The sequence below is a fragment of the Protopterus annectens genome, chromosome 2.part1, assembly GCF_019279795.1.
Source record: "Protopterus annectens isolate FY-2018-M chromosome 2.part1, PAN1.0, whole genome shotgun sequence".
Taxonomy (NCBI): Eukaryota; Metazoa; Chordata; order Ceratodontiformes; family Protopteridae; genus Protopterus; species Protopterus annectens.
Window position 1 is genome coordinate 1,285,980,157 of NC_056729.1, and position 72,089 is coordinate 1,286,052,245.

The window sequence follows — 72,089 nt, forward strand, 5'->3', positions numbered from 1 at the left end:
ACAGACCCTTATGCTTGAGTTTTGTCCTCTGTGCAGACTACAAGAAACACACAAGACAGTGTTTCCAAGCAATGTGAACACACACCATACTGTGCTGTTTAGGCCTACAGCTTCAGGTTGTACTACAGTTCCTATGGGAGTTGGATTCACCAGCAGTACCACTCACTAAGCATACATGTATTGCTTTAGCCTACAATGAGACACCATGGTCGTCAACAAGGAACTACGTCACATCGTATGTCATACTACTATGTCTGCCTAACAGTACAATACACATCTTTTGCTGGCGTCACAGCTAGGATAGACACTACCATGTCAGATACAACTTCACACTAACCTATTACACCTTTACAGACCTTGCACACATTCAGCGTTACACTTATTCAACCTCACATAGCAGGTATTGCACTGAGTACATGTGTGAGTGCATAGTGTCATAGGTAGGTTATATGCTATTGGCCCTAGGACCTACAGCAGCCTAGCCATATGCTACCCTGTCCTTTGACACACATGTACTTTGATTTCACTTGCCCCTGCCAACCAGAACCACAGAGGGGGTTCCTGGGATGTATTACCAATCTCCCAAACAATCATCAGGGGTATTTATGACAACTGCTAATGAGGAGCCTTGTTTTCTATTGCTAGGTGCTCTATTCCAGTGTATGGCATATCTCTGAGATAGGAACCTATCCCTCCAGCATGTGCTGTTTAGTGAGCTGACGAGGTTTAGGGACCTAGAGCATGTATCCTGGAGGGATTTTTTTGGATCCTTTATATGGGACTGCACAACTCTGGGTTGCCAGCACTTTTTAAAACAGTACTTTTGTCTAATGCAAGGGTACAACAACATTTCAAACTAAGTGACACAGACACACTCCGGGTTTTAGACCTTTATTAATGACATTACACACTTTTCCACAGGCTCACTCCTTTATTTCTTATAACGGTGCATATGGAAGACATATTCAAGACATATTATACCTTTATTAATAGGTTAGAACACTCTTTTTCAGGCTCAGTCACTTATTTTATAAGACAGTACCTGCAGAGATATTATTTCAGACATATGTTACCTTTCTTAATGGGTTACTACACTCTTTTTCTGGCTCTCTGACTTTTTTATCTGACAGTACATGCAGAGGACTTATTCAGGCCATTTATGGCTGTATTATTGGACTATAACACTTTATTTAATGCTCTCTCCCCTATTTTATATAACAATATATGCAGAATAATTACTAACTTGCCTGGTGGCGCAGCCTTAGCAGCCTATCTGCATAGGCTTGCTGATTCGCAGCACGGTCACCTGCAGCTGTAAAGTAAATTAAGGGATATTGAGACATACCTTTCTGTTACACAGAATCAATTATCAATTCTGCATTCCATGGCTACCTACTCAGTTGTGGAGCATCCTGCATCCCACGGGCCTCCTGTATCCATTGGTTCAGGCGGTCTTGCTTCTGTCTCTTCAGGTCTGCATGGTGGTGATGGACCTGCTCACCAGTCCGAGGAACGCCTGTGACACTGGTGAGGTCATGAGCTAACCGGTTCCAAGCCTCTGCCTTGTACTCCATCCCTTGGAACTGGCCCTGCAGGAGTCTTGACTCATAACGGTGGACAAGGAGCCAAACCATGTATTTCGACTCCTCGATGCCCCAATGTTGCACTTGGAAGCATGTACCCTCTCCAGCACCAGCCATTCTAACTGCAGATGTGAGCTACAATCAGTTATGGTGAGTATTCCCGCCTATGGGGCTTAAATATGCCGCATTTCCCGCACGTTTTTGTGATTGGCCATTTTTGAAAATTCTCGGCTGACTGCAGACCTGCTTAGTAATGGTTAATCTACCATTACTAAGTATATGCATGTTAATAGTGGCTGTTTCTCCTAAGTTGTCATGGCTTAGTGGTTTTGTGCTTTGATTATGATGCACAGAGTCCTGGGTTTGAACCTTGTCATTCATTTTATTTTCATTCTGTCCAGACAGGCTAGGGGGTGTGGCTACGTTTAAGCAACTTTGCTCTACATTGCTCCATGTTGCCCTACGGTGCCCTGGTTGACACGGCGCAAACGTCCGCGCAAACACATTGCACTGGTTAAAGTGCTATTTCGCTATGGGCACCTCTATTGCGCTGGGTAAAGCGCTCTTAAACTTTGGGCAACTCTATTGCGCTGGGTAAAGCGCTATTAAACTATGGGCACCTCTATTGCACTAGGTAAAGCGCTATTAAACTATGAGCACCTCTATTGCGCTGGGTAAAGCGCTATTAAACTATGGGCAACTCTATTGCGCTGGGTAAAGCGCTGCTTAACTGCAAGCAATTATGTATCAGGATCCTTTAAAAATTTAATATTTTGTTCACTGATACATTGGCCATTTCACTGCTTTTTACTGATATTTTAATCATATGTGTCAGGTATTATTCCATGTACTGATTTAAAACATAAATAAGAAGGGGAGTAGTGGGACTCGAACCGTGAATGCCTCTTCTTTGTGTGAACGATCTACCATTACGCTATTGCTATTTGGTGCAATTTGAACCTTGTCATTCATTTTATTTTCATTCTGTCCAGACAGGCTAGGGGGTCTGGCTACGTTTAAGCAACTTTGCTCTACATTGCTCCACGTTGCCCTACGGTGCCCTGGTTGGCACGGCGCAAACGTCCGCGCAAACACATTGCACTGGTTAAAGTGCTATTTCGCTATGGGCACCTCTATTGCGATGGGTAAAGTGCTCTTAAACTTTGGGCAACTCTATTGCGCTGGGTAAAGCGCTATTAAACTATGGGCACCTCTATTACACTAGGTAAAGCGCTATTAAACTATGAGCACCTCTATTGCGCTGGGTAAAGCGCTATTAAACTATGGGCAACTCTATTGCGCTGGGTAAAGCGCTGCTTAACTGCAAGCAATTATGTATCAGGATCCTTTAAAAATTTAATATTTTGTTCACTGATACATTGGCCATTTCACTGCTTTTTACTGATATTTTAATCATATGTGTCAGGTATTATTCCATGTACTGATTTAAAACATAAATAAGAAGGGGAGTAGTGGGACTCGAACCGTGAATGCCTCTTCTTTGTGCGAACGATCTACCATTACGCTATTGCTATTTGGTGCAATTTGCCTAAACATTCTTTTTTATGCTCTTCCATGTCAGAATTGCTAACTACAGCTAAGCAATGGGCACACCCGCGCACACACGTGCAAATACAGGCAGCTATTTTGGGAATTTAAACAAAATAGAATAAATTATTTACTTTTCATAACTGTGATGGGGGTTTACAATGTCAGGGAGTGTGGTGTTGGGTGCAAGGACATTTGAGCGGACTCTCTCTTGTGTACTTTCATTTTCCTTTTACAAACCTTGCAGGGGCATGGCCATTTAGACTGCTCGGCAGTCGGACACACCCCCTGCTTTTCTACCCGGTCCGTGTAAGACTTACGGTTGAGTCAGCATGCTCTCATGAATATTCATGGCAAGCTGACGTCATACCGTTCAACTGCAGCCTCCGAATAAGACTTATTAAGTCTTACACAGAGGATCCGTGAATCCGGGGGTGAGTTTTCTTTGGATTGAGGATAAGTTGAGCTTTGGTAAGGTAGTTTTCAACTTCAGAGAATGCTAGTTGAGTTGTCTGCAGGAGGGTGGGAATGTTTTGTGCAGCACAGATTAAGGTAGTGTAATCTGCATACTGAATGATAGATGCATGCTGTGTAGAGGTATGGAGGTCATTTGTGAAGATTGTGAATAGTAGTGGTCCTAGGATAGAACCCTGTGGGACTCCTATAGTTATGGGCAGCTGAGGCGAGAAAGAATTTTCCCATTTCACAGCTTGGTAGTTGTCAATTAAGTAGCTTTGGAACCAGGTAAGAGTGGAATTTGATAGGTGATATTGGTTTAGTTTCTTTAGCAGGATTTGGTGCGATATTGTGTCAAATGCTTTGGATATATCCAAGAAAAAGAGTTGACCCCTGCAGGCCTTCATTTTTGAGATGGTTTACTGTGTCTGTTAAGCAGAGGAGGGCTGTAGTGGTACTATGGGCAGGTCTGAAACCATGCTGAGTAGGTGACAGGATGTTGCTGTCTAGGAGATATTTTAGCATCTGAGTATGGATGCATTTTTCTAGAATTTTGTCCAGAGGGGAGAGTAAAGCAATGGGTCTGTAGTTATTAAGTTCAGTGGAGGTTCCACCTCTATGTATGGGTGTAACTTAGGATATTTTCCAGAGTTTGGGCACATAGTTTTCAACAATTGATCTGTTTATGAGTGTGGAGATTGGGATAGCAATAGCATCTGCTGTTGAGTTTCAAGAAATAGCTGGGGAGTAGGTCGGCTGCTGTTGATGAGGTTTTTAGTTTGGAGAGCATGCTTTTGATTGAAGTGGTGGAAACTGTTTTGAGGGTAAAGCTTGTATTAGTGTTATTTGTGTTGGGGGGGATAGTGAGGAAGGAACTGTCCTGTGATACTAAGGATAGAACTGAGTTCACAAAGTGGGAGTTGAATTGTGTTTTGATGGGAACTTTAGTGTCAGGGGTGGTTGGTTTGGGGGTAGCCTTTTTTGTGGGTTTTAGTAGCTGGTTTACATTTTTCCAAAAGTTTTGAGGGTTGTGTTGGTATTTAGTTTGTAATGTCGTGTAGTAGGATTTTTTGTCCAGCCTAATGCATTTGTTTGCATGATTGTGTAGTTATTGATACTTAATTAGGCTTTGTGTTTCTTTGTTTTTTTTATAGTAAAGCCAGGCAGTGTCTCTGGACTTGAGGATTTGTTTGGTTTCTTTACTGAGCCAAGGGTCTGTAGAAGTTCTAACCTTGATTTTGCACAATGGAGCGACAGTGCCTAGGTGTTGTAGAAATGTTTTATTGAAATGTGCTACAGCCTGGTCAGCTGGGAGGGTTTTTAGGGGGGGGGTCCAGTCACAGTTAGAGAGTAAAGTATTGAGGACCTCAGGAGAGAATTTTTTTTGTGTTTCTAGTGGATATATAGTTAGTGGTTGCTTGTTCTACTACATATAAAGTATATTATGTTGTGGTCACTTAAGGTGTCTGGGAGACTGCCTGCGTGGGGGTACAATGTGGGATTGTTATTAGGACCCAGTCAAGGATGCATTCCCGTTTAGATTTTTTATCACATCTAGTTGGAATTTGGACTAGCTGCTGGTAGCCATGGAGATTTATTAGATTACTTGGTGGTTCTGATATCCAGGTGAAACAATCTAGGTTGAAATCCTCCAGAATAAGGGTATCTTGTGAGTATGTGCAAGAACACCAGGAGAAGAAGCCTTCAAGGCTAGCAGATGTATTACCAGGTGGACTATAGATCACAATGGTGGTGATGACCTTTTTAGGGTGAAGTTGAAGTTGTGAGATAAGTATGTCCCAATTATTGGGGGAGGAGTAGGAGTTTGGTAATTGATGTACAGATAAGATGGAATTATGCAGTAAGGCAGTTTCACCCCCTTTACGAAGTGGCCTGTCTTGTTTAATGATATTGTAGCCGGTAGGGAGAACTTCTGAGTTAGCTATGTTTTTATTTACCCAGGTTTCTGTTAAAGCAACTATGTCTGGGGAGTAGTGTGCTGTTGTGGCCTGGAGTTCAGGTATTTTATTTTTGATACTTCTAATATTAATATTTAGCATTAAAAGATGGTTGGTTTTGCTGCTTTTGTTGATTTGCCCAGGGATGAAGGAAGTGGGGGTGGTTTGTTCTGACATTTGTGTTGGAGCAGTTTGTGTTGGACAGACTGGATTTGGGCCTGGGTTGGGGTGGATATCCACACTTATGGTGAACCTGGTGTTAAAATGGTGATACTGATGTTGGAGTTCAATGAGGAGTGTGGGAAAGTATTGTGTTTTTTTTTGGAGTAGGAATGAGAGCATATGTGTTTAGTTCTGAACTGGTCCGTTATGTAGTTCTTGAACAATTGTGTGCAGATATTATTATAATGTGCGGTGTCTGTATATGAGAGTGCATAATGTAGTGTTGTGCTACTAAGTTTAGGGATATTGCTAGAGTGATAACTTGTGGTGTTATAAAGAATTATGAGAAGACAGACTAGACTTAGTTGTGGGATAGTCATGGTTATAAAGTGAAGTTGGTGCTAGGTGGGGGTCTGAATAGGAATTATAGGGATGCACTATATGTGGATGGGTAAGTAGTGTGGGTGATGTAAAAAATGCCTAGTGGGAATGAGAGTGATTGGGAGTATTTTGTGTGGAGCAAGTTGGTGTGGTATAATGTGATCTGACTTGAGGAGCTGTGAATGGTGGAGGTGATGTGAGGGTGATCTGTGGGTGTGGCTGTGATTACTATAAATGTAGAGGTAGTGGGGCAGGAGGGAATAGGGGGCAGGGCAGGAGAGCGGAGGGAGCCGAGCGTTGGTTTGGGGGAACGAAGTGGGGCAGAGTCCACCAAGTCAAGAGTAAAAAGTAAGTATTACTTTACAAATTTTAACTCTTTAAACAAATTCCTGAGGTCTAATGGCTTACCAGCAAGCAGAATGTAAATTGCTGAAGAGCACCAGTGTCCTGGTGGGAGACTAGAAATTTAAAGATGGCTCCATGCCCAGCAGGATTCTAATATAGGCTTAGTATTGGGGGAGGGAGATAGCACAAGGGGTGCAAACCAGGTGGAATGCAAAGAAACCAGAGAGGCAATCAGTGGAAATCTATCAGTGAAGGCCTCAGAGTGGGTAAGTAATAATTCAAACTACCTGTAAAGTGAAGGAGAGAAGAGACAGCAACGTTTATTAAGGTTGGGAGTGTGTCTTTACATTGACTTGCTGATTAGTAACCAGTTTGTGCACAGATTAGAGTAGGGAGATACATTAGCAATAAAGGGGAATGTATAGAGATGCAAATAAACAGGTGGGCCTCCAAGTGATACAAACTAAGGCAGAAAGCACTGAGGGGCTGCTTGATGGTTAATTTAGTTACATGGATCTGAATTAAATGTATACTGTCTATTGGAGAGTTGGATTACTGCACTAGCTGGGGGGGGGGGCACAAGGCTACAACAGTCAGTTTTATTAGCACGTTGAGAACTATTAAGAAATACTGCTAATGTAATAGCTTCACTCTCACAAAACATACACGTTTGTTATTGCTTATTGGAATTTTTCATGAAGACCTAATGTATTTGGCAACCTGCTGGTAGTTGGCACATAGGCTTAAGGCTGTGAGCTGCAGTTCCTATGGTACAAGGTTTGATGCCCTCATTTGCCTACTGCCTGTCCTTAAGCAAGTCACTTAACCAAACAGTGCTTAAGGGCAACTGGCAATTGGGCTAGACAACTCAATGGTCTGCTGGACTAAAAACCTAGTAATTATCTATGATTTTATTTAGAATATTAAAGCTATGGAAATATTATTTCATGTTTCAGTGTTAGACAAATATGACTTGCATTACCCCTCATTTGCAAGCTACAGAGAAAATAAATATTCAAAGTATCAACCTGAATAAGCTTTTGTACTCTCAGTTTATGATATGTATAAATTATGATAGTATACCTTTCAAGCAGTATCAGAGGCTCAAGGGGTAGTACATTAGCCTTTGGTGCAGTAGGCTTTCAATTCCCACACCAGGTAGATCGATTACTGACACTGCAGTACCGCATAAGAGGGTTATCAGAGGCTCAAGGGGTAGTACATTAGCCTTTGGTGCAGTAGGCTTTCAATTCCCACACCAGGTAGATCGATTACTGACACTGCAGTACCGCATAAGAGGGTTGCTGCAATTCTGAGTGTGCTGTTCTTTGGATGAGACATTAAACCAAGGCTCCATCTGCTTGAGTTGGTGGTGCTTGGATGGATGTAAAAGATCCCAGAGCACGTATAAAAAAGAGGACTGGTCTTTTAAATGTATACAAAAAGAACTCTAATTTACAACATATTTACAAATATTTAGAAATGTACAAATATATAAATATACAAATATATTTACACATTTTCATAATATCCATTACAATCCTACTAAATTTTAATTCCAATTAAACCCCCACTCCTTTTCCTTTAACCATCATCTGATTTTACTTAATATTGTTCCTAAAATATATTTACCATTAAACATAATTTCATGTATTCATTCATTCCATACAACTCATATGACATAAAATAACTTTGTCTATTCTTTTAACATATTATTTTCTTATTTTCTTATAATATCCATATTAATCCTATTCATGTTAATTTTATCCACTTCTTTAATATCTTTGAAAAAAATCTTCTTCACATAGTTTTCCCCATAACTTTTTACACTTACATTTCAAAAACACAGGCTCCTTAGTTATTACTTCTCCTTGACAACGTAAACACATTCTATCACTTTTATTTTTATATTGTACATTTCCTTTTACTGGTAAGTTATCTGTTATCAGTCTCCACAAACAAATCTTGACATTCTATTTTCTAATTGTACCACTTGCTTCTTATTTTAATAGCTTTATTTATTTTTCATCTGTTAGATTTTCCCATGGCTTTACACAGTAATGTTTTATCATTACTTTGTAATACAATGCTTTTCTTTTTCTTTATTCATCAATTTTTATTTTCCACAAAAATATTGTTTTCTTGGTAACATTTTATTTCTTCATTTATACACTATGGCCGGGATTCACTAATCCTCCATGTAAGACTAACTAAGTCGGAGACTGCAGTCTAAGAGTATGACGTCAGTGCGTCATGCATATGCATGAGGGTGCGCAGACTCAACTCTAAGGCTAACATGGAGCATGCACGAGTGCAGGGGGTGTGTCAGACTGCTGAGCAGCCAAATATCCATGCCCCTGCAAGTGCCTAAACTGCAAATGTCACCAGACATGAGCGAGTCTGCTCAAATGTGTATATCCCCAACACTACACTCCCCCACATTCCAAACCCCTGTACAAATATAATAAAATGAAAAACCTTTTTTTTTTATCATTCCCAATGTAGCTGCCCGTATTTATGCGTGTGTGCGCAGGTTTGCCCATTGCTTACCTACAGTTAGCAGTTCAGACACCGAAGAGGGTAATAAACTACTTATATGCAAACTAAGCCAAATAGCAATAGCATAGTGTTAGAGCCTTCGCACAAAGAAGAGACATTCCCGGTTCGAGTCCCACCACTCCACTTCCCATTTTCTCTAGTAAATCTGTGCATAAAAATAATTCCTGACATTTACCTTTTAAATATTAGTAAAATGCATTGAAATGGCCTATGGAGTAGTGGACAATATTTTATATATATATATAAGAAGGTGAAATGGTCATGCATACTGATAAATACATAAGTAATGTATCTTAAGCAATGTGAAGCACTGCTAAGCAAAGTTTACCAGTATTAAGCATATATAAGTATAATTGCTCATAGCTAAGCTGTGCTTTAACTAGCGCAATAGCTTTGCGCGGATCTGTGTATTGCGCCAACTAGCACAAAATAAATATGTTTGCACATAGCTGCGCACCACGCTAACTAGCGCAACGTCGGGCAACGTTGGGCAATGTCAGTAAACATAGAGCAATGCTGAGCAAAGTTGAGCAAAGTCGGCTAAACACAGCCACACCTCCTAGCCGGTCAAGCCAGTAGTAAATTAAAAAGCAATGACAGGCTTCGAACCCGGGATAGTGTGCACCATAATCACAGTACTGAACCACTAAGCCATGACAGCATTTGATGTTCATGGACTGTCAACACACATATACATATTAATCAAAGTTCACCCAGTGCTAAGCAGTGTGCACTCAGCTGAGAATTTTCAAATCCGGCCAATCACAAATAAGTGTGGGAAATGAGACATATTTAAGCTCCATAGGCAGGAATACTTGCCATAACTGGTTGTAGCTCCCATCTGCAGGCAGCAATGGCTGGTGTTGGAGAGGGCTATCACTTCCAAGTGCAACGGTGGGGCATTGAGGAGTCAAAAGTGATGGTTTGGCTCCTCATCCATCATCATGATGCCAGACTCCTGCAGGGCCAGTTCCAGGGCACAGAATACAAAGCGGAAGCCTGGAACCGTCTTGCACATAAACTCACCAGTGCCACAGGCGTCCCTCGGACTGGTGAGCAGGTCAGACACCACCATGCAGACATGAAGAGATGCAAGCTGGACCAACTGAACCAATAGATACAGGAGGCCCATGGGATGGAAAATGCCCCACTACTGTGTAGGTAGCCATGGAATGAAGTATGTAAGAATTGCTATTGTAGTCGATAGTATGGATAGGTATATGTCTCAGTATCACTTAATTTACTTCACAGCTGCAGGTGTCCGTGCTGCGAATCAGCAAGCCTATGCAGATAGGCTGCTAAGGCTGCGCCACCAGGCAGATTAGTAATTATTCTGCATGTATTGTTATATAAAATAAGTGAGAGAGCCTGACAAAAAGTATTGTAGCCCAATAATAAAGGTATAATAAGGCTTGAATAACCTCTCTGCATGTTATGTAAAATAAGTGAGAGAGCCTGAAAAAGAGTGTTGTAACCCATTAATAAAGGTGTAAGTCCTGAATTATTTCTCTGCATGTATTGTTATATAAAATAAGTGAGAGAGCCTGAAAAAGAGTGTCGTAAACCATAAATTAAGGTATAATACATCTTGAATAAGTCATCTGCATGCACTGTAATATCAAATAAATGAGAGAGCCACTAGAAAAGTGTGCAAAGTAATTAATAAAGGTATAACTCCTGGAGTGTGTCTGTGTCACTTTCTTCGAAATGTTGTTGTACTCTTGCAGTATAGAAATAGTAGTGTTGTATTAAGCACTGTCAACCCACACTTGGGTAGGTCCATAGAAAGTGGATGAAGGGAGTGCCAGTATCTGTTAAGCATATATACAGTCCTTAACTGTTGTTTCATGGCTGGCATGTATAGGTAAATCTGGCACATGAGTAGCTTGTTATTGTGTTCACCAGAAATGTCAGTGTGCTGCTAGAAATGTAGGGGGCTGTTAAAATATAACTGATAATGTCACCTGAACACATCCAGATATGTAGACATATAAATATAAATAAAATATATAAATATGTAGCAGTAACATCTGCATCCTAGACAGTTTGTATGTCAGATACAGGTCAGATATATAAGGAACTAGCAAAACCCATTTAACAACTTAATGGACATGGCCTAATGTAATAATACATGTAAGGGATATATACATGCAGTCAATAGGAATGTAGTCTAAACTATAAGAACATATAAGTTGTTAATGGAGGTATCTTTTTACACCCTACTGTATGTGCATAAACAATGCAATTCCACACCTCAATGGGTGTGTGTAATCTCAAAACATTTGTTGGGACATATGTCCTATTGGTTTATAAATATCTGCATTTACTTTGATGCATGTGCCCTGTTCAAACACCACAATCTTGGTGGCCTGTTGCCACCAATCAATCCTGCATGCTGTTGGAATGTCCACTGTTGTTCTATATGCATGTGTTATGCTTGCTGTTCAACTGTTGGAACTCTGGTATGTTGGGTTAATGGGAATACTACTGCATGCTGTTACAACTAATTTGGAATGCTGTTAGCTGTTACCAACCCATATTGTCATTAAATCCTCCTAAACATAGAAAGTATGGGAAGGCCGGTCCCAGCAGAACCACCTGTCCCACCTCAGCTGGCGATGGCACCTGGCACCAGCAGGTCCGGTGCCCAGCCTGGGACCTCCTCCTCCGTTGGGCCTGTGCCACCTTCAGGTGGAAGCGCTGCAGGATATTGGGCTCATCCCCCCCTGCAAGCATGGCTGGAGGAGGGCCATCTATCACCCTCTGAATGGTCCGGGCTGTGATGTGTAGGGAGATCGAGCGTTCAGTTGCTGATCCTCTACGCCAGCTCGAAGCAAGAGTGGCATGACTCACGGGTGAGCCTGCCCCTCCTACGCAGCCCCCAGCACAGCCACCCTCCGCGCTGTGAAGGTGCAGTGTTGACTGCCCATGGGTGGGGATCTCAGTTCCACTGTTGCCATCTGTGGGCTCATGGGCTTGCGAATTCCAAACATCCTTCCCCGTCAATGGTGTTCACCCACCCCATGTGTCATATTCCTCCCCTGTATGCGTCTTGTTTGTCTTTAATGTTTACCTCCCCAACCTACCTCCCAAAATATACCTACTTCCCTACCCCACATTCCACTCTCACCTGAAAAAATAAATGGTCAATCTGCTCCCACAAAAAAATTACGCCCCATACATAGCTGCCCATTTTGCACACATGTCCGCTGGACACAAACTGAAATTTAATTGGCAGTAGAACATACTTCGTTGTCCTCACCCCTCTCTCAGGGGTGGAAGGTTTCAAATTTCCCTCCAAATTACTAGTATATGCACAGCTGTTGCTGTTAAAGAAATGGGCAGCTATGGACCTTCCCTACATCCATCCTGCACATCCCGAGCTGTTTTCCCTACTGTCTTTCCCTCTTTGTGCCCCTTTTTCACCACTTTCCTATCTCCCCATTTTCTTTTCTTTCAAAGAAATGAGTGTGGGGGTTAGCAGGAGTAAGCACTTTTAAGCAGTAGTCAGCAGGTTTCTGTGAGTGTGCGCTTAGCTAAGTATTGCAAAGCATCGCTCAAACCCACTCAAACCCGCTTACAACTGCTTAAAAGTGCCTTAGTCACCCTGCATGTGAGGGCCCTTGTTCTGCTCAGCAGCAAAATAAAACAACTCTGTCAGTACCAAACCCCAGACCTTGGACACACTAGACTGCATGAAGTACCACTAAGCCACAGTAGATATACAGCAGGTTGTTGCTTAAATATATATATATAATGCATCAGAATGAGTGAATGTAAAGGAAAGATAGGAATGCCATAACACAAAACCTGCTCTGTGGAACTTTACCAGCAGTTGTTGTGGAATTGCATTACATGACTGTGATAACAGAACCAGACATTCTAGCAGTAAATAATGTTACAGCAGCACTTTACAACCCCCACACAGTATCATAGCAGGAAAATCCCCACCCAAATGTACAAAATACCTATGTGTTCAAGGTCCAGCAAAGATGTATGTAGGCATACTCAGTACTGGAATTGCCCAGTTTTCATGAGCATCCTGTGATAATGTCAAAAAAAGAACAAGCACAAACTCTGCAGAAGTGAGTACATTAATATCCACAGTATAGCAGTTCCCAAACAGTTCATGTGCCAAACGAAAACATCTCAATAACTACGTATGTATGACAGCTAATTGTATAAGTAGAAAAGAAACTACATACTCCCATGTATCTTGTTTTAGCATTTGTAGGGGTGAGTACAATTCTACACTGTCAACTGTGTACTGGAAGTGGCAACATTCATGTCTGAGTACAACATTCAAATCACTGACTACACCCCTAGCATCAGTTATAAGAAGTATACCAACCTTCTGACTTACACAATGGTGTCCACAGCAAACAAGCATGGTCCCCACTTTGGAAAGCTGAAAGGGCTACGCCTACCTGACTTAGCAATTTATAGCATTGGGTTGCTATGACAGTGAGTACTGCAATTACCAAACAGCAGGCTGCATGCAATTGCCAAATGGTGGCCACCAATCGGTGCAGAGGCCATCACATGCACATGTGCAGATACCTATAAAAGCAGGCTGTACTTGCTGTCCACACATGCAATCATTCCATTGCAAGTATGGATGGAGAGAGAGAGACGGACGCAGACAACAGCAGCAGAAAAAAAGAAAAAAGATAAAAAATATATATATTGAAAGAAAAAGTAATATATTGAAAAAAAAGAAAAAATAAAAGAATATATTGAAAAATAAATAATATATTGAAAAAATATAATGGAAAAAAAATATATTGAAAAAAATAAAAAAATTATATTGAAAAATAAATAATATATTGAAAAAAAAAAAAAATATATATATATATATATATATATATATATATTGAAAAAAAAAATTATATTGAAAAATAAATAATATATTTAAAAAAAATCATCTTGAAAAAAATATATCTCGAAAAAAAAAATAAGATACAAAAAAGAAAATTTATTACAAAACACATGGCCCCGACAAATACGAACACATACAAAGGAAAAGTATGTAACAGCTATGTATTTACTGGCATGTAGTAGATGTTCATGAGGAGTACTCTACATAGTTTGAATCATCCATATGTGGCAGCAGTACGTATCTATGCACAGATGCCCTGCATAACTACTGGCATGGAGAAATCAGTGCGTGGCAGTGTGCAGTGGGATATGACTGTGACATATGCAGTTCAGCATTAAATGTCAAACATCTGATCCATGTTATCTGTGTTCTGTAGAGTAGTGTGTACAATGTCTGTTTGGGCGAGTAGCGCATACGATTATATAAACATCGATATGACAGAATAACAAAAGCATAATAGTCATATTAATGTGTAGCTTAGCATTGGCAAAAGCTGTACCAGGCTAGTATGCTAATCTAATATTACTGTGTGCTCACATGTGACACCTGTTCATGTTGTAGCAAAGCCCAACAGGTCAGCCGTGAGGTACACAAACTTACAACAGTGTGGACCTTGTGTGTGTATGGGACACACATATGGAGAGATCTGTCTGTGTCAGATATATTAGCATATGTACATGTGCATAAAGCAAGGGACATACTGCAAATGTTTGTGAAGGGTGGACATATATATGTTGTTGAAGGTTGTTATGTGCATATTTCTATGTAGGTTGTAGTGTGTGGCAAACAAGTCAGCATACAGTGCTGGTATATGACATGTGGTGGTTAAACGCTGTGGGTATGATTCATCAGGTTTGCAGTGTTGCAGCCAGTGAGGCCTGCTAAAGCTACATGGGCTGAGAACACCTTCAATGCATTCCACACAACACTGTGCAATATTATGACATAACTGTATACCTCACAACCTTCGCGTAATTGATATCCCCACCATGAAAGTTGGACTGTATATGTGCCTATATGTATATCTATATGTACACCAATGGATGTTTGGATGTTTATATGTATGTGTGTGTGTGTGTGTGTGTGTGTGTGTGTGTGTGTGTGTGTGTGTGTATATATATATATATATATATATATATATATATATATATATACATGTATGTATAGAGAGAGAGAGAGAGGGAGAGACAGGGTCATATTTACTGCAACAGATGCCTGATGACAAAGCCATGGACTCAAGCTCAATGTTAACACTGCATTGGCATCCCTTCTTGCAAAAACTCTGTACCCATTAACTACCACATAGGTGATAGTCTACTTAACACCAAAGGTGTGATAAGAGACCATTGGACACAGGTGGACAGTAGTCTCCCCTTTGATAATCACAGTGCCACGCTTGTCATGTCATCTGTCTACATGGCACACGTCATCACAAAAGGTGTGTCATCCGGGGAAATATAGGTCAGTGTTCCCCTCTACTCATCACACATAAAGCTCATTATAGAGTACAATGCCCCATGTGGTATGTACCTTACAAGACATCTACAGCAACTGGAAATGACACAGACATACCTGACAAAGAGTAATACCGGCCTCAAACAGATGCCCTATGCAGACCATCTCACAAACCCACAGCTAGACTGTGTCGCATACCGCCTACCCAGAGGTGACCTCTGCCTAACATACTAAGCTATGTCAAACCCAGAACTGTTGGACATGCTCCATGTAAACAGATCACAATCTCTACGAGCTAAACGCTCTAGGGACCTAAACCTTGTGACCTCAATAAACAGCACAAGCTGGAGGGATAGATTCCTATCTCAGAGACATCCCATACTCTGGAACAAATCACCTATCAATAGCAAACAAGGCTCCTAATTAGCAGTCGTCATAAATAATCCTGATGATTGTATGGGAGATAGGAAATACACCCCGGGAATCACCTCTGTGGCTCTGCTTGACAGGGCCATGTGAAATGTAATTACCTGTGTGTCAAAGGCCAGGGTAGCATATGGCTAGACTTCTATAGGCCCTAGGGCCAATAGCCTATTACCTACCTATGAAGCGATACACACCCACATGTACTTGTTGCAATAATTGCTATGTGAGGTTGACTGAGTGTGATGGTGAATGTGTTGGTGAATGTGTCAGAGTTCTGTATATGTGTGATAGCTTAGTGGGTAACTGTTTCTGTCATGGTATTATGTGTCCTAGCTGTGATCCCAGCAAAAGATGTGTATGCAATTGCTAGGCAGAAAAAGCAGTATGCCATATGGTCTGACATTGTCCCTTGGTGTTGACTGGGGTGTCCCATTGTAGGCTAAATCAGTACATGTATGCTTATTGAGTGTTTCTGCTGGTGAATCCAACTCCTGTATGAACTGTAGTACTACCTGAAGCTGTATGCCTAAACAGCACAGTATGGTGTATGTCCACATTTCTTGGAACCACTGTTTTGTGTGTTCCCGGTAGTCCTCACAGATTATATACCTCAGGCATAAGGTTTTGTAACTACTGACACACAGTACTGTATGGTACACAGGTAAAGGTCATCTGGGTTGCCATACTTTTGTGTCTGGTATGTATGTCTGATGTGTGTGTGGGTATGCCTGTACCATGGCCTTGGTCATATGTGTGTTACAGGATATAAGTGCATATCTAGCAACATGTATAGTCTAGTACAGCAGTATGCCACCTATATTAACAAATGTGCACATATGTTAGGTAGGGGTTTGCCATCAATGACTAGTGTGGTATGCTGGTAATACTGTAACTGGACTTTACAATCATTGCAATGGCTTACATATTTCTTGATGCATTAGCTTGATATATACCTCCTGTGGCTAGGTGGTGCATTGTGTCGCATACAGTGTGCCATGTACTGTTGTATAGTCTTACATACTGGTTTATCTTTGTTGCTGTGCAAAACATGGTTTGATATATAGAGTGTGCCTGGCACTGTCAGGCAGTTGTGGCCAGAGCACTGATATGTGGTATTGAAAGTGTATATCCTCTGACAGCCAATAGGTTGCTATATATGGCAGTGAATTGATATCTGTACTTTAGAATGTTAAGTGTGTCACATGACTTGCTCACACATATTGTTTCATTGTCTTCCAGGGTAATGGCGCACCATCGTAATCCCACCTGTAGCCCGGCAGAAGAGGAACAGATAACGACAAGCCTGGTGCAGCACTATGCCCTGCTGTTCTCCAGAACCAGCCAGGACCAGCATGAGCAGACTGCACTGTGGCAAGATCTTGTCCGTAGGGTAAATGACATAGGCATGCATAACTGGACATATGAGCAGGTACGCCATCACTGCAGTGATTTAATAAGACATGTCCGGCAGTGTGCATCTGATATCCGTAGACAACAGCTTGCCACAGGTGGTGGAGTAGCCATCCACCCCCCCTCACCAGAGTGGAGGAGCTGCTCCTGAGCCAGGTGGCTCCTGGCCAACAACAACAAGTAACATGCATCATCATGGAGGCCAGAGCCACCCAGCAAGTTGACACGGAGCGTGCAGGTAACATGGCATAGCTGTAGACTACTGTTACCTCTATTGGTAGAGCATGCTTATGTGAGATGTGTACTGTGTAGTTAGAGGATGTGGTGCCTAGTGTTGTGCAATACTAATAATTAGGAATATAATCTGTAGGCCTGTGACTGTCAACCATTGCACTACTGTAAGATTGCAAACACACAGTAGCAATGCCACAGTTGTTGCCACTAACAAACTGTCTCATATCCTTGTAGGCCACTCTGGTGTGACAGCAAGGCAGCAGACCCATGCTGGTGAGTGTGTTCTACATTTAATATTGCTAATTAAATGTGCATGTCATAAGTGAGGTGTAAGCCATGTACACATAACACACCTACGCATAATGCATGCTGTGCATGTTTGCTGTGAGACTATGCACATCCCAGTAACGTGGGTAGCTGCCTAAAACACATACAATACACAGAGCATCCCACACAATTGTGGCAACACTGTAGTGGACATTGGATAGGCAGAGTCGATACACATGCATACAACATACACAACTTTGTCATACACGGTACACGTTAACATGCTACACATGGCGTATTCAGACACCCGCTGTAAGGTCACACTCCAGTATCCCAAATGTCATCCACACAGCACACATAATATGCCTGAGGGGTAGATGCCTCTCATGGGACTGTGCGACACTCTTCAACACATAACACATTCATGTTAGGCAATGCCCCCTATTGGGCACCATACAAACCCATGTCACAACTGGCTGTGAAATGGTGAATGTAGCCATGGTACTGCAGTTCCAGTACAGCATGGTATGTGCCAGTCTGGCACACATTAGTAGCCTTGAGTGACCACATGATGCTGCATGATGATGGCTCATGGTACTACATCCCATCCAGTTACAGTGACCACAGTACTACACATAGCATTAACTGCTATGCACCTCAATGTTGTGTGTGTGAAAACATATGCACTGATACACAATATGCATAGCAATCACCATTTGTACAAAATGACACATATATGTCTTGTAATGCTATTGAGTGTATAGGTCAAATGACACACACTGTGTATGTGTGATGTTTAATATTGCAGTTGTGTTGTAGCATGCCATGTCATGGCTGGCACTGGAATGTCCACAATATGTACTACACTCAACATAACCACTGTACAATGGCTATGTTGAGCAATGGTATTCCATCAGGTATATATGCACCACTCATCCTGTGTGTATACATAGCATGCATGTGCTAAACCTGTGTCACATTTATCTGCTAAAGACATAGACACTCTAATCAGAAATGGATATCTATGTGACACACAGATACACATCCAGCCATGGTATGTATACCTGTGAGTGATGGTGCACAGGACATTGCAGAGCTTTTAATACTTGCACAGCAATGTTGTGTCCATGCACACAATGCGTTCCAGGGTGAGGCCAATCACTGAACAACAACAAACATACATCAAAGCCATGTATACTGTTATTAGCAAGGGCTGTCTACACCTGCACTGCATGCTGTTGAGCAACACACGTCCTGCATGCTGACACGTGTGATATAACTGTTTGCCTTGTGATACTGTACCCCACCATCACCCACTATTGAGTATGTTCTGGATTGCTGGTGGTTGTGTGTGTGTGTGTGTGTGTGTGTGTGTGTGTGTGTGTGTGTGTGTGTGTGTGTGTGTGTGTTTGCATGTGTGCATGTGTTCATGTGTGCATGTGTTCATGTGTGCATGTGTGCATGTGTTCATGTGTGCATGTGTGCATGTGTGCATGTGTTCATGTGTTCATGTGTGCATGTGTGCATCTGTTCATGTGTGCATGTATTCATGTCTGCAAGTGTGCATGTGTGCATGTGTTCATGTGTTCATGTGTGCATGTGTGCATGTGTGCCGACATCATGTACAGATCGTAAAGTGTGTTTCCTGACTTCTTCTCACATGTGCTGAGTTTGGGCTGGTTCACTGCAGCAGGGAAACTGATGTCACTGAGCAAAATAGTGATAATGATGATAGGTGTGTTGAGGCACAGGCATGTTTGCAGCGTCTGTCGTTGGGCCACCAATCAACAGTACACAAGTATCCACCCTATCCATGCACACAGTCATACTGCCAATACATCCATCACCAATGCCCTTAGCTGAGGGACAGCGTACAGTCGGCATTGGCCAGGACAGTGTGGTATCCATGGCACATGCATCCCAATACAGCAGCCATACCCAGATGTCTGGAAGGGTACCACATAGGCAGATGTCCAGAGGTGCTCGTCGGAGCACTGCTGCTCATCATGCCACTGCCAGACGTGCCACAGGTCTTACAACCTCACGCATGTTCCTGGCTGTCATGGAGGCACAGGCACATATGGAATGGTACACCAGACAGGGACTAAGGGCACAGAGGGCACATAACACTGCCGTAATTGACAGTAACCATGACCTAGCAGGTGTCATCCGTAATTACTCTGAGGTCACTGATAGACATTGGGGAGAGACATTAGATGTCCTCCACAATGTCATGTCCATGTGTCAGGACAGTGCAGGATGGTTAAGTCATCGATGTGGATGTATGCCAGCAACATCAGCAGCTGGCAGTCACCGCAGATGTCCCTCAAGCCACAGCCACTCCCGTAGTGCCAGTACCAGCCCCAACAATGTTGGGGGTGGGCTGTCCATAGAACGTCCTAGAAGAGCATGTGCACGTGGCTCTGGACAGTCCCAGCTGGGACCTGGGTCCAGTGTACATCCATCTACCTCTGGGGATAGTACCCAGTCTGGCTTAGTACCTGATAGTGTCAGTAGCACCCCTGCCAGGCACAGGTACCGTATCCATGGCCAGAGATGGTGATCTGTAAAGCCTGGCAGGTACAGTCTATGGCTGTCCCACAAATACCCATATATGGCAGCCACATGGTGGAACTGTGTGCATGCAGACACACACACACATAAACCAGACACCTAGGGCTAGCACATACCCACACACATTACATCAACATTGGCCCATAGCAGTACTCTTGCCTCTCACACACACACACACACACACACACACACACACACACACACACACACACACACACAGATACATGTCAATTGGATGGCTCACTGTAGGCCTCTGGCAAACCAACAACCCACCCTGTGCATATGATGAAACCTGTGCCGCCTCCTGTCATCTGTAACATTGATGCAGGAACAGGCTACCATGGTGCTGATGCACAGGGTGACTTTATAGCAGTATAGCAATGTTAGCATGTTGTCAGCAGTAGAGTGTAATGATATGCTTGAAGATGTAGTTGAGCAGGCATGATGCATTAAAGCTATGATTGTCATTGTATTATTGTTACACCAGTGTTAGTTCCAATAGTGTATTGTCCGCCCATGTGCCACTTGGCTGATGTGTGTAGTATTGGCAGCATGTGTTAGAAAGTGGACAGTATGTGTGGGATGTGTGTAGCACAGATTTGCAGGTGTACATTTGTGAACATGGTGGAGGTGCACTGTCTGCATGTACGTGTATAGTGGACACATGGGCAGGGTGACATGCCCTGTATTACACAGTAATAGTTTCTATTGGTGGCCAGTATGCATTGTACTACACACATTTCGGAACCTGACTACACATGTGTGTATGACATGGTGTGACACTGTGATGTGGGTGATACTGTCACTATCTGTCATTGTTTTGCATTCTGGTAGTATACATAACTTCAACAGCCTGACCATAACCAATCGTTAGATGATGTCTTGACAACTGACACACAGATGTAGGACACACAGCAACATTTGGATCCTTCAGGTACTATACTATGCTAGTAACTAGTGGTATTCACCTGCACCCATTACTGTGACCCCTCCTGTTTGGCATATAGCTCTCTTAGGTACAAGCATTCACAGTAGGGATATGTCCACCCATGTCTGGTAATGCATACTGTGGCCTATAATGCATTCTCCAGATGACACACACATCCTCCACAAGGGTATCAAACAGACATACCTGTTGTCAAAACCATGCTGTAAAGCTATAAGCCAAACTAAGCATAGTCATCCACCTTTATGGAACATGGTATCCCCACAGTACCACATAGGTAGTAGCCACCAACATGATGAACAGGTACCAATGTGTACATGCAACCTAGTGTTACATCATCTCTCCTTTGGTAATCACATTTCCTAAGGTATTTTGAAATCCCTCGGTGGATCACATAAGCAATAAGGGATCTGCATGCATATCCACAAAGATTGTTGTACACCTCTAATGAATAGTCATCATTGACAGACTTTGCTGCGTTTGAACAGGTCTGACATATACCTCGGCCATAAACCCTCAGTCACACAATTCAATAGAGACCGTAATGAGTGTGTGTGACACGGATGACCTAGGCCAGGGATCACTGCAGTGGCTGGCCTTGTCACAAGCATACAGATGTGACCTAAGGTCTGGGAAGCAGCAGCACAGTCTGGCAAAGATGACAGCTGTGTTCTTGGAGAAAGCAGGGTTCCCACACATGCAATAATTGAGGTAACATGTACGTATATGCATTTGCCACACAGCTACCTCACATGTGCAATGCATACTGATATGTCATACAGTAGTAAAAGCAAAGCCCACAAAACATTGATCAACAGTGTTACACACATAGAGGACACACTCACAAAGTGCAGGATTCAAACCCCTACCTAACTACTTCATGACATTAAAGGAATACACATTAACACGATGCACTATACATATTAGTGGGAGTTTTTTTTCCACAGGTCTATTTGTAGGATGGTGACATCATCAGACTTGACAAAGATAAGTATACCACTTTTAAGGTGTTCTACTACTCTACAAAAAGTTTGCTCCTCTCCAAGGTAATTACACACAAATGGACACTTGTCAAGTGCAGGATTCAAACCCCTACCAGATCATTTCATGATACGACAGAAGTACGCTTTTATACAAAGTGCTATATAGATTACTAGAAGCACTTTTTTCCACAGGTATATTTGTAGGATGGTGACATCATCAGACCTGACATAGATATGTATGCCACTTTTAAGGTGTTCTACTACTCTCCAAACAGGCTGCTTCGCTCCAAGGTGATTGCACACAAACACACACAGTTGTCAAGTACAGGATTCAAACCCCTACCAAACTACTTCATGATAACAGAGGAGTACGCATTAACACGATGTACTATACACATTACTGAGAGGTCTCTTTTCCACAGGTATATTTGTAGGCTGGTGACATCATCAGACTTGACAAAGATAAGTATACCACTTGTAAGGTGTTCTACTACTCTGCAAAAATTTTGATCTTCTCCAAGTTAATCACACACTCACAGTTGTCAAGTGCAGGATTCAAACTCCTATCTAGCTACTTCATGATATTAGAGGAGCATACATTAACACAACACACTATACACATTACTGGAAGTTCTTTTTTCCACAGGTATATTTGTAGGATGGTGACATCATCAGAATTGACAAAGATTAGTATACCACTTTTAAGGTGTTTTACTACTCTCCAGTAAGGTTGCTCTTTCCCAAGGAGACCACACACACACACACACACACACACACACACACACACACACACACACACTTGTCAAGTGCAGATTTCAAACCCCTACCTAACTACTTTATGATACGACAGGAGTACACGTTTACACGACACGCTATGCACATTACTGTGAGTTCTCCTTTCCACAGGTATATTTGTAGGATGGTGACATCATCAGACTATACAAAGTGGATTACATTAGGTGGCATTAGGTGGGTTACATATAAGGAATGTCTAAACACTTTGGCCATGTGATCACCAAAGGGGAGTTTACTATCTACCTGTGTCCCCACGGCCATAATGACTTTCTCCGTACATACTGGATTACCACCTATGTGGTAATTTGTGTGCACGTTGTTTTACCCAAAGGGGATGAGTATGCATTCTTTGGCATTCAGCTTGAGGGCATTGTTTTGACACCAGGTATCAGTCTCTGTAAGTCACTTCTGGAGGATGTCTGTGTCAGCTGTAGAGTCGATTATGGACCACAGTTAGCAGTCATCTGCAAACCTGTTCAGCCATACACCTCCCATGATTGCCTCTACCTCTGAGCAGTATCTACTGAACAGGTGGGGTCCCAGGACCAAGATCTGTGGGATGCAATTTGTGACTGGCTTAAAATCGGACATGGCACCTTCAACTCTGAACATGTGTGTTTGATCTGTGAGCCACTTGGCCACCCATCCTGTGACATAGCTGTTAATGTTCAAGCTGGTACACTTGTCCATGATGACAGAGTGGGGAATGGTGTAGAAAGTCCTTAGTGAGGTCCAGGTGGGCTGTGTGGACTACTTTCACCTCCATCTATGTCCTTGGTAACTGTTTGAAATAAGTCAACTAGGTTTAGGAGCCAGAATCTGCCTTTAACAAGGCAAAGCTGTGTAGATTCCAGTGTCTGGAGGTCTCCAATGTCTCTGTTTATGGGTACCATGACAATTTGCTCAATAGCTTTGTAGACCAGGCTGAGTAGACATATAGGGCAATGGTTTCCAGGTTCTGTTGTGGCACCCCCTTTGTGGAGCTGGATGACTGTTAGTGTATGCCATTCTTTGGGTACATAGCCTATGGTACGCTTGAGTCTGGACAGTGAATGTAGGTGAGGGTGTAGTTCCTTTTGGACCTAGTGTAAGATATAGCCTGGGACACCATCCAGTCCCATTGATGCTGTGTTTTTAGCTTTGGAGAGGGCTGTCTTTACCTGCATGTCCATGATGTCTGGGGCTCTGCATCCTTCTGTGATGGGCACAGGCCCATTTGGGGGTGATGGGGGGGAGTTTACACTGAACCTGTCCCCCTGGATGTGGGCAATGAAAGTTGGTTCAGTGTATTTCTTTCCATTTTTCAGTAGTTGACAGCATATTTGGAAGTTGACACCTACATGTCTGGTATAGCTACAGAAGGCTTTATGGTTGTTATTCTTACATTCCTTGGCTATTTGTCTTTAGAAACTGTCCTTGGATTATTTTATGAGCTATCATTGTTTCTTCCTAATAATGATCAGTGATGCCTTTCCTTTAGAGAAGTTGGCTCTATCATGTGTTCGTTTCCTCCTTCTGTTGTCTAGCTTATTTGTGGGCAACAACCACCTGATTGTTGTCTTATTTTTGGAGGAGTGCATCTTGGTTTTATTTGTGATGTCTCATTCCATGCATTCCTATAGATGCTCATAGGATGCACTTGTAAATGATTCAGCAGATTCTATACCATTATCCTATAGCAAGAGGTCTTTGGAACGTTCCACTTTGGTCTTGGGAAGTGTGCAGTTTGCTTTTGAAAATGTCTTCACAGTAGTTTCATTGACTGGGTGGGGGGTGGGATGTGGATGTCCAGTGTGATTACTTTATGATCTGATATTACCAGCAAGGGGTTTATCTATGTTGTGGAACACTGGTACCCCATGTTGGTGATGATCATGTCCAGTATGTTGTCACCTCTAGTGGGCGTGGTGACCAGCTGTTCCAGGGTGTTAGAGTTTTTAAACTCTAGGAAACATTGGGCAAAGGACATTGTACATGAGTAATTCTCCCACTCAATATTTGGGTAGTTGTAATCTCCTCATATAATGGTGTTTGATAGGACCTTTATATTTTCCACTGTTCTCAGTAATACTGAGTGAGGTTCCTGAGACAAGGTACATGATCTGTAGCAGGCTACAATCTGATGAGCAGCTTTGCCCAATGTTAGTTACACTTGCATGGTCTCCAAGGCCTCATGCTGTGCCACTAACCTGAAGGTGTGGGTATCCATAAGGTAAATGGGTACACCCCTTCCTTTTGTATTTCACTTGTGGTTTTGGGTCCTAAGGTCAGAGGGATTGTGAGCATTTTACGTGAAGCATGTCCAACAGCTCTGTGTATGACATAGCTTTGTATGTTAGGCAGTGATCACCTCTGAGTAGGCGATATGCAAGGGAGTACGTATGGAGCATTTTGAGATGGTCTGTGTATGGCATGTATTTCAGGCCGCTAATGCTCTTTGTGAGGTATTGCTGCAGGCTTTCCAGTTGTTGTAGTTGCCTTGTGAGGTACATAGCAAAAGTGGCGTTGTACTCTATTATAGTTTTAGTGAGTGATGAGTAGAGGGGAACAATGTCCTCTTCTATTCTGCATGAGACACATTTTGTGATGAGGTGTGCCACATAGGAGGGTTTCCTGACTACTGTGGGAATATGATTATCACAGTTGTGTCCACTGTCCACCTGTGACCCAAGGTCTCTTGTCACACTTTCAGTGTGACATATACTACCACCTATGTTGTAGTTCTTGGCTACAGAGTTTTTAACAAAGGGGATGACAATGCACCTTTTGGCATTGAGCTAGAGCCCATGGCTTTGACAACAGCCATCTGTCTCAGTGAGGCCCTTTTGTAGGATGTCCACATCTTCAGTGTTTACAATTATGGCTCCAAGTTTGCAGTCCTCTGGAAACTTCAGTAGCCACAGACCTTCCATGTTAAAGTTTACTTCAGGGAAGTAGATACTGCACAGCCTGGGAAGTTATCTGGGTCCATGGCTGCTGTGATACTGGCTTTGGAGAGTGTTATTTACCTGTGCAGCTGTGATGACAGCAACTTTGCAGTCTTCCATTATATAGATGTGCTCTTTCATGGGTGAGAGGGGGTAAAGTTAACACTGATCCTATCTGCCAGGATGTTGGCAATATCAGTTGGGTCTGTATATGTAGTGCCATTGAGCTATAACTCAGAACAGATCTGAGTGTAGCCATGACATGGACCTGTCTGTTGGGCAGAGGTCTCCTGAGTAGACAGTATGCAACAGAGTACAGATTGGGTTACATTCCGTCTTGTTGCATAGGGCAACTATGTGAGGCCAGTAATCCTCTTGTTAAGGTACTTCAGTGGTCTTTCTGCCTGCTGAGCCTGCCTAGTCAGATTCATCGCAAGTGTGTTGTGGTACTCTCTGATGGGTCTGATGACTGCTGAGTAGTGGGAACCTCCTTTGACCTACATGCACAGAACTTGGCAGTTTGTGTGAACACATAGCATGATTTTCTGACCACTTTGTGAATGTGTTTCTGGAAGTAGTGATGACTATCCACATTTGTCCATAGATCCCTTATTATCACATCCGTATTTAGCCTTGTGAGCATGCCCAGTATGACCTTTCAGCATGTTGCTGCCTGACATTTGCTCCGTTTCTTTAAGTGTGTGAGCATGCCCAGTATGACCTTTCAGTATGTTGTTGCCTGACATTTGCTTCATTTATTGAAGTGTGTGGGCATGCCCAGTATGACCTTTTAGTGTGATGCTGAATGAAATCCACTACATTTGTTGAAGTGTGTGAGCACGCCCAGTATAGACATTTATACTATATGTGTATGGAAAATCAAGTTGTATTTTTACAGCAGGGCTCACCTTTGTGCCATAGATCAACAGGGATCATGCTGTGCCTGCTGGGCTTCCATGAGACACTTTGCATAGACTTATCAACATTTCTACATACAGGGGGGACAGCTATTCTTTGTTCAATTCTACCCGGGGGCACACCTGATTGTTACTGTGGGTGTACATAGGATGAGGGTTTCACCTGACACTTATACACATTTGCTATGCCTGCACTGCTATGTACAGTACACCATTTTAGTCTGTACTGTTGCCTATCGTACTGGCTTGAGGCATACTACTGTGCTACAGATCCTAGCATCCAATTTCACATATATTAGATTGCAACTTCATAGCCTACACACCCCACATCACACCGCCTGGCCTGATGTTCTCTGTCTGCATAGGCCTGTGGGGGAGGTTACCCATATGCCCCTTTAGGGGCATTATACAGCATTTCTTTGTGTTTGCATTAGTGTACAATTGTCCTGCTGTGTCTGTGCCACTGAAATGCTATCATGGCTTAGTGGTTCAGTACTGTGAGTATAGTGCACAATATGCAGGGTTCGAGCCCTGTCACTGCTTTGTATTTTCATGCTGGGCAGACCAGACTGCTAAGGAACAGTAAAGCAAATATGAGCATGTTTACCTGACTTTGCTCAACTTTGCACGACTTTGCCTGACCTTGCCCAACATTGCTCAACGTTGCCCAACATTCCGCTAGTTAACATGGGCAATTTTGTTTACATATACTAAATATTGGTGAAAGCTGCTTAGCACTGCTTTATATTGCTTAAAACATGGCAATCATGCCTTAGGTGGTGCTGCAGGGCTGCCTATGTTGGATGCACATACTAAACTCCCTATACACTTTTGGAAACAGGTAGTGTCAAGTTAGGAATCCCTTATATTTTATGTGCGAGTCAGAGACAGGTATCATTTCCAGGGTTCCTACTGAGCCAGTGTATGTGCTATGCATTGCCTCTTTGCCAAGACCAAGTCATACTGGGCATGCCTCCTTCTGCCTACTGGAGCAGGCTCAAGTTGTTCCTCCTCCGAGTCATGCTGTGCCTGTGCAGGCCTTGGCAATGGTGGGGGGCTGTTTGGCCCTGCCCCATGATGTTCCTGCTGCAGCTGTTTTCGCAAGATCATACTGTGTAGCATGGCACATACCATGACAATTTGGGTACATGTAGTTGGTGAGTACTGCAAGGCTCTACCAGATGTGTCCAGGCACTGGAACCATGACTTGAGTATCAAGATACATGCTCGATTACATTTTGTGTTTTTGTGTGTGCCTCATTATGGAGTTCTTGTTCAGGTGTGTCTGCATTTCTGATGGGTGTCATCAGCCATGGCTCCAGTGCGTATCCAGCATCCCCCACTAGGTGACCGTCAGGGATGTCCCCATTGGCAAATGTCTGGTACAGCTGCGTCAGATGCCAGATATGGGAATTTTGGTAGCTTCCAGGGCAACCAGCACACACATTCAGTATTATGCCCTGGGCATCGCTCACGACCTGGCAGTTGATGGAGTGGAAGACCTTGTGGTTGATGTAGGCCCTACCCTGCTCACCGGCTGGTGCTTTGATGTGTATGTGCATGCAGTCAATTGCACCCACTACCTCAGAGTATTCCGCTATTTGCTGGAAGATATGCATATTGCTGGCCAATACCTCACGGGAATTGGGGAAATATACATGATCACCGACGTGCTGACATGGCATTCAGGAACTGGTGCAGTACCCCGGATGCTGATGCCTGTGAAATCCCCATCATATCACCAGTTGGTCTCTGGAAGGTACCTGTTGCTAGTATTGTTAGGACAACACATATCTTGGTTTCCACTGGGATGGGTTCCCCTCTGTTGGTTCTGTGTGTGAGGCGTGGCCTGCAAAGCTCAACAATTTGCTGCAGGAGCTCTCTGTGCACTCTATAGCGCTCCACTATCTCCAGCTCATGTAGCCCCTGGTAGGTTACCCTGGGTCTGTACACTCTTTTCCGTCTCCTCACTGTGGGTTGCTCAGCAGCATTCACAATGGCACCACCCTCAGCATCTTGCACATGTTGCCTTATAATAGCAATGGCAGCCCCTAACATTTTTTTGTCTCAGTTAATCTTTTTAAGTTTTCACTTCTCTTTGTATACTGAGTGTTGCAGTGTTTCTGAGTAAAACATGGGGTAATGTTGTTTGCAGAGTTTTAAGTGCTGGGCTGGGCTGGGCTAGTGTACTGCCTGTGTAATTGGCTGATTCTGATTGACTTTACCTGGCCGCTCTGCCAGTTCTCCTTGGTTAACTTCCTACTACTACTTTTGCTTCCTTTTCCCTTTCTGTTTCCACAGGGGGTAGCACCGCCCACACAAGTGCAAACACATGCACACGAGTGCACACGCATGCACACAGACTTACACAGGCTTACACAGGCTTAGGCGGGTGCACATCCGTGCACACAGGCTTAGACAGCCTTACACAGGCTTACACGGGTGCACACACGTGCACACAGGCTTAGACGGGTTTACAGATGCGCACACGCATGCACACAGTGCAAGCATCTTTGCAAGAAACTTTAGTGATAGCCATGGCATACACCTTCGGTTTCTGGGTTTCAGTTCAGACAACTGTAGACACGCCTCTTCCTGTCCTGAGTAACTCACAGCAAACGCATGCCACTCTCCTCCAATAAGCTTACAGTCTTTGATACATACCCCCTCATGATGTCACCTATCTTCTACTCTGTTACTCCCCTAATACTACTCTTACACTCTAGGGACATGGTTCACATGGCATGGAAAATTGGGATTCACTATCCTTATACTCATTTGCATAGGATTGCCTACTAATGCTTGGTTACATCTCTCAGACTGAGCTTCCCCCCTTAGCAACCACTAATCAGTAGCCATGTTGTCTTCAGCCTGCCATTCACCTGCATGGCAGATGGATATTTTTAATAAAATGCCTATTTTTTGATTTTATTTATTTTTTTCTGGTTTTTAAAGCACCACACGTTTGTGCGGCGCTGCACTGTGCTTAAACATCGGAGATCGGGGGAAAAAAACATTTTTTTACTATTTTGCAACACATAAAAATGCCAATGGCTTGCTTGCTCAGCTGGATGCATCCTTTATTTGGAGCTGTCGTAGCTCCATTTTGCTATTTGCAGAATGGTACTCAGTTACCAACGGAGTACATTTCTGCAAATAACACTACTCTTACTCGGACAGGTTAGTGTTTCCTGGATCGCAAATTTACCTCATTTGCATAGCTTTCAGCAGCAAATTAGGTCATTTGCATAACCTAACACTGTCCATGCAAGAGTCATTTTAGGAGCTCTCATGCACGCCCCTGCCGGCTGTTCCTGGATCGCTCAGCAGACATATTGGCTGTCTGGAGTCTTACTCTACTCTTAGACTCCATGCAAGCCTTCGTGAATCTGGCCCTATTTTTCTCTTTTACTCATTTTTACCATACCCCAACATTTATATACTTATATTTACACAATTTTACTGCTAATCTGTCATCTTTTTCATTTATCCACTTCAACACTTTCTACAAATTCAATGAAGCAGCATATGCCCCTGTGTTAATTAGCCCTAAACCTCCTTCTTCTTTATTTATATCCAGACCTCCTCTTTTTACTTGGTTTAATCTAGAACCTGACATAAATGTAAACAATATACACAATTCCTTTTCAAATACTGTTGGCAACATAAATACATTTACTAAGTATTCTATTTTCCCATCAGTACTGAATTTATCAAATAAGCCCTTTTTCCTGAATGATAATGTATATGTTCCCCAGAAAAGACAGGGCTGTTTTATTTCGTCTATTTTTTTTTCACTGAATTCTACTTCCCAAATGTTATACCTAACACAGAAATTTCATTAATTGCAAAATACATATATCCTGCATCATGTAAACCTTTACTTTCCTCTTTATTAAATAAATTAATTTTACCTCTAGACACCCATTTGTGCAAATTATTATTTCTTTTATCCAAGTTTTTTTCTTTTTCTTTTTTTTTTTTTGCAGTTATTTCACCTACATATGTTAACAGAACTGTGATGCTTAACTCTTCATGTGTTATATGCCACAACTCTTTCATTTTTTAACTTATTTCAGATACTATCACATAACTAATGCAAAGAGTATAGAGCTCATTGGACATCCCTGCCTTACACCACTCTCCATATGTACCTCTTGGCTTAACCAGACATTTTCAAGTATTTTTACTTTTTTATTACTACATGCTGACATACATCATTTCTTAACAGTCTAACTTATATTATATTCTTTCATTATTATCCATAAGATTTCATGTCAAATTGTATCAATTGCCTTATTAAGGTCTCCTGTCATGATTTTCACTTCTTTCCAATTCATGATACCATCCACATTTTTTCTAGCTATCATTAATAACTCTTGACAACCCTTCCCCTTTATACTATTTATACTGTGTCCCATAACATTTTCCACTTTAGTTTCAAATCCCTTTTGTGTTATTTTCATAAAGATCTTATAATTATTATTCAATACTATTCGTCTTCCTTCTTCCATATATATTTAAATATTCCAGTACATAATTCCTTATACATAAAACCTCCATTTAACCATTCATTCAAAATCTTTAAAAATATTTGTTGTCAGTTCCTTAAATTTTTATACATTTCATACCCTATTCTATCTGGTCCTGCAGCTAAATCTATATTTACTTGTCTTACTACTTTATCTAGCTCATTTCAAGAAATCTCCTTTTCCAATTCTGTATTCTATTTTTCTGTTAACTTTTTTACTTTCTATGTTTTTGTTTCACTGCCTTCTTTTTTTCTTGAAATATTTCTTGTAAGTATTGTACAACACTATTCATAGGGCTGGATTCAATAAAGTCTACATGGCATGCTAAAACAGTGTGTGCATAGCATCATAAAGTGCATAAGGTGGAGTGCAGTTTTGTATTCAGAAAGTGGCTCCACACACAGTGTAGAGCTGTGTAAACATGGTAAACATTATGGCATACTAATTACTGCATAAACAGCTGAATTGTATGCTATTCAACCAAGCCAAGATGGAGGAGCTATTCAAAAAGCTTTAAAGCAATCATAGACTCAGTCAGGCTTTGCCTGTGAATTCCAAAACCTATTAGAATACAGCCACAGTAACTACTCTATACAGAAACAATGTTAGAGGCTGATGTTACTCTTATATATGCGTATGCACGACAAGCCTAAGTCTATGCTGCTGCTGCTGCTAATAGACCTCTGCTAAGAAAGGGAATGGAGTTTAGACCTCGTGTAACTTTTCATGGTCTGCATGAGATGGAAATTGTAAAGCACTACAGGGTGGATAGAGACACACTACAGGAACATTGCAACCTCCTTCCTGTCTGTCCCAAATCTTCCTCACAAGATTGTCTTCTGCTTTTCTGCACATGTCCAAACCACAGTAATCTGTCTTCTTTGATCCTTTCTGCAATTGCAGCTACTTTGGCTTCTGCTCTTATGTCCTCATTTCTTCATTTTTTTTCCACACTGTACATCCTATCATCCTTCTCAGGCATTTCATTTCCATCACCTCTAGTTTCCTCAACTTTTCTGCCTTTAATGCCCAGGTTTCTGTACCATAAAGTAGTACTGGTCACACCACTGTCTTGTACACCTTACTTATCAGCTTCTTTGGCATTCTTCTGTAATAGACTAAACCTGACACTCTATGCTAGTTGCCTGCAACCCCTCTTATTCTAGCTTTGAAGTCTTCATTCAGACTTCCCTTCTCCTCAACCATCCATCCCAGATACTTGAAGACGTTTACCTGTTCCAATATCTTTGCTTCTATCTCTACTCTCAGCTTCTTCTGGTTTCCTGAATTTGCTACCTTTACCACCATTTTATCTGTGCTTAGTTTCATTCCATGTGCCTTCAGTTTTGCATTCCATTTTCCTATCCTTTGCTGAAGTTCTAGCTGAGAGTCTGCCTGTAATGCCACATTGCATATAGCATCTTTTTGATCTACTCCTCTGACCTGTTTACTAATGTAGTCCATCACGAGTATGAACAGCAGTGGGCTCAGAGCTGAATCCTGGTGTACACCCACTTCCACTGGGAACCCCTATGTGATGCCGAACACTGTTAGTAATTGAGTCATTGGGTCCTTGTACATAGCCTGCACTAATTCTACCAATGTTTCTGGGACTTCAAACCACTGCAGTACTGCCTAGATCAGACTTCATGGGACCTTGTCATATGCTTTCTCCAAGTCTAAGAATGCCCAGTTGGACTCTCTCCTCATCTCCAGCTTCTTTTCAAGTATCTGTCTCACTGCAAACATTGGATCAATTGTGCTGCATCCTGGTCTGAATCTGAACTGTCATTTCCCATCTTACATTCTACTACTCTGCATATCCGTTTATCAGTCACCCTCTCCAGAACAGAACTTTCATGCAATGTGATAGGAGTTTGATTCCTCCATATGTCCCCTTTGTTCTTGAACACTGGCATGAGTATGCTTATTCTCCAGTCATCTGGAATATGCCTTTCTCTCCACACTGCTATTAGTACCCTCATGAGCCATTTCTCCCCTATCTCACCCAGCATCTTTATCATATCTGTTGTGACCTTATTTCAGCCTGCTGCTTTCTCTGACTTCATTTTCCTTAGTGCTGTTATTACTTTGTCTAGGGTGGGGTCCTCTTCTTCTCTCATCATAGGCTGTTACTTGGGCAGTACGGCTTCAGTGAGGTTTTCCTCATTCAGAACTTGCTGGAAATACCCCTTCCATCTGTCTTTGATGTCCTGTGGATTTATGAGCAGGTTGTTTCTGACATCCCTTATAGAGGGTGTCTGACTATCTTCTTTATCTTTCTGTCTTTGTCTTGCAACATGATATAGTTTCTTTGTGCCACTTACTTAATCACTTTCCAAAAGCTGGTAGAGTGCCACCAATACCCTATTCTTTGCTATTGCAACTTACTTTTTAGCTTATATGTTAGGCAACCAGTAGTTCTTCCTATCCTGGTCAGTCTATTAGGTTCATAGGTAGGTACTAGGCTATCGGCCCATGGGCCTAAGAAAGCCTTGCCAACAGTTCCCTGGCTTACGCCAACCAAAGAAAGTTAATTTCCTGTGCCCCAGTCAAGCAGAGCCACATAAGTGATCCCCGGGGTGTATTTCCTATTTCCCATCCACTTATCAAGATTTTTCTTGAAGAGTGTTAATGAGGAACTTTGCTTGACATAGACGGGTAGCTTGTTCCAGAGTATGAGAAGTCTCTGGGACAGGCCTCTATCCCTAAAGCATGTCCTGTTTATTGTGGTGACAAGGTTTAGGACCCTAGAGTGTGTAGCTCAGAGGGATTGGGATTTCTTTAGGTGTAGCATGTCCAACAGCTCTGGGTTTGACATAGCTTTATATGTTAGGCAGAGATCACCTTGGAGCAGGCGATATGCTACAGAGTAAAGCTGGAGTTTTTTGAAATGGTCAGTGTAGGGCATCTGTTTGAGGCCAGTAATCCTCTTTGTGAGGTACTTCTGTGGCCTTTCTAGCTGCTGCAGATGTCTTGTGAGGTACATTCCAAAAGCGGCATTGTACTCTATAATGGGTCTAATGAGTGTCAAGTAGAGGGGAACAATGTCCTCTTTTTCCCTGGATGAGAACCCTTCTCTGATGAGGTGTGCCACATAGAAGGATTTCCTGACTACTGTGGCAATGTAATTATCAAAGGTGAGACTACTGTCCACCTGGGTCCCAAGGTCTCTTATCACACATTTGGCGTTAAGAAGAGTGCCACCTATGTGGTAGTTCATGGGTACAGAGTTTTTACCAAAGGGGATAACAATGCACTTTTTGGCATTGAGCTTGAGGCCATGGCTCTGACACCAGGCTTCTGTCTCAGTGAGGCCCTTCTGTAGGATGTCCACATCCTTTGGGGACTCGACTATAGCTCCTAGTTTTCAGTCATCTGCAGACTTCATTAGCCAGAGGCCTTCTGTGTTAGCCTGTACTTCAGAGAAGATGATACCAAAGAGAAGAGTTCCCAGGACTAAACACTGTGGTACTCCACTTGTCACTAGTTTGAAGTCAGATTTGTTGTCTGCAACATTTACAGTGTGGGCTCTGTCAGTGAGCCAGTTGGCAATCCATCTTGTGATATAGGGATTTATACCTAGTTTAGTGAGTTTAGCTATAATTTCAGAATGGGGGATGGTGTTGAAAGCCTTGGCAAGGTCAAGATAGGCTGTGTGAACCACCTTACCCTCATCTACGGCTTTGGTGACTGCCTCAAAGAAGTTGACCAGGATCAGGAGGCATGATCTGCCTTTCACAGACCCGAACTGGGTCGGGTCCAGAGTTTGGAAGTTACCAATGTTTTTGTTTATGAATTCCATGATGATACATTCCATGGCCTTTTAGACCAGGCTTGTCAGGCTAATAGGGTGATAGTTACCAGGATCAGTGGTAGTTCCCCCTTTGTGGAGTGGGATAACTGTTGCTGTGTGCCATTCAGTGAGCACAAAGCCTGACGTGAGGCTATGACTGAACTGCACTCTTTGTTTCTTTTGATGGACTTTTGCATGCCACCACCAGCTTTCCTTATGTACCTTATTTCCATACCTGGCTTGGCCACATATCTTTTCTGTAGTCCTAGCATATGCTGATTTTAGGTGCTCCCATTCTTGTTCAGCTCCACCTATTTCCTTCTCTTCTTGGGGTGCTAGAGCCCTGAGTAATTCCTTGAACTGTTGTACTTTCCTCTCCCATCAATTTCCAGGTCTTCAGCCTGGTCTATGTTGACTTTAGAGCCTTTTTTGACCACTGCTTGCAGCTGATAGTGACAACTAGTGGTATATGCTGTGGGCCAACTGCTTCACTGGGGATGACTTTACAATCATGGATTCTACCCAGTGCCTTTTCCTTACTAGGAGGAAGTCTACCTGAGTTGCATTTTGGCTAATCTTGTGACTGTTTCTCTTTCTGAACCATGTGTTGACTAGTCTCTTTATCCCTATTACCCAACCCATGTGGACCCAGGCAATCCTCATATCCTGTTCTGTCTGTCCAGATATGTGCATTCAAATCACCCATTATCAACACCAGTTCATATTGTCCTGCTTTATCTAGTAGGTCCTGCAACTGCTGTCTGAATGCACTATTTTCTTCACTGTCATAACCCTGCTGTGGGGCATAGGCTGAGATTATGAATACTGTCCTGTAATTACACTGTGTACTACTGCACTAGCCTTAAATGCAATAACAAGAATTGGTGGGAATTTGTTGCTGTATCGCCTGTACAGACATGGCAGGAGCAAGAAAGGAAGGTGCCCAATTTAGGGCTCAAAGATGGGGTGGAAAGGAATCCAGAATCATGATTGGACTCCATGTTAAGTGCCATAGCTGTAGGCTATTGCAGGCAGACTGTACCTGGTCTCAATATAAATTAAAGGCTTTGAATATTCTTATCAAGTCTGCCTCCTGTGTGACTGGCATTCCATGCACTGGAGAGAATGCAAGCATCACTTCAATGACCTGAGAAGGCACAAGCAGGAACAACTCAGCCATTGGATGGATGGGTTTAGGATTGCTGACATCCCACAGTTGTGCAATTATGCAGATAAAATACGTTAAATTATATAGAAAGATTGATATAGCCAAGACTGGTATGCATGATGCTCTTCTTATAGGTTCATGGGTTAGTACTAAGCTAACTGCCCTTATGAGCCATTTTAAGCCTATACAATTATTCCCTGTGAGATTCAAACCCTGTACCTTGTGTTTATAAGGCAAACACCTTAACCATTAGGCCACCCTCCCAACCCCCCAACCTTCTCTTTTTCTCTTCTTTTTATTTAACAGCTATCCAGGAGATTTCATCAAACAGGGAAAACCATTCTGAACATTTAGAAAGATTAAGTGAAGCAAGGGGTATGTATGCAACACAAAATAATTATTTTATCAAACATATTGCTCTTTGATACAGTAGTAGCAAATTAAGCAAGCATATCTTAACAGTAAATTCGAGCATGCATGCTTCATTCTGTAGCTCAAGACAATTGCAATAATCAATTGAAATAGTGTATTAAGGTGTTGTAAGTTCAAATCCTACAGGTAATAAATATCCTGTAAAATAATTTAAAAATAAATTACCTAAAAATGTGAGCTAAATTGGCATAATTGTCATGTTGTTACCTTTATCTGTATTATTTGAAAAAATGGGTCTACCTGATAACGCCGAAACTGCAAAACACCGACGACGAGAACACCGACACTGGAAGATTGACAACGGAGATGATCGACAGTTGAAAATCCTGACACTGAGAACACCGACATGTTAAGGTAAGTGTGGGGTTAGGGTTAGGGGTGGATTAAGTGAGTTAGGGTTAGGGCGCTGGTCAGATAAGTATGCGATAGTGACAGACTGTAGGGTTAGGGGCGGGTTAAGTGAGTTAGGCTTAGGCCACGGGTAAGGTGGTGTGCTTGTGTTGTGTGTGTGCTTTTTGGACAGGGGATTTGTTTTGTTTGTTGATTGTCAGGATTGTGGTTTGTCGGCCATGTGAAGTTTCGTGTTTTTGAACTTTTGGTTTTGTGGTGTCGGTGATTTTGTTGTCAGTTTTTTCACATGTCAGTGTTATCAGGTAGACCCGAAAAAACATATGTGCAATATATATATATGCATATTGTAAGGATTAGGTGGAACAATTAGTTCTAGTTTGTAGTTTTTATAAAGTATAATTAATATAAAAGTAAACATATATTTATATCATAGTAATGTATTGTATATGACATATGATGGTTCTAATTATCTTTTCCTTTTTTTGTCTCTTTTCCCACTCCTTATCTATCTCATTTTTATATGTGTGATCACATTATTCTGATATCATCCATTTATGACAGTCGACAAAATGACTTCCAGCACACAGAGGTAGGCCAACCAGTGGGACTCATCCTGCCACCCATCCAACAACTGCTGCACCGATGCCCAGCACATCTGTGACTCAACCTGACAGTACTGCCTCTGCAGCCTCTTCACTACCTGTGCCCTCAATGGTAGCATTGCCTGGGCAGCTGGTGCAGTGGTACCTCCAGGAGTATTGGTTGAGGTGGTGAATTTGTCACCCATCAGGCGATCCCTGGCATAGTATATGAGGTTGTGGAAAGCACCATTGGTGTCCACCTCAGCTGGATGAAGATGTTCACTGGAATGCTTTAGAAAATGTCAAGCACTCTGACAGCAATCTCAGGAAGGGGTTGGCAATGACACTTCTGAAGGTGAGAACTAGATTCTCACTGTCCCTATGCCTCTGATGTCCCCTCCCTATCCCCAATCAAAGTTCTTCCAACCTTTTATGTCTCTCAGCAACCCTGTCATGTCTTGTTTGTCTGCAACTGCTTCCTTGCCTACCCACTTACCTGACCCTGACATACTTATGTCTGTTACCCAACATTCATCTCTTATGGAAGAAAATAAAAAATGGGCACCTGTCCCAAAAAAAATATATATTGTCCCATACATAGCTCTCCACTTCAGACTTGTCTTCTGGACACACTTTATTCGGTCCAATTGGATATACAGCATTATTGCTTTGTTGTCACCCATCTTTATTGACGTGACAGTCCAAATTATACAATAATCTACCCATGTTCAATGGACCATGCTGAAGAAGTGGATAGCTATGATTTTTTTCTAATTCCCTTCTGCACATTCCTATATTGCTTTCTCTTTTTTCTTTCCCCTACTTGCCCCTCATTTCACTATAATCTTATCTACCCCATTTTCACACCTTTATTCTGGTCAAAAAATAGAATCACACACCACACAGATAAATAATAAATCACTAATGAAGCTCTTCATGTTTTATCCTTTGAATTGGCATGTAATTTGGCATCATGCACCAGTGCTGAGTGACAATGAATGGCTGTCCATGTCCTTTTGCATGGTGCGGTTACCTCTATGCAATGCTGCTTGAACCCACTGTACTAAGGAAACACAGTTAAATCAGAATATAAGCACTCTTTTTAAATATTTCCTATAATATTTATTTAGACTGATGAATGTATCAATATGCAAAAACATATTTGTACTGTTGACATAAATCGAATACTGTTCCTTCTTATACAGTACTTTACTGTGGTAATTCAATCTCACATTTGCAAAAATTATCACATGTAATTACTTAATTACATCATGAATACATATGTTCAAAAATGACATTGAGCTGGATTCAAACCTTGTATCATCTGTTGCTCAAAAAAGGAGCTCATTGCTGTTACACCTGCTGCCACAGAGATGGCTAGGAAGGAGGTATTTTTATTACACTCAGTACTGTCCAAAGTGCTGACTTCTGTGCCTCTCCTGTTAGCATGTTTGCAGGGAGGAAGATAAACCATTAGAAGTGATTTTCTCAATAAAGCAGAGAACTACATTTAGCTTGTCACTTAACTCCGCACAAATGGTGAAAGCAGTACAAATAGTTTTTAATGTCATAAAATGTATGACCAGCATTGTGATATAAACTACATTATGAACACCGGAGTTATCTGTTAGCTATTTCTACTGTAGCCAATATAGCTAAGCACTTCTCATGTTCAATTAGCAGTCATTAAATCTGTATCTCACATGCACAAACACTTTGCCATTGATCAAGCAAACCAGCTGCTCCGTGGTCCACAATAGAAAAAGCTGATTATTATGTATTACATATGTTTATTGTCCATTTAGTATTCATTACATTAAAATCCATGTAAAAAACACTTTTTTACTGACTGAATACATATGTACACTGAGTCATGTGTGCCATGCATCCATGCACTTGAAAATTGCCATGTCAGTAGGAGTTCCCAAATAACTACTCTACAGGAATAAATAGCACCACCTCATTGTCACATCATCTAAACCTTTATACTGACAATAGTAGCAGGAGCAACAGGTCTTATAAAATAGAATTTACAGATACATTACCAATACATGTAAATATAAATGAATTGCAGAAGGAGTCAATTCTAGGCACATTCCAGGTGCTGCAAAGAGCACTTCTGGCTATCAACAAAAATTGAAACAATACCAGTTTCATAAATTTCATCATACTTTGACTTGTGAAAGGAGTCCATTCCCATCATGGGATTAGAAACCCAAAAGTCTTGTAGAAATTAAAAAGGGCTAACAATAGACAGATTGTCTTATACATGTATTATTGTGACAGCAATTCTTCACAGATATGAACACTGTGCATACATAGTTGCATCCGTGCTGATCACCAAATATTTGAGTGTCTGTATGTGACGGTAAGTGTGCAATGTGCACATCATACTGAGAAATAGTTGCACATATCTCAGTCCTGCTACATGCATTCCCAATAGCTTTTTGCATTTAGTTTGAGAAGATGTCTTTTAAAGTATTCCAGCACATTGGAAATGCAACAGGAAATAAAACTCCACACTTTGCATAACACTCTCATAACAGGATATGTTACCCACATCATATATTTATGATTTTATCATATATAAAGACCACTATGGCAAGGCAGAAAGAAACTTCAAGTGTGTTGCAATCACTATTGTGTTTTGAGGATGGGAATAAAATGCTTACATGTGTGTTAAATTACCATAGCAGACACATTACATGTGTGTGTCTATGTATGTGTAAGTGCATGTGCATAGTCAGAGGGACAGCAGTCTGTATCCTATTATCCTCAATACAGTCCCATGCAGAACTAATATCTTGACAGTCATGCATGCCTACCCAGCCATTTCATAAAGGCCTGCCAACATCTTCTTGCAAACATCCATTGAGAATGCCATCCACTATAAATTGTCCAGCTGCAGTATAAAAGTCAGACTTATTCCGTTGAGTTTGTGTTAAGTACTGAATTCTCTAGCTGGTGTAACTAGTTAGGGAGGGGTAATTAATCTCACTGCAGTCAACTAGTGTGTGTGTGTGTGTGTGTGTGTGTGTGTGTGTGTGTGTGTGTGTGTGTGTGTGTGTGTGTGTGTGTGTGTGTGTGTATTTGTGTTCAGATACTTCACATTCAAGAGACCATTTTGGAGCAGCATGTGAGATACTCCTATTACCATCTTCTCAGCAGACACTGCTGATGTCATCAGCTATAAAGTGTTGTCTGGCACTGTAAAAGCTGGACTTGTGCTGTGTTGCTTGCATTAAATACTGTGTTCTGTAGTAGTTTTATACGTGTTCTGGTCTCACTGTGGTCAACAGGTGTGTGTGTGTGTGTGTGTGTGTGTGTGTGTGTGTGTGTGTGTGTGTGTGTGTGTGTGTGTGTGTGTGTATCATAAATCAGTATGTGACAATTTTAAAACAGCATGTGAGTCCACAGCTCTGTCAGACACTCCTCTGAACATCTTCTTTTAACATATACTGATGATGTCATCCTGTATAAAGTGCACTTTGACATTATTCAAGTCAAACTTGTGCTGTGGCAGTAGTGTCAAGTACGGTGTTCTCTAGCTTTTGTAACTAGATATTTAGGTGTTCCAATATGACAGTAGGCAACTTGAGTGTGTAGCCATTCCAATTATGTTTTTGAGACAATTTTACAGAGATATGACTCCACTTCCATGCCAGACACTCATCCCTACATGTTCTTCTCAGCATACAATGAAGCACTTATACTCCAAAAAGTGCAACATGACAATGTTAAAGTCAGACATATGTGGTGGTGCTACTGTTAAATTGTATGGAATTTTGCTTATATATCTACACAGGTGCAATGTTCAGATCAGACCCATTCTACTGCTGTGTGTGTTGCTGGTGGTACATTACGGTCATTCTATGATCTTTTGAATTGCTGTAGTGCCATGCATCCAGCATCCTCTTTTACCATCAGGCCGCATGACATTCTTCCTGCAGAGGAGTGGAGGATGTCCTCATGCCAAAAATGCATACATACATGACTAAGCAGAGTTCTTCCATGAGTGTCTGCAGCCATCTCCAGACCACTGGATGTGTGGTTGCTAATTCTGTCAAGGGGTGGTGCACATGTCCCATATGGAGAGAGGCACTATGTTATACAATCAAACAAATATACACATAGCCTTACTACCTTCCATCATATAGATATAGGGAGTTTCCTTTAAATATTATAATAATGTTTAGGATTTCATGTGATGTTGGCCATTAGCTTACTCATGACCTATGTCCCTATGAACATTTCACATTTCAATGTTGCTCTCATTGACATGTGATATGGTGAGGTGTGAATGTGCAATATGTTTAAAAGACTGTTATTACAATCTGTGATGGGAGGTAATGTGCTGATGGCCACTGCTGCCATTTCATTACATGTTCCTTCTATAATATCTGTAGTTACAGGTCTCATGAGAACTGTTGACATGGGATGAAAGTATGTATATTGTTAGCTTATTAAGGCATGTATTTTTGTAGTGGAGTAGATCAACATTCTACCCAATTCTCATTCAACCATCACATTTACACTTGCAGTATGGCAAAGCTGTGCATGTTTATACCTACTATCATTAAATGCTGTGTGACATACATCAATATAAATTCATACTGATTACATGTTCACATAAATCTTCTTTCATGACCTTGTGGAATTCATTGTATGTGCAGTTGTGTTACTAATCCCAAGGATTATTGAGGTGGTCATCAGCACCACCGTGCAACTATCAGCATTTGTGACAGTAAATGTTCTGCATGAGCCATGACCAACTCAATTATAATGTGCTGTTATATGTCATCAGGCCACTCAAACACAACTTTTCTAGGAAACATATATAGGTGTATGTTGTGCAATTGATGTAATTATGTGACATTAGTACAGTTGTATGATTGTGTGAACAGTACCAGTGTGTGGTATGTGATGCATAACCAATGTTGTATTTGGTGGAATTTTCACAAATCATTTATTTAAATAAGTGTGAAATGTTAAAGTGACACAAATAAGAGCAGAGCTGTTTTTAGATGTCAGCACCCATATTCAAACAGAGAAAAATAGACAATCTGCAACTGACAGTTTGTCTCAAAATGTACCCCTCTGTCACCACTGGTGCACCCAATAAATATATTGCTCATTGACAATATTGATGGTGTAGGTTACATTCTTGCAAGTGTGGATTGTGGCATACAAATCTGTTAACTAACCAAGACTGCTTGTAATTTAAATTACAAGTGTAACACTGTTCCTCTTAATACCTCTGAAATGTGGTCATTTCTGAGGAAGGTGTGCTTGATTACACTTATAGATTACTGAATAATCATTATAGCTGTACAGGTGTGTTCATGCCAAACATGTTTAATAAGTCACAATCACATATTTTATGTCAATGACACATATTAATGGTGGTATTATTATGATATTTTCCATGATCGTGCATGTTTATGTCTACTGTTGTTCACAGGCCTGTGGCTATGTGTCATGATTGCTTGAGACCTATCATTTTGAACATCTTCAAAATATGCACACACCCCTTAGTGCATATGCCATCCTTGATAAATGTCCTCTCCAGTGATCATGTCAGGGTGCTTATATCACAACCAGTCATTTCCATTTATATGTGACCTTGTGTCACACTCACATAATATACATAACTGTGTGATGATGTGACTATCCTTATACAGGAGGTGTAAACAGCAGGACATACTGTATTATGTACATATGTGATTACTGTTCATGCTACAACTGTCTTGCCTTTGTACTGTACATACACTGACGTGCCCTCATCCACTGTCCTCTTATCCTTTCTTCATTCCTATCATTCACATGTGCGGTCCTTTTCAATACACACACTTCCCCAGAATAGTGTATTTATAAAGAAGTCTAGGTACCCTTGATGATCACCACCAATACTTTATTTCAGTATGCCCAAAACAGTTTTGCACAGTACTCAGCACTGACTACATTTCCTATAATGTGTTAGAACTTTATTCCTTGCCTTATAGTAAACACTGGTAGTCATTGTGGCTGCCCGCACAGTCATGCAGAACTAGTTTGCTCATAGTTAAACATGTCCAAAGGTGCTTAATTTTCTTTACATGGTTTCCTGGTCACCAACACTATTCCTGGCCACAAAACCAGGCTTGTATCCATGTAAGTGAGATGCACAGCATGCATATGAAGTTAGTACTGCTGTACATTGTGCTGACACAACCGGGTCTATATTAAAACCCTGAAAGATCTAAAACGCGAATGTATGTACATCGACACATAAAAGTCGATATACATACACAGCGAAACATGTAAACGGCGAAAATCAAAATGCCGAACATTTTTTGTCAGCAAAACGTGCCACACAGGTAAGTATAAAATAAAAAAAAATTTAAAAAAAACATTAACATGTTTATGCAGGGGGGCAAGACCCCCTGAACCCCCCCATACCCCCTTTCTTAAATATACCAACTCCGAGACCACACTACTGTGGGGAAAAGGATATATTTCCTTATCCTCACCACTGTGCTGCTGGCTAGGAAACACGTTTGGCGTTTTGATTTTCGACATTTATGTGTTTCGCTGTGTATGTACATCGACCTTTATGTGTCAATATACATACATTTGCGTTTTAGATCTTTTGGGTTTCTAATATGTAACCAACACAACCTACATGTAGGCTTTGGGCTAAGCCTACACAGAGCTTATTGATTTCCCAGGATAATCTTTTCCAGAGTTTTTTTATATTTCTCCTTTTACATTTTTTATTTCTCTTATTACACTACCATCTTCCCTTACTAATCTGCTTAAGTAACCCAGTACTTCTTTTCCTTTTCTTGTAAAAAATATATCTGTTTATATAAAAATTCTTCCATTTTTTCTTGATTTCTTTCATATAATTATTTTTCTTTGTCAAAGAACATTCTATCATTGGGCAGGATTCACGAAGGCTTGCACGGAGTGTAAGAGACGTGCAACACTCCATGCAAGCCTCGCGATCCAGGAACAGCCCTAAACTCCGTGTAAGAGACCAGCTAAAACGTCTCTTACACGGACTGGGCATGGACATGCTAAATACCTCACTTGCAGCCGAAAGGTATGCAAATGAGGTATATTAGCGATCCACGAAGCAGAAACCAGTCCGTGTAAGAGACGTTTTAGCTGCAGAAATGTACTCAGTTGACAACTGAGTACGTTTTTGCAAATTCCACAATGGAGCCATGTCAGCTCCAAAAAAAGGGTGCATATGACTCAGGCAGCATGCTAATGGCCAAATATGTGGCCATTGGCAATATAACCCGATGCCAAAATATTAAAAATATAATTTTTTTTTTCGGCCGATGTTTAAACCCAGCGCAGCCCCGCGCAAATGGGCTGTGCTGTATAAAAACATAAAAAAGAAGGTTATAAACCCACAAATGTGGGTTTCATGCAATACATGGAATGACAATGCAGGGACCAGCAGACCAAAAACAACATGGCCACCGTGTAGTGGTTGCTAAGGGGGGAAGCTGAGTCTAAGACATGTAACTAAGCATTAGTAGGCAATCTCATGTAAATGAGGGCAAGGATACTGAATCTCACAGTCACATAGCAAATGAGCACAGTCTGAGTAGTGTAAGAGATACATAAGGGGGAGGAATAGAGTAGGAGATAGGTGACATCACAGGGGGGAATGGTAGAAAGAAATGCAGTTCATTGGAGGCCAGTGTAACATGACAGATGACAGACACAGATCATGGAAAGAGGTGTGCCACTAGATAAGTCATGGAAAGTCAAGAAATGGAAGGTGTACACTGTTACTTACACCAAAGTTTCTTGCTGGGCGTGCATGCGCACGTGTGCACGCCATGAAGCTCGAGTAGGGCAGTGTGTGCGCGTGTAAGGCAGACTGAGCATGTGGGAGCGTGTTGGGAGATGTTTAATACTGTTTGCATGGGTGTGCGCACGTGTAGGGCAGGCTGAGTATGTTGGAGGCTGTTGGCAGACGTGTAACAGTGTTTGCACGGGTGTACGCGCGTTTTAACCCGAATAAGTAGATTATGAACCGTGTAAGCACGTGTGCACGCGTGTAAGCCACTGTGAGTGTGTTTCTGCTAGTATGCACGTTGCTCCCCCCTGACGAAACAGAAAGGAAAAAGGAAGCAACAGAATTAATAGGAAGCTAGCAGGGATAACTGCTGAAGCTAGCAGGTGAAAACAATTAGAAGCAGGCAATTACACAGGCAGAATAGTAGCCCAGCCCAGCACTTAAAACTCTGCAAACAGTAGTGCAGGATGTTTCTCTTAAGAGACACTGCAAGACAGGAGTAAGCTAATAGAAGTGAAAACTGAAAAAGCTTCACTCAGAGCAGAAATGTTAGGGGCTGCCATAGCTGTCATAATGAGACATAGGCGACGTGCTGAGGGTGGTGACAATGCAGATGGTGCCAGACAACCCACAGTGAGGAGACAGAGAAGAGTGTACAGGCCCAGGGTCACCTACCACGGGTTACATGAGCTGGAGATAGTAGAGCGCTATAGAGTGGACAGAGAGCTCCTGCAGCAAATTGTTGAGCTGTGCAGGCCATGCCTCACACACAGAACCAACAGAGGGGAACCCATCCCAGTGGAAACCAAGGTTATGTGTTGGCCTGAGAATACTAGCAACAGGTACCTTCCAGAGACCAACTGGCGATATGATGGGGATATCACAGGCATCAGCCTCCAGGGTACTGCACCAGATCCTGGATGCCATGTCAGCACATGTCGGTGATCATGTATATTTCCCCAATGCCCGTGAGGTATTGGCCAGCAATATGCGTCTCTTCCAGCAAATAGCGGAATACCCTGAGGTAGTGGGTGCAATAGACTGCACGCACATACGCATCAAAGCACCAGCCGGTGAGCGGGGTAGGGCCTACATTAACCGCAAGGGCTTCCCCTCCATCAACTGCCAGGTCATGTGTGATGCCCAGGGCATAATAATGAATGTGTGTGCTGGCTGCCCTGGGAGTTACCACGATTCCCACATCTGGCATTTGACGCAGCTGTACCAGACATTTGCCAATGGGGACATCCCACACGGACACCTAGTGGGGGATGCAGGTTATCCACTGGAGCCATGGCTGATGACACCCATCAGAAATGCACACACACCTGAACAGGAACGCCATAATGAGGCACACGCACAAACACGTAATGTAATAGAGCGTGTGTTTGGGCTGCTCAAGTCACGGTTCCGGTGTCTGGACACATCTGGTGGAGCCTTGCATTACACACCAACTACATGTACCCAAATTGTCATGGTATGTGCTATGCTACATAATATGATCTCGCGAAAACAGCTGCAGCAGGACCAGCATAGGGCCGGGCCAAACAGCCCCCCACCATTGCCAAGGCCATCACAGGCAGAGTGTGACTCGGAGGAGGAACAACCTGAGCCTGCCCCAGTAGGCAGAAGGAGGCGTGCCCAATATGCCCTGGCCTTGGCAAAGAGGCAACGCATAGCACATACACTGGCTCAGTAGGAACCCTGGGAATTATACCCCCTCTGACTCACTCAAATAATAACATGGATGCCTAAAATGACATGACCTGCTCACAAACATGTACAGGGAAGTGTAATATGTGCATCCGACAGAGGCCGTCTTGCAACACCACCTGAGGCATGAATGCCATGTGTTAAGTAATGTAACACAATGTACTATATGCACACATGAGCACCCTGACTAACAGCCACCCTCACCAAGCATTAAGCCACAAAATGACGATGGGATGATCAAGTGTAATAACTGGCTGAAGTAATGCAGTTAGTCAAAGGGGAGCCAATGTGTTTCAGGCTGGGAAGACATGCGGAGCATGACATGATGCACCACCTGCTAGGGGTGGCGTGCACCTATCATGCCATGCCCCATGGATACTGGCATAGGCTGTCAGTACCCACAGCATGCCCTGAATAGGTAAGTCTCAAAACACAAACCCACCTTCATAGGTTCTACAAGGGATAGGAACCTAGATGTAATGCTACCCGATGACAGATGTCTAAACAGCAAGATGTGTGCAGTGTAAATGCACACAGTATGGAGAATGTAGATACCAGTCCTGTAATAGAGAACTGGGTCAAGGCTCACATCAGCACCCTAACACTACCAGGTCACACCTCATACTGTGCTGTACAGCCGCAAAACATGGAACAAGCTACAAAGGAGGGTGACTAGCAAGAAATGGCAAGGATAACCACACCCCCATGTTGGTACCACAACAAGAAGCAGCATGGATTAGCCATGGTCAAATACCAATGGCTAAAACCGCCTCCCAGTATATAGCCTGCTGCAGACTACTGTCCTAATACCAGGAACTGCACCTGGCCTATGTCGGAATACATGAATATATCAAGCCCCCCAAACCACATTATATTGCTTGACTGAAAATACCCAGACATACACCGGGAGCATTATACTAGCACCAACACAGTAGGAGAAAATTACCCAGAATCCATAAACCAAAATGCCCAGGAACAATGTACCACTCCCACAAGAGGGGTAAGCATACTGGATGTGATAATCAGCAACATCTGTACTGGATGGCAAGATGAGAAGTGTACCCCTCACTGGTAAGACCAGACCATAGAGTAATCACACTGGATATACACATCCTGACCCCAGTCCCTGGCCAGAATACCACAGTGAAAAACATGTGTAAAGCATAGGTTGCAGCCCTCAAAACCAATGTTGAATCCACTAAAGGCCCTGTGCAAGTGCAGAATATGGGACACACCACAGAACATGTTATACAGGCATTCCATGAACACAGCCAGGAATGCTTGGAGTATGCAATCACAAATAACAACAACACACATTAAGATACACGCAGGCATCTGGCATGCTGGACTGCAGCCATTACCAAACCATGCAAGAGAATGAGGAAGCTACCACATGATAGAGCAAACATAAAAAGGGAAGTAATCACTGACCAGTAGTATGGCAATAACATATGTCCACACATACAATCCACTAAGTCCAGCCACAACAAGTAGAATCTGTGAATCCAGAGGCAATGTGACACCAGTCCCAAGTACACAGACAACCACAACACCCCCCAATAAATACAAATATATGTGATAGATGCATCCATGTATCCAAACCAGAGGTTGAGCTCCACCAACTCAGTACTGTCAAAACTAGTCAGGAGGAGAAGGTAACCACATACACCACAAACCCAGTCCCACATAGACCTACCATAACAGTAAACCAAACACATAAACACAGACAAATATTCCCGGAGGCCTTATTTACAAACACACCACACCAACAGAAGCCTCCAAAGCAGATCACAAGCAACCACAACCTTCAAACATAGCACATGCAACGAATAGTATGCAAAGCTGGTGTGCCAAACAGTCACAGGCCAGAAGGAGAAACAACATGCCTGATACAGTTGTAATACGTGTCTGTATAGGCAGACACACTGCTGTCCCACTCACCAGACTGAACAAGGGAAAGGGTAGAGTAAGCTGCCTGTAGGCTGCCACAAAATGCCACATAACACAAGTACGTAGGTCACCCCAAAGCAAGCAGAAATATGATGCACTCAATGTCCATGCTGGTGTGAATTACCTGAGATGTACCTCCCTGGTCAACATGAAAAGAGACATGGATGGTCCCTCTGAGTATGTACCCCAGGGCGGTATGACACTGGCTGTGTGCAGCATCCAACCCTCACCAAGAATGATGCCACAGTACAAACACAGAATGCTCATGTTTAACAGCTGGCACAGTTACAGCTGCCAGTCCAAGAGGGTCTAATATCTGTCTGCTTGAGATGTCAAGCATGACAAGCCATGCCACTGTTCCAGGGATGGCGTGCACCTGTTACCCGTGTGCGTCTGGATACTGGATAAGGCCTTTGCCACCTCCATAGAGCCGTATGTAGGCAAGGACAAAAAGACTACCCACCACCCTAGAAAACATAAGTGGTAGGAAACATAAGGGTAATGCTGACCAATGCCAGATGTGTAAACTGCAATATGCATGCCCCTGAGGCACTTCCCATTATGGAGAACATCGATGTCTGTGCAGTGACAGAAGCCTGCTGCAAGCCTAGTGATAGCACACCAGCACTACTAGGTTATACCACATATCATGTGTTATGGCCCCAACACCTGCACCAAAACATCAAAAGAGGGGGAGTATCCATATGCAGCACAGACACCCATATTGCCAGGTAACTGACAATGCACAAAGCAGCGGAGACCACCCATGTGCACATAACTGTAGTCAAAACTGCTGTACAGTCTGTAGCATGTGACAGACCACACTCTCACACACAAGAACTCCACCCAGACATCCTGAAGACACTGGACAGTATGAATGTCCCACCAAATACCAGACAAGGTACACACAAATTACCACATAGGTGTCAAACCATTATGTATGCAAGGAGTAATCAGGGACCTAGGGACACAGGTCGACATTAATCTGTCATGTGACACCCACAATGCCAATGTGGCTATGAAGATTGTCAATATTGGACACCGTATCATGAAAGGATTCACAGCAACATCAACAGAGGTCACTGTGCCACTGTACTGTTCCCTTATCAGACCCATAATCTAGTACAATGACTCATATGGGATGTACCGTATGTGACACCTGCAGCGGTTCGGAAGACCTCATAGTTACTCCACCAATAGGATAAAGGGTGTGAAATATATGTCATATGCTGCCTGGCTGTAGACACCCCAGCTGACTGCAGTCACAGACTGCCTACACAGAGGTATTGTATGTCTGTTGTACAAGGCCATGTCCGACACAGGAGTAATGGACATGCTCCACCACAGGAAATCAAAGCCATTGGAGCTGTGAGAGTCACAGATGTCAGCCTCAACACATAATGAAATAAGATGTGCTGGAGGGACAGATACATAACCCAGAGGCTCCCCACACCCAGAAACAGGATCCCAATCCATGGTAGGCAGAGCCCCTGACTGACACCCCTCAACAGGAATATTGCCAAGTGGATGGATGACCGTACATGTATACTGGGGGTCCTCACTGTGTCACGGCCAGACAGAGGCACAGTGAAGAACTTCATAAATGGCCATAATTGAACATAGCAAGGGGTGGCGAAAGACACACACACTCTGGCTAGGCTTACTAATGGCCTAGGGTGTATAGCCTAGTATGAACCCATGAACCTATGAAGATACAAAACATACAGGACACTAAGGATAATCACAAGGGTTACCCAACTGATGATAGGAACCATGTTGGGCATCCACAGATATGCTCCGAATCACACAGATATTACAAACAACATACCAAACACACACACATATTGCTAACATACAACCTGTCAGGTGCAGTGCAAACCCCCCCCCCAGAGTGCAAAATACCTATCCCAGCAGACTGATGGTCCCCTGACATTGCAGATGCTGAGGTAACAGCCATCATCTGCAAAGCAGAACACACAGCAGCAAAGGTATGTGATGGTGTCCTGTGCTGTGGCCAACATGGACTCCAAGAATAATGGAATGCCAAATCACACTACTGCCCAATGTCAGCCTTACCACAGGATATGTACCCAAAGAGCAGTGTACAACAACAGTGGTCCATCACAACAAAGGTGTTGCCTGAATGGATACTCCAAACTACCACCCCAGGATCCTGACAAGCTTGTTCTGCACAGCTATGGAAAGGATCAGTATGTACCGCAGACAGAAGGCTATTGTGGACCTACTGATGCTGGACCCTACACAGTGTGGCTGTCGTAACTGCAGAACTTGCCCCTAAACATGTCTGACCCATTTGAAGCAGTCATTAAGGTCATTGATGAGGGCAATGTGGTCCACACAGTGTAGCTGGACCGTGCACATGCTTCTAGACAATACCGTATGAGTTCAGTATGGATATATTCACCAGCTTAAATATATACCCCTATGTCAGTAGAGGGGTTGCAAACCAGACCATGGACAGAACTGACATGGTCAGACATGCCACATCCATGTCAGACTACAAAGCGGATATGAGTGGCATCCCACAAGGCCTGGTCTTGGCCCCCCCCAACCCCCGTTCTGTATATATGTCCCATAGGTATAGGCCAACATGGAAGGACTGTGACTGAACATGTATGCAGAGGAGTACAAACAGCCCACCATATCCGACCCCCAGCTGACACAAGCAACTCACAAAAGGGCCACCTACAAACAGACAACTGTAGCCATAGCCATGTCAGCAAGCTAATTGCAGAACTGTGTATAGACAACCACCGTGGATATACAGTAAGTGCCCACAAATTACCACACAGGTGTTAACCCATGAGGTACCTAACATGTAATGTGAGACCTAGGTACAAAAGGTGATATATATCCTGCACTGGACAAACATGTGGCTGTAGTGTTCGCAGAAACATATACTATATACCCACCCAAACATGAAGGTTGGCAGATGTAGATAAGGGGAACTCACTGTGGCTCTGCAGTCATCCTCCATCAGCGTCACAAGTGACTACAATAGCCCCTGTGGGATATACAGCAGCAGACACCTCCATCAACTGTAAAGTCCACAACAGTACCCCACCAGGAGTAGCAAAGAGCATGAACAGATGCCATTTGTTGCCTGAGTAAACAAACTGCAGCCCCACACACCGCCATACTTCCCAGCTACAGGAAAGCTGTGCCTGATGTATGAAGCCATGTCCAACCTGGAATGAATGAACATGTTGCACCTTGTACAATCTGAATGGCAGTGAGCTATGCACATGAGAGACCTGAACCCCAGCACTGACATACATAGGACAAGCTGTACAGAATGATCCATAACACAGAAGGCACCCCCACTCTTCAGTAAACTCCTGGTACAGGTCAGCCAGAGAGTCACATATCGACACCCCTCAAGAGGAATCCTGATGAGTGGATGGGAGATGGTAGGCTAACCCTGGGTATCACTGTTATGTCAGAGGTAGACGGAGGCACAGTATACTAACCATGACATATGTCATGGCAAACTCCAGCTACAGTGTGTGTCAAAGGACAAACACACCCTGTGACTAGCATCAGAAATGTCCTAGGGAACATCGCTAGTGTTTGCCAATGTCCACCCATGTTGTGGAATACACTAGCAATGTTGGACGAGCCTGGTGTAGGTAGTCCATATCTGAACATATTGCAACATGGTCATATGTGCACAACTGGCCCCTACACAGTCTGTTGTGCTCACTATGAAGACGTCAAGCAGTCATTGGACTAAAGCTCAGGATACTATCCACCACAGTGAAAGTACTGAACCAGTACACTATACGGTACTACAGTGTTAGGTCATTATGAAAGTATGTTGAGAACTGTCTGCAAAGTATCCCATGCAATCCCTGCAGGCACAGTATAATCCCTGTTGTGGCAGACATGAAGCAGTTGGCCAGTTAGTACACAACATGACACGCAACACACAACCATAAATGTGAGATATTGTTGATGTTCACACACAAATATGTGGTGGACATCAGAGTGCAACATATGGAAAGTTCACACTGGGCATGCTCGCACACTTTGATAAATGAGGCATATGTCAGACATGCCATGGAAAGGCTGAACTGGGCATGCTCACACACTTAGGCCATATCTCCATTTAGCAGTTCACCACACATATCTGGTATTTGTACGTGTCAGTCCAGGAACCAACCACAACACAGCAATCAGCCCAGTGCACACAGTAAATGACTACAGAGACATAAGTGATATAGTGGATCGCCGTCATATGCAAACATCTTCCACAGATACACAAGTTGGTCATAGGAACAGGGAATGCTATGGCAATAAAGACCTGCAAACAGTAGAACAGCACAACAAATATTGTGCATCCGACAATTGAACATATGGGTGTAGAGGTCAATACTAGGCTTGTTGCCCTAGGGAATGACAGCTCAGCCAGAGTGTGCTTGGTATCTGCATACCCAGGACAGTAGGCTACTGTGCCACTGTAAAGTAGGTCACAGAAGGCAACATGTGAGGCTAGTGAGCTCTGCCTCTGTCAAGCAGGGGCACCGTGGAGGTCCCAGGGATTGAATGTGCTAATCCACAGCCATGTTGTCGGTGTGTGCTGTGGGAGGGTTGCTGAGGATCTCTGACAGTAGGTGTCCATCAATAACAGACTGAGGGGAGCCCTATCTGCATTCTCTGGACGATTCCACTGTCAACACTGTGTTGTAATGAGTATGTGTGAATGAAGTGCCATGCCGGAACTGTTCACAGATGTTCTGCCTCTGTGGGCTACAGCTCTGCAATGTATTAGGTCACTCTGTCTGTTGTACGGCGCATATATGGCTGGTGTACAGCTGACAGGTGTCTTGTTGTGGAGCAGTCATGGGTATATGTGGGATAGCATGACCAATGCAAACTGTACACATGCTCATAGAATGCAATTGTCAAGGATTATGCTGAGTGGCCAGTGTAGTCCCCCAGCATGGGTCCTCTGAAGTCGTCCACCCCAATCTACACAAGTGTAGAGTCTGCTTGTGCTAAATACAGTTTGTGTGCAGTGACAACCTTGCCTGGGGGTGGAGATGGGATATGGATGTCCAGGGAAAGGTGGGTATGGTCGGATATCAACAATGGTGGTCTACCTCTGGCGTGGAACAGTGAGTACCCATGTTGCAGATGGACAGGTGCAATATGTATTCCCCCATGTGGCTGTGGTGTGTGGTTCTGCCATAGCACATGGACCCACAAATTGTAGTGGCTGTAGGGTAAAGTGGTAGAGGCCTGAGTAGTTCTCACACACAATATGCCTGTACCTGATGTTAACAACTGGAATGGTGTATGTGAACACATGCATATTCTGGCACTGTTCCCAGGGAAGCTAAGTGTGTATCCTGGATGTGGGTGTGGTGTTCTGGCCTGGTTGTGTTGTGTGTTACAGGTCCTGTGGTCCCAAAGCATGGTATAGAACATAACCTGCCAGTGCGATGTGCATATCTGACCCTGACGTAGGTGGCTGCAAATGCATATATATGCTATCCCCCACCTGACAGGTAGTACTACATGTACATACCTCTGTAGAAATAAAGATGTCAGCACCCTATAAATACTACAGGTGCAGAACAGATGCCCAGTAATTCGGATAGTGCGCTCTGCTAATGCGTCTCCCTCAAGTGTCATAATGTCGTTAGGTAGGGGTTTGAATCCTGCAAATGCTCAGTGAGTGTGTGTGGGTGGGTGAGTGGGGTTTGTGTGTGTGAAAGGCTGTGAGAGGGAAATGTCCCTTTTGGCAACTGTGAAAACACACTACAGGATACACATTCCCCTTTCTAAACACTGATGATGTCAGCACCCTATAAGTACAGCAGGAGAAAGGAAACTGCCCAGTAATGTGAATAGTATGCTCGGCTAATGCGTCCATCTCGAGTGTCATAACATAGGTAGGTAGGGGTTTGAATCCTGTACATGCTCAGTGTGTGTGGAGGTGGTTAGTGTGTGTTCAAGACAGTTTGAAAGAAGTATCCCGTTTGCCAACTAGGAGAATACACTACAGGATGCACATTCCCCTTTCTAAACACTGATGATGTCAGCACCCTATAAGTACAGCAGGAGAAGGGAAACCTCCCAGTAATGCGAATAGTGCACTCTGCTAATGCGCCCGTCTCGAGTGTCATAACATAATTAGGTAGTGGTTTGAATTCTGCAAATGGTAAGTGTGTGTTTGGATGAGGGGGGTTAGTGTGTGTGCAATTTTGTGTGAGGGAAATGTCCCTTTTGGCAACTGGGAGAACACACTACAGGATGCACATTCCCCTTTCTAAACACAGATGATGTCAGCACCCTATAAGTACAGCAGGAGAAGGGAAGCCTCCCAGTAATGCGAATAGCGCGCTCTGCTAATGCGTCCGTCTCGAGTGTCATAACATAGTTAGGTAGGAGTTTGAAATCTGTAAATGGCATGTGTGTGTGTTTGGATGTGGGGACTCTGTGTGTGTGCAATTCTGTATGAAAAACATGTGCTTTTTTGAAATCAGGGGATCACACTACATGATGCACATTACCCTTTCCAAACAGTGATGATGACAGCACCCTATACATACAGCTTGAGAAGAGACATCTGCCAGTACTCAGAATAGTGCAACCTGCTACAGCGTCACTCTCAAGTGCCATAACATATTTAGGTAGGGGTTTGAAACCTGCAAGTGTGTGTGTGTTTGGATGTGGGGAGTTTGTGTGTGTGCATTTCCGTATGAAAAACATGTTAGTTTTGGCAATCAGGAGATTACACTACTTGATGCACATTACCCTTTCAAAATACTGATGTTGTCAGCACCCTATAAGTACAGCCAGAGAAGAGGAACTATTTAGTACTCCGAATAGTGCACTTCGCTAATGCGTCTCTTTCACGTGTCGGGACTTAGTTAGGTAGGGGAATGAATCCTGCAAATGGCAAGTGTGCGTGTGTGTGTGTGGGGGTAGTAGGGTGTGTGTAAATGTAAGTGTGAGAGAACAGATCCTTTTGGCAAATACTACAAAACACCAGATGCTGCATATTCCCCCAGTAAACACAGGGGATGTCACCACACTATCAGCACATCCAAACAGGGCTAGTTGGCTAGGAATGCCAATAGTGCACTCTGTTACTGTGTCTATTACCATTGTCAGAGTACAGATAGGTATGTTTTGGTAACCCACAACTGCCACGTGTGGTTGTGTCACACAGTATGACCTTGCATGGGTCTTTGTATATAACAATGCATGCCATTGCCTAAACCAGCAATGGCATTGCACACATGATATATGTGTGTGACACATACACATAAATACCTGTGACCTGCAGTAGTTACCATGTCTGACACATGCCTCAAGTGGATAAATGGTATTTGCAATGTATACCAATATGACTGTGTCTTACTGTGCAGGGTCCGCATGCAGTATGTGTCCATACAGTGTGGGTGTTTATGGTAAAATACCTACAGCAGGGGATACACATCTGGTCTGGGCCATATAGTGTACATGTAGTCGATGTACAGGTGCTGCATGTTCCCACCTGTTGTGGTAGTGGTAACATGTCATTCCACTGCAATTCAGTGACCACATGCTGTGAACCCTTCAACCAGTGTGTTGTAGCTACAGTAATGCTCACGCACAATGTTTGGCTGGATGTAGTCCAGCCATATAAAGACAGTTCTTGAGACTGTCATATTGCCAGTGTTGTTATGGAGGATAGGTGGTCTTCCTGTGTATGGGAGGGTTGTGTGTGCCAGGCTATGAACCAGATGGCAGTCCGACACACTGTTAGCTGCACATGATTAGGCCCTGATGCTTTGTGCTGTGCCAACAACCTGGAGGTGTGTGTATCTGTGGTACCTTGGGATACCACCCCCCTGTCCATGTGTGTTACATGTGTAGGGGATGACAGGCATGGTATGGGGCATAACCTGTCAGTGATGGGTAACACCTGTGAGCCATGAATCAGGAATCTGGTACTGCACAGACATTGCAGTTCACTGTGCTGAGGACAGTGTCCGGTGCATGCATCTTCCGGTGTACACTGCTGTTGTTGTGTAGCAGTACTGTTAGTGTCCTAACCTGTGTGATACCCACGGAGGTGGCTATGTAAACCGTGTTCTGCAGCATAAGGCAGTATGTGTGTACCAAGGAGCTTTGCCATTATACATCGGGCCATGGGTGTCACGTGCAAGATGACCCATGCACATCATTGTGGCTTCCCTAGCATGTAAGCACACATTGACAGCCAGCGGATACCCTATGAATGACATTGGAGACTGAGCATAATGTAGACATACAACACCCTTCCCACATATAGTGGTAGCATACCTGGTGAGGGTATGTTGGCAACCAAGATCAGGCTCATACTGGCCTGTGCAACATGCTGAGAGATCCATTCTATGTTCCCTATCATGTAGTCCAGGGAGGTATGTCTCAGGTCAGCCATACTGGCATGGTCAATGAGTGAGTCATATGTGTCCATACCTCTGACTGACCTGTATGCATGTGTTCTGTGGTGGACCATAGTGCCCCTGAGGCATATCACTGTGACCTGCACCACATACAGCCTGTTGAGCGGGACCCCAGTGCAGCACCCAAGACAGGTACCTGACACGTCTGTAGCAGGTGTGTTGTGTAGCCCTAAAGGCTGTGAGTGTGTGGCACAGGGGATGTGTGTGCCATGTGTGGCATGTGCTCTGTTCCGACAGAACATATGCCTGTGTGCCAGCTGCGGAGGTATGTGATGCTCAGGCAGGATGCTATTCTGAGTCCCCACGTATGCCCCAGTGTGTTCAGCATGCTGTCAGTGCGTGTCAATGTCTGACTTGTATTGTAGTCACTGTAATATATTTCATTTATTTATTTATTTATTCATCCTACATTTGTTGACCGGGATAGTCCGACTGGATGCATGTCCATTTCCAGGGGAGGCCTAGGGAGAAAAGCTACAAGGGTAAGCAGGTACAGCATTACATAATACCAGCATTACATATTACAAACAGATTATTTACAGACATTACATAAGTAAGCAAGTTAAAAATGTTCCACAGGTTAATGTTAGTCCTGAGCACAAGACAGGATTAAATTAAATTACACAGTAAACTGGTTAACAGATTTTACACAATCGAGTTAGCCAGGCTTGATACATTGACATAGCCAGTTAAGTGACAAATGTTGTTTGAGTCCAGTGTTAAATTGACCTAAGGTGGAAAGTAAGGTAATATCAGCTGGAAGAGAGTTCCAGGATCTACTTACAGAGTTTGCAAAGAGCGAATCACCGGCTGTGTTATTAAATTTGCTAGTCTGAATTAGTAGTTTGTTAGAGGATCGAAGTGGTCTAGGATTGTTATAGGGGGTGATAATATTTGAAGTGCAGGGGTATTGTCTGGATTATAGAGGATTTTATAGGCCATAATCAGTTGGTTATACTGTATTAGGCTGGGTAGTTCAAGCCAACCAAGCTGATTTAGATTGATGCAATGATGTATCCTAAAAGGCAGCCCAGTGGCAAACCTGGCAATGTGGTTGTAGCAAATTGAGTGTTTGTTAAGGACAGTCTTGTTCATATTCGAGAGTAGAGGGGATGCATACAGTAGGGTTGAAAGAAGGTGTGAGCGAGCTATGGCACCTTTAGCTGGAGGGGTTAGGAAGGCTTTTATTCTGTAAAGTGACCCTAGTTTTTTATTGATGGGTTTGATAATTTGGTTAACATGTAGGTCACATTTGAGATTATTGTCTATGATGACACCTAATAGTTTAGTAGATGGGTCAGGGGAGATTATTGTGCCATCAGTTGATGTTATGGTAAAGGTGAAAGCGGTAGACCTACATGTTGGTGAAATAACAGCAGTGTAGTTTATTTGGGATTTAGGATCAGATGATGTTCAGAAAGCCAGTGTTCTATTGTATTAAAGGTGGTCTGGGTGGCTGACCATAACTCTACTGGAGATGTGGCTGAGCAGATCAGAGTAGAGTCTTCAGCATATTGGATACAGCTGACTTTTGGGATGACAGTATAAAGGTCGTTAATGAAGATGGATAACAGCAAAGGCCCTAGTATAGAGCCTTGTGGTACTCTGAGGGTGTTAGGTAGAAGGTTAGAGAGTTTGTTCTGCCAGAGGCCAGCCTGCTGTCGACCATGCAGGTAGGATTGAAACCATTGGAAGGCTCCAGTATCTAGACAGAATGTTTGCAGGGTGTGGATTACAAGTTGGTGATCAACCATATCGTATGCCTTGGAAAGATCCAAAAAGAGGGCTGAGGATATATAATTAGTGTTGCAAGTATGGTTTATGGTGTTAGTAAAGGCTAGGAGGCCTGAAGTAGTGCTGTGATGAGGATGGAAGCCATGCTGAGTGTCTGCCATAAGGCAATTTTGGATTAGGTGGTGCATGAATTGTCTATGAATAAAGTTTCCATAATCTTTGCAAGTGGAGAGAGTATAGCTATTGGCCTATAATTGGAGAATTCAGTAGAGCTGCCTCCTTTGTGAAGTGGGATTACATAGGATATTTTCCAGATGGTGGGAAATGTAGATTCTACCATGGTTCATTTGATTAGTTATGAGACGGGGTAAGCAATAGCATCATCTGATTTTTGTAGGTACTCGGCAGGGAGTAAATCAGCAGAAAGTGTAGTGGGTTTCACTTTTTCAATCAAGGTACGGAGAAGTGAAGTGACGACTGGTTGGCAGCTGAACGCAAGTAGGTTTCTAGGGGTGCTACTTTCAGGACCAGGGGAGCTAGGAGGTAGATGGCTAGCTAGGGCTTGAAATGTCTCAGTAAAGAATTGGTCAAAACTATCAGAAACATCTTCAGGGGTTTTATCAATAGTAGCAGCAGGGATTGGGGTTGAAGTTTGTCCAGGATGTAGTATATATGACATGCCACCTGACAGGGTATGGCATTACTGGGTTCAGAGAGCTCAGTCCCCAGATTGGCTGTGTGGTGGCATCCCACACATGTGTTGTACATTCCTGGCCAAGGGTGATGGCTGACTGCATACATGTGGCAGCTGTGACATTGCCACATGACTCACATAAACCACAAATGGACCATAAAGGTGATTCACAGGTTACCTTTTCACATGCTACCCTAGTAGTGTGATTGCCATGGTGAGTACCAACACATAGGGCCAATGGGGAACAGCATACTGAAGGTGTGTATGTGTGGGTGTACCGCTACTGTTTCATAGCACTGGCATATATGACTGCACTCGTGGGTAAATGCCAGGTAAGACATGTGCAATGTGTCACAGGCAACGTACATGCATACAGGACAGACAGTGACGTTCTGTCATGTGTAAAGTTGACATACGTATCGTACGCTATGCAGATGTCACTAGGAGTCTACAGAAGCACTGTAACTCTGCATTGCAGGTGTAAGCAGTGTTCCAGGGAACCCCAAGTGAACATGCATGCAAACAAAGCTACAGTAAGCAGGGCTGGAAGTAGTGCATTGTACAACAAAGAAGGGGTAACAATAACAGTAAGTAACAATGCAAATATGTAGGCACTATCAACATGTACCCAGGAATACACAGCGCAGATGCCCATGGTAGAACTGATATTATGTCATAGTTATTTGTGATTTGGATTACATTGGTACTGCACACATATCTACATGCGAACATCCACATTGCATAGTCATTGTGGGCAACTTGACACCATTACTGTACATGTCCACCATTGCATATCACTACTTGCGTTAGCTTCCCCCCTGTGCTACCCATGTATGCGGCTATCTGTTGACAACCTTACCACCAGCATGCAATTATGTGCAGCTGTTACACTTTGGTATGTACTATGGGTGCAGATAATTCAGGACATTCATACAGTTACTGCAGCAGGCATGCTGGGATATACACACAGTCATAGCAGCACATTGTACTGTTACCAACATGATACTACTAATACACTTCTATGTAGTCACCCTGTGCATCAGCAACGTGTTTACCTGTTTCTGCAATGATGTTGGAGATTGTAGGAGGTGGCACAGTGTCATCATATGCACAGGGTGTGAATTAGGTATGCCTGAGTCAGCCACTGATACCACCAATTGACATGTGTGTGTATGTGTGTTGGTGAGGGGCAGCAGTACAGGGTGGGGCAGTGTTGGTGCAGTGTGTGTGTGTATGTGGTTGCCCTAGGTGTTAACATTTCGCATGTGTGTATGCAGGCACACAGTTCCACCTCATGGCTGCCATATACAGGGGTTTGTGGACAGCCACAGACTGCACCTGGCAGGTCATACAGATCAGTGTCTGTGGGCACGGACACGGTACCTGTGCCTGGCAGGGGTGCTACGGACCATATCCAGTACTAAGCCAGACTGGGTACTGTCATCAGAAGCGGGAGTGTGTTGACTGGACACAGGTCCCTGTTGGGACTGTCCAGAACCACATGCACGTGTTCTCCTGGGGCGTTCCGATGACAGCACAGACCCAGCATTGCTGGGGCTGCTGCTGGCACTATGGGGGCATGCGCGAGCCTGTTGTCATCAGCGCCGACTGCCAGCTGCTGCTGTTGCCGGCATACGGCCACGTTGACGCCGCAAACGCCCACCATTGCCCTGGCTCATGGACATTTGGTTGTGGAACTGCTGTAATATGTCCCCACAACATCTGTCTATGACATCGGTGAAATTACGGATAGCATCCGCAATGTCAGGCATACTGTCTGTCATGGCTGTGCGACATGCTGTCAGCTCCCTCAGACCCTGTCTGGTGTACCTTTCCATACGCGACTGTGCCTGCATGACAGTCCGAAACATAGCTGAGGTTGACAGACCTCTTTGGGCACGTCAGCCAGAGGCAGTACGCCCACGGATGCTCCCACGAGAACCCATGGGCAACTGTCTGTGTGGTATCATCGGAGGACCCTACCCATGGCTGCTGTGTGGGGACACATGTGCCACAGGTACCACATTACCCTGGTCTATGCCCACTGTATCCTGTCCATCACCTTGGGACAATGGTGACAAAGGATGTACTGGCAGGATGACTGTGCGCAATGATGGGGTTGACAGCTGTGTACTGTCAATTGGCTGACCAATGGCGGACCCTGACACACCTTCCTGTACCATTACACAAATATCATCATTACCAGTACCCGTGGCACAAGATTCAGGTTCCCTGCTGCAGGTCACCAGAGCAGCACCAGAACCTGTGGGAGGAAGACAGGAAACACAGTTTACAGTCTCCAGACATTGTTACCAGTGATGCACTTCTGCACACATGCACACATGGACACAGGCACACATGCAGACATGCACACGTGGACACATGCACACAGGCACACATGCACACATGCACACAGTCACACATGCACACATGCACACATGCACACGTGGACACATGCACACGTGGACACATGCACACATGCACAGGTGGACACATGCACACATGGACACATGCACACATGCACACATGCACACGTGGTCACATGCACACATGGACACATGCACACATGCACACATGCACACGTGGTCATGTGTACAGATGCCCACATGCACACATGCACACGTGGACACAGGCACACATGCACACATGCACACATGCACACGTGGACACAGGCACACATGCACACATGCACATGTGGACACAGGCACACCTGCACACATGCACACATGCACACATGGGCACAGGCACACCTGCACACATGCACACATGCACACCCCGCAGTATACACACAGAGCACTACTGAGTTACACTACTGTTACTAGCATTATCAGGACTATTATAGGTTATGTTAAACACACTCACCAGCATGGATGGCCTGCCTTGCTGTAACCCCGGAGGGACCTGCAGAAATGATGAGATTAATGTCAGTGGGCACAACTGTGCCATTGATATTGCATATGATACAGTGTACAGAACAGTCAAGTGTACATATGGCATATTACCTGCACGCTCCATGTTGTGCTGCTGTGCGGATCCAGCCTCCATCATAATGCAGGTGTACTGCTGTTGCTGTTCCAGGGCTGGAGCCACAACATTTAGGAGTAGGCCCTCCAGTCTGGTGAGGGGGGGATGTGTAGCCACCCCACCTCCTGTGGCAACCTGTTGCCTGTGGATATCTGATGCATGCTGACGGACACTTCGGATTAAATCACTGCAGTGATGTCTTACCTGCTCATATGTCCTGTTATGCGTGCCAATATCATTTACCCTACGGACAAGGACTTGCCACAGTGCAGCCCTCTCTTATTGATTCTGACTGGTGCGGGAAAACAGGATGTCATACTCCCGCACCAGGCTCTGGTGGATCTCCTCGTCTTCCGCTGCAGAGTAGGCGGGATTATGCTGATGCGCCATCTCCCTGGAAGAGAACACAAACAAGATATCAGCAGACTATGTCAGCAATATATGGCACACATACTATACATGATACTCATGTGTAGTGATATACTACTACTCCCATATATTGCATGTGTGTGTGTCATGGTGGATACACAGGTACATGGCCAGATATCAGTGCTCAGCCAGCACCTGTGCAACAATACCTGCCACATTCCACACAACATAGTAGCATGCCCCATCGGTCAGCACACACTGACAGGTCCAATGCACAACCTCACTCTGGGGGTTCATCACAAAGTACTGTATGTGGGACGCCATCCACTACTGTGATGTTGGCAGAAGTTACTCGGCCTGGATATACATATCCCACCACCACCACCAGCACAGTAGACTACTTTGATATGTATGTGATTAGACAGTTATTCACTTGCTGGGACTGAGATGGTATCCATGCAGCACACTGGGCCAGTGGAAGCCACAACCCACACTACTGACCCCTTTGCAAATGCTTACCACGGACATGCCACAGATTGCATGGAACTTGCACACACATTTCTAGCCCAGACCCTATGCACAAAGGTTAGGCATCCTGTCCGGTGGACCCCAGACAGAGGCAGATTGTATAACAATAGCAGGAGGCTACTGCAGGACAGAGCACATTCACATTAAGGGAAGGCATCTGTGGTCAGCACTGGTACTAAGCTATGGTCCATCATAACAATGGCCACGGCCTACTCTGGGAAGGAAATGGCCACAAACACTATGGATGACCACAAGGCCTTTTTCAGTTATGTTACACATATGGACCACATGCCTCAGATATGCTCTGTGTTAATACACACCTACTTAACATTCACCAAACACACGGATATTGGCAACAGTCTTGCAGACAGGTTCGGTGCACGTATCCCCCCTCCTTCTCCCCCACTAGTTGAAATATTTATTACAGCTGTATGTAACCTCCCTATCATCTCACATGTCCAGGTGAGGGCCGCCCTCAGCAGAGCAGAACACACAGCATCACTGTGACCTCATGGTATCCCTGGATGTGTGCTACCTGCACTCCAAGAGGACATACAACCGCATATAACACTGATAATTTATCTTGGCCGTACTACAGGATATGTACCTGGACAGTGGCATACAGCGATAGTGGTCCCACAACACTAAGGAGGCACCTCGACTGACCCTGGGAACTACCACATCATATGCATAACCGGCCTGGTCTGCTAAGCTATGGAATTAGGCAGTATGGGATGCATATGCAGTGATATCGGGTACCTGCAGATACTTGTTCCCAGACAGTGTGCCTTTGTGATGGGCTGATCCTGCCTTTTGAACCTGGCTGACCTTTCAAAGCAGTCACTACAGCCATTGCTGGGGGCAACACACAGACAACTGCTGCCAGGATCATGGCCTAAGACTGATTGACATGTAATGTATGGTCATCCCCTTTTGGTGGAACTACGTACACGCAACATATCACATGGACATACCTATAGATACAGACCTATGACACATTTGGAGGGTTCACAGTATGCACACTATTAACCTGCTACTTTGCATTACCTGTGTTTGTCGCAGCTGGTTGCGTTACCACTGCTTCTGATTGCTGCTGCTACTGTCACTGCTGATAGCTTAGAGTCACAGAGTCACAGTGTGTAGGTTTTTTTTTTTTTTTTTTGTTCTCTCTCTCTCCCAGTTTTCTCTCTCCCTCTGTCTGCTTCCAGACAGTGCAATGAATGTATTGCATGTGTGGAGTGCTAGTAATGGATGCTTTTGTAGGTATCTGCATAGGTCCATGTGATGGCCTCTGCACCAATTGTAAGCCAGCATTTGCTAATTGCATACAGCCAGTTTTCTACTGATTGCAGTTCTCACTGTGATTTCAGGTCAGTGCTATAAAAGGGTATGTGGGATAGGCGTTGCCCTTTCAGATTGTAAGGGCGGGGACCATGCTGGTAAGCTGTGGACACTGTTCTGTGAGTGTAAAGGTTAGTATCTCTCTCATGATTCAGGCTGTGTTGTAGATTCACATTTCTCCATTCCTCTCTCCTGTTCCCTGTAGTAAGTGTGTATGCACAATGACTCCTACAATTATATATAGATATATATTTATATATATATATATGTACATATACATACATTTATATATGTACTTTAACTGACATTATTACCTACAAGCTAACAACTAGCATGGCTGTTTGTGTTCACACACTACTATTATGGGAATCCAGTAGTTTTTGAGAGTAATTCTACATGACATGCTTTGGATACTACGCATCCTATATTCCCTTTACATTCATCCCTACTATTACATGTTAGATTTATTTTAGCACAATGTTCTTGTATAAGAGTCATGGCTTAGTGGTAGGTCACACAGACTAGTGTTTCCAAGGTCCTGGGTTCGGGACTGACAGTGGGATTTTATTTTGCTTTTGAACTGAGTACAGGACCTGTCAATCAAAGTGACTAAGGCACTTTTAAGCAGTTGTAATCGGGTTAGCGCTGGTTTGCGCGGAGCTCACGCATGCGAACTGGCGGTTAGCTCTGCGCACACAAGCGCACACCCGCTTACAACCACTTAACAGTGCTTACTCTGGCGCAAACCCGCGCTATTTTCTTTGAAAGAAATGAAAATGGGGAGACAGGAAAGTGGTGAAAAAGGGGTCACAAAGAGGGTAAGACAGTAGGGAAACAAGCTTGGGATTTGCAGGAGGGATGTAGGTAAGGCCCATAGCTGCCCATTTCTTCATCAGCAACAGCTATGCATATGTATGTAATTTGGTGTGACATTTGAAACCTTCCACCCCTGAGAGAGGTGTCAGGACAACAATAATACTTGTTGTACAGCCAATTGTAATTGATAGATTCCATGTCCAGCAGACATGTGTGCGGAATGGGCAGCTTTGTATGTGGCGTAATTTTTTTGTGGGTACAGAGTGCCCTTTTTTATTTATTTATTTTTTCAGGTGAGAGTGGTATGTCAGGTGAAGGAAGTCAGTACAGCTGGGGAGGTAGGTTGGGTAGGTAAACAGACAAGACAAACAAGACGCATACAGGGGCGGTGTATGACACGTGTGGGGGGGTTACACAATTGACGGGGACGGAGGTTTGGATATCCAGAGCCCATGAGCCCACAGATGGCAACAGTGGAACTGATATCCCCACCCATAGGCAGTTGCCACTGTTCCTTCACTGCCCAGGACGGGGCTGTGCTGGGGGCTGTGTATGCCGGGCAACAGGCATGCCTGTAAGTTGTGCCACCCATGCCTCAAGCTGGCATAGGGGCTCGAGAACAGAGTCCCGAATCTCCTTACGCACCACAGTCCGGACGCTACGGAGGGTGAGTGGTGGTTCTCCTCCGGCCACACTTGCAGAGGGGGGGCGAGCCCCATCCCCTGCAGTGCTTCCACCCGCAGGTGGCACAGGGCCACCGGAGGAGGGTCCAGACTTGGCACTAGTGCCAGGTGCACTCGCCAGCTGAGGTGGGAGAGGTGGGTCCGCTGGAACCCGCCTTCCCTGTCATCCTATGTTTTGCATTATGTCATGACAGTTTGGGTTAGTGACATATAATACCATTCACAATTAGTTGTAACAGCATGCATTAGTATTCCCATTAACCAAACACCCAGATATTCACACCATTGAACAGCGTGCATAACACATACATAATTTGAACAGCAATACACAGTCCAACAACATGCAGGGTTAATTGATGGCAACAGGCCATCAGGTTTGGATGTATGAACAGGGCAGATGCATCAACGGACATGCAAATATATATGACCCAACAGGACAAACGTCCAGGGGTGTTAATTGTGATTGCACATACAATTTTCACGTGGAATGGGTTATATGTGGTTATAGGGTGGGGTGAAGAAAATAATATTAACACCTTCAAATACCAATACATATGCTGAACATTTCTAATAGCTACAGATATATACACACTACTGTTCTAACTACAGTTTCCTATATGATAACTATTTCAACTTGGTGATAGGACTGTTACTGCAACATCAATATACATTTTATTGTTCTTCATACACATTCATATCTAGCTTTGTTCAGCTACATCATCCTGCTACATTTGCTTTATATAGCTGTAGACAAGTGTGGATGTTTGGTATATCAGACAATCATCCTATCTGCATATTGCAGACTGAGAGCAACATATCCAGATTTTGGGATACACATTCCAGATGCAGCAACACTTTGAACAGATTTCGCTGTTTGGTTTTGATTCTCACATGCATTTCATTCTGCCTTGACTGCAGTATACTTTATTCAGGGGTTATTACTACTGTATTGCTGGATTCATGACACTTTCTCACACTCACCAGAGAAACGTTGAAAAAAACAAGTAAAAAACCAGATAAGAGGCCCCTTGTCAGAAAACAGCAGCTCCACTAGAAAAACCTTAACGCAATTTATTAAAAGATAAAACGAGCGTTTTCGCCACAATTATATGTAGCTTCATCAGAGGTAAAATAGTATACAAGTGAGAAACACTACATAAATATCCTGAAAAACAGGAAATGACATTTTTCAATTTCCTGAGGTTCAATTTTGTTACATACTGTGTTCAAAACTAGTAGCGCCTCTGCACTCACATTCTGTAACAAAGTTTAAACGTTGTGCAGAGAACCAGCTCACATAAAAGAATTAAACATATAAAATTAAACTTAAAATAAATTATTAAAGAATATTAATATTATTAACAGTGTACATGTAAAATATGTCCTTGACAACAAAAGTAATTCTAACTAAAAAGTTTATAGTTAACAGTGTATATTTACAAAGTAGCCTACCTAAGGGCATTAGGGTATAAGTCACGTGTATTCAAGTAAATAGAACCTCCCATCCTCTAATGGTGTTCATATTGTAAAACAGTACTAAACTCTGATATTACAGTCATATGTTATTTTTACACACAGTATGTAACAAAATTGAACCTCAGGAAATTGAAAAATGTCATTTCCTGTTTTTCAGGATATTTATGTAGTGTTTCTCACTTGTATACTATTTTACCTCTGATGAAGCTACATATAATTGTGGCAAAAATGCTCGTTTTATCTTTTAATAAATTGCGTTAAGGTTTTTCTAGTGGAGCTGCTGTTTTCTGACAAGGGGCCTCTTATCTGTTTTTTTACTTTCTCACACTCTCTCACTTGCTTTCATTTTACTATTCAGGATGGTACTTACTTCTAGGCTTTATTGACATGTTTTACCTGTAGTTATTACAATCCTTTCCAGCAGTCTCACTTCTGTCATGTTTCAGTATTTCAACAGGGATATATTTCACACATGTGATTTCATCATCTTCTGCAGCTATACTTTTCAGCCTGCTGCAGGTTGTGTACTATTTTCTTACAGGTGGGGCATTTTTATTTCAGAATTTATGTCAGACATTTTCATTTTTCGGTTTAACTTACAGGCTGCAACACACTTTTGTAATCAAGCAATACTTACAGACACTTTCACACTGTTACTTGCACATTTAATTCCTTAGTGACTACACTGCACTCTTTTGCTGACTGTCATACTTTTATATTTCTTTACAATTACTGGTAGTGGATTACTGACCTGCCTGGTGGCGCAACCGCACCAGCCTATCGCCATAGGCTCTGCGGTTCGCAGAATGGACACCTGCAGCTGTAATATAAATGAAGTAATATTGGAATACACATCTCCATAATATCAGCTAGTTTAATTTCTTACATACATAATTAAATGTAACTTACTCAGTAGTGGGGAGTTGGGCATTTGCCGGGCCTCCTGGATCCAAAGGTTCAGTTGGTCCTGCTTGCGTCTCTTCAGGTCCGCATGGTGGTGATGGACCTGCTCACCAGTCCGTGGAATCCCTGTGGCACTGGTGAGATCATGAGCCAACCGGTCCCACGCCTCAGCTCTGTATGCTCCCCAGAGGACCTGGCCCTGCATGAGTTGGGCCTCATGATTGTGGACTAGGAGCCAGACCATGTACCTGGACTCCTCAACGCCCCACCTCTGTGCTCGAAAGGAACTACCCTCTCCTACTCCTGTCATTCTGCCTGCAGTTTAGTTCTACAATCGTTTATGCTGTGTATTCCCGCCTATGGGGCTTATATAGTCAGTTTTTCCTGCACATATCTGTGATTGGCCATTTTGAAATTGTATCAACTTCAGTAAACCTGCATTGTCATGCTCCAGTTTGTATTCATTCCTATATATTAGCTATTATTGCATTTCTAGGTACTGCTGTCATGGCTTAGTGGTTTGGAACCTTGACTATGGTGTATAGTATCCTGGGTTCGAACCTGGCCACTGCTTTTTATTTTTCATGACTGTCTGGACATGCTGAGGGGTGTGTCTGTGTAAAGGCAGTTTTGATATGGCTTGCTCAACGTTGCCCGTCAGTTAGCTTGTTTGAGCGGTGCGCAGCTCCGCACAAACGGGGTACGCTAGTTTAAGCCTCATTTGGCTATTGGCACGCATATTACGCTCAGCTGAGCTAGGGGCACTTAAATTCAGCATGTTAAACGACTGCTCAGCTACAGGCACTTTGCACCAGTTAAACCACTGCTCATGTACGGGCAGATGCACTCACCCTGTTAAACTGTAGCTCAGCTATGGGCACATCTGGCATTTTTTATTCTTTTGTTACCTCACATTTCTTCAATATAAATGGGCTATTTCATTACATTTTACATAAAATGTGGTTTTATGTGTACATATTTGTCAGGGACTTGTTTCGTGCTTATTTTGCTAAAAATAAAAATTGGTGTTGTGGGGGCTCGAACCATGAATGCCTGCTCTTCAGCCAACATCTCTACCGCTACGCTATTGCTTCCTGGCTTACTTTGCATATTTAGTTCTTATATGCTTTCCCACTGACTGCTAACTGTAGGCGCTTACGGCACGCCAGCAAACGAGTGCACTCACGGTTAAACTTTTTTACAATTTAAAAAAAATATATAACATGTTTATTTATATATTTTCTGTTCATAGTCTGTGGGGGCATGTGTTGTGTTGTGTTTATTCACATTTCCGTGGACTCTGTCGTGAGTGTTTACTTTGGGCACTTTTCCTCTTCTGGGGGCATGTCCGCTTACAGGGCTCGGCCTACGGACATGCCCCCTACTGTCTTACACGGACCGTGTTAGCCTTAGGTGTGATTCAGCATGCTCTCATGAATATGCAAAGCATGCTGACATCACTCCGTTTAACTGCAGCCTCCATGTATGAGTTATAACTCTTACACTGAGGCTTCGTGAATCCTGCCCACTATGTTCTAAATCTTCCAATGCATCATATATTATTTTATAGTTTCTTTCCCTGCTTTTCTCACATCATATTGCAACTGTAAAAAAAAACAAAACAAAAAACAAACAAAAAAAAAAAACATTTTTATAATTTTTCATAAATATACTGCAGAGTTCTACAGCAACAGAGAGACAAAAGAGAGACTTTGGAGTGATTAAGTATCATTTTTCTGTATTCTCTTGCTGCCTTTAGCTAATTTTGCTTGAAACACCAATTGTCTAGAGTTTCTGTGATTTAAACAGCTTGTTTCAGCTACATATTGTACTTATTTTACTGCCTGCACTTTAACAAAGTCATTTTTGTGTTTAAATTACCTGTTTAACTGTTGTAGGCTACATACTCAAGTGTGATAACCATTTCTGTGCATTTAAAGTGTTTTTTGTTTGTATCTGCTTTATTTTCTGAAAAAAAACCCAAAAAAAATATACCTGTTTTCCCACTTATCTAAGCTAGTATAGTCCAATTTTCAGGTTAGTGCTAAATTCAGGGCTGTGTTACAAGTTTCTGTGTTTGCCCATACCTTACTTGGATAGAAGAAAGTTTCTCTGTTCACTGTGAGAGAGGGAGCTTTGAGCAGCCTATTTGTCCTTGGTGGAGTGGTTTCAGCCCAGAAATTAGTAGTTTATTGGCCATCTTGGGCTAATTTCTATCTCTTTCACTTCCCTGCTATAAAACCCACATTTGCGAGGTTTTTGGGGTAGTATACAGTTCAGCAGGCTCCTGCCTGGTGCCCTGCAGAGTTCTACAGCAGCAGAGACAAAAGAGAGACTTTGGAGTGATTAAGTATCATTTTTCTGCATTTTCTTGCTGCCTTTAGCTAATTCCACCTAAAACGCCAATTTTCTAGAATTTCTGTGATTTAAAAAGCTTGTTTCAGCTACATATTGTACTTATTTTACTGTCTGCACTTTAACAAAGTCGTTTCTGTGTTTAAATTACCTGTTTAACTGTTGTAGGCTACACGCTCAAGTGTGATAGCCATTTCTGTGCATTTAAAGTGTTTTTTTTTTTTTATTGTATCTGCTTTATTTTTTTTATTGGCCATTTCCCTGCTATAAAAATCTCAGGCAGCGCCAGATAGCTAGGGTATAACTATTCCCGGCTCCACAAATTCTACTCTTCAATTTTTCCCTTGGAACTAGATAAACTTTTAACTTAAGCACTCAAACCATTCACTTCTCATCCCGGCACTTGCTCAAAACTCATAGTAAGCACTAATAAACCTTAGCACTAGATCCCTCTATACTGTACAGAAGGACAAGCCTCTCTATTCGACCTTACCAGCCAATCAGTAAAACAGTTCACTGTACCTATCCAGACATGTCCAAAGGGCAGTTTCAGGTGTACTCTGGTCCAACTAGTGAAT